Genomic DNA, 72,089 nt, shown 5'->3' with positions numbered 1-72,089 from the left:
TCTTCCTGTGGGACGCTCAGCGGACGGAGGGGGGGGGGTGAAAGGTCAGAGGGGAACTTATAGGTCCGTAGGGGAAAAAAAGACAATCAGCAGGATTTTACTGTTTACATAAAGTCTTTTGGACTTTATAAATTAGATTCCATTGAATTCAAATGGGCTTTATTGTCATGGGAAAAAAAGTATTTATATAAACATTTAGATTACCAGAGCAGGTGTGAAATGAAAATGACTAATGTATGTGAAGATAGAATAAAGAAAGGTGTAAACAAAGCTGTCACGTTGCAACCTCGCAATGAAACATAGAAGGCAAAAACGTTACAACATTACAGAATGTTGTACCTCCGCTACTGCTCCTTCATGACACACACACACACACACACACCTCATTCCCTCTTGCCTTGGTGTTAATCTACTCATTTACACTCTTCTGGAGATAACGGCATCATTAGCACACATTAACATGTCTCTGCTATCATTCTCTGGTGTGTGTGTGTGTGTGTGTGTGTGTGTGTGTGTGTGTGTGTGTGTGTGTGTGTGTGTGTGTGTGTGTGTAAAGAAAATTGTGAATGGGATGAGGCGTGAATGTGTCTTCTTAACAATACTATAATATTGCCGCATAACGGTATCACCACTGTGAGACTGTGTGTGTGTGGGGGGGGTAAAATATTTGCAAGGCAGTTTTTGAATAGATCTTTGTATGGAGCCCACATTTCTTTTGTGGAGAGTTAAATAAAAAATCACACCCTGTGTGAAGGTAGCGGCGCCTTTGTTACATTTTGTCATCGATATGTGTTTATAATGTGTTTACAGCCATGTGTCACGTGAAGCTTGACCAATCACTTTGTTGACGGGTCTGACCAATCAGAACGTTGACAAAGTCAGGTTGGTATAGAGCAGGATCTCTAGCGCCGCTAAAAATACCTGCTTGTGGAACAGCATCAGCTTTAAAATTCACCTCTGCACTTTTGACTCTGGTCTATTTCCTTACAGAGGATTCTCTTACAGGTGTGACATTCCCAGGGACATCAAGGAATGTTTAGGAACAACAACAATACATCAACTCCATCTTAGCAGTGGTTCTCAACCTGTGGGTCCCCACATGATTTGGGGGGGGGTCCCCAGATGACAGTAAAGTGAGGACTTTTTAAGGACTTTTAATACCTAAAAAGAAAAGAAAAGAAAAGAAAAAATACCATTACCTCATCAAAAGTAATCAAAAAGCATTACTATAAAAACTGGTCAAACATTGGCCAAATTGTCAAATAATATAAGAAAGAAAATAGCTGATCTACAAGCTCACAACGCCTCGCATTGCGAGGCGTTGTGAGCTTGTAGATCTGCTATTTTCACAATATTTATCAGTGGAACCGAGTCATACTAAACGTAATACCTCAACTCCTACAATTCCAAACGTGCTTGTCAGGGTGGGGGGTCCCCTGTTCAAATATGATTATTTTCGGGGGTCGCAGCCTGAAAAGGTTGAGAACCATTGCCATATAGGAGCAGATGTGACAGCTGTGTGTCGTCCTGTCTGCCACGGGAATCTCACAGGAGCCAAAACCCACCTATGTCAACACACACACTCACACACACGCGCACACACACACACACACACACAACGACAACGACCCTGACTCACACCTGAAAAGAGTAGTAGAGTCAATAAACCCACAGATGAAAGGGTTAAAATGTCAAAGCCATACTTCAAATACTTTCCGGATCAGGAACAGGTGACTACATCACACCATCTGCTTCTCAATAGTACGCCATCGCCTTTATTTACAGGCGTAGTAGATATCCATAGACACTGATATCTGTAGGCAAGAATGCACAGCAGAGGACTGCAACGCCCCAATGGTGGAACTGTAACAAAGTACATTTATTGAGTACTGTACCTTAAAGCACATGTTTTAAAGTTTTTTGTATTTAGCGGATGACTTTCACAATATTTCAATAGAAATATTACATTTATGTATAATATGTACAAAATTACATTATGAATAAACCACTTTAGCCCTGTTTTGAATATAAAAAATAGCTGATCTACAAGCTCGTTGTGATTGGCTATTTTCACGATTTTAATAAAAAAATGTCTGACAATTTCTTACAATTACTGACCATTTCTGAAAATGTACTTCGTAATTAGCACTTTTGAATGCTCGAGTATTTACTTGAGTATATACTTTATCCACCACTGCTGAGCGCAGCATTAGCAATAGGGCTGCAAGATTATAGGCCAATATGATAATCCAGATTATTAAAGCTTAATATTGTAATCACGATTAAGAATCATGCTTATTGAAAGTGAGGCCTTTGGTAAATAGCGTGTAATTTATGTAAAACCTATGCTATATTATTGTGTGTGTGTGTGTGTGTGTGTGTGTGTGTGTGTGTGTGTGTGTGTGTGTGTGTGTGTGTGTGTGTGTGAGCCTGATGGATGTGGAGATGGGTACAATATTCTGGTTATTAACCCTGTTGTGTAATGGTGAGGAGACGAGTTGAAGGCAAGGTGCAACAGCTGAACTAATAACATGTTTTAATTAAATGCCAAGTTTCATGATTATTTTTGATTACTTTCAATTAATTGTGCAGCCCTTATTAGCAACATTTCAAAAAGGTTACAGTTGCATTTACGTGTTTCCAGATAATCCAGTGCAAAAGTAAACACTCCTAGGCTTGAATTGGAGGGTGATATGGGTAGAGCCATATGAAATCCGTTTTATTTTTTTCCCAATTCCATTTTATTTTTTCCCAAATTCAGTTTTTTCCATTTTAATATTTCTGAATTCTGTATTTTGCTTTTTATGCTCATTTTTACCATAAAAAAAAGTGTCTGGTAAGTGGAAATGAATAAATGTTCAAGATATAACAGTCCATACATGGCCCTTGTTGTGTTATACGCAAAAATGTTCCCAAAATAATTCGGTGACTTCGGTCTGAGCATGCGCAAAATGGCGTCGCGCATGTATTATTGTTTCTATCGTCTTTCTAAGACTATTTCTACGTGGATTTTACTGTTTCTAAAGTAGGATGTGGCCATGCAAAATGGTGGTGTCCCGTGGATTTGTAAAAATTCGCGGTAAAAAAAAAAATTTTACCGCGATTTTTTTTTTTTTTCCAAATTCTGCAATATTCCGTGTTTTATTCCAATTCCATTTTTATTGGTCATTTCCGCGATTCCGTCCGCGATTCCGTTAACACGGATTTCATATGGCTCTAGATATGGGGGATGTGTTGGGGGGGCCCTTATATGTAGCTAAGGCCTGCCTTAGCTACATATGAAGAAGCTGTTCCATATGTGAAGAAGCTGCTCTCAAGGTGTGTGACCTATCTCACACTACTAAGAAGCCTTAATTGCCATCTGGAAATGTTTAGAATGATCTGTTTATGTTCGATATAAACATGATTCCGGCAAACCTCGGGGACACCAAACCTGTGTTCACTTTACAGTCAAATCTTATGTGGTTAAACATTCTTACGAAGAGCTAGTTACTGTGAATTAACAGAGCAATAGCTTGTGTCTTCTTTGTGTTTCTATATTTGACTTCTTTTTTTTAACTTGAAGTGTCAGTATTTGAAGGTTAGCTACACTGCCACTTTACTTCTTTTGCCTTCTGTTTGCACTACAGCTGTACTATGAACTTTACACATCATTATTAAAGGCGCTCATCAATATGATGTTAGACCAATTAAAGAGATTCAGAATAGGAGTCATTTTACATAATTTACCGTGGTAACACGTGCTATGCAACATATGCATTAATTCAGCCTGCATCACAAGGGGGTTTATGTCAACTATAAGTAGATGCTGGGGCCCTACAATGTTCAAGGCACAGCACACAATCTTGTCAAGGAAAATCAGGTCCTTGGCTTCACATAAGAGCACCATGCTCACTACTGTGGTGTCCTTCCGTGATTCTCAACATTCTTTATTTAAAGGCCCCCGACTTTGATGTGCATTAGGCCAGTGCTTCTCAAACTTTTTCATGTCAAGGACCCCCAAAATTGATATATATTTGGCTGCGGACAAGTGTAGTGCAGCACAAGCTGTGAGCTTGTATATCTGCTATTTTTGGATAGCCAAAGTATAAAATAAGGATAAAGTGGTTAAAATGATTGTGATGCTATACTAACATATTTAGCTGAGGACCCCCTTGGAACCACCCCAAGGACCCCTGGGGATCAAACAAGAGAACAAAAAAACCAAACAAGTTATCTACATATTTACCTGAGATAGGACATAAAGGTGCGTGAGCATAGCAGCAGATGTATACTGTGCATGATATACTTATGGACGTTAGTTAAGGTGCTAGAAAAAACACAATTAAAAGACAAAAGTCCCAATCGGCACAGTGAAATCCTCGTGAGAGTGTGCGAATGGAACCAAGTTACAGACCATTTAGGGAGTTAGGGTTCCTAACTATCAATCATTTAGTTGGGACCCCACCGGAACACCCTCAAAGACTCCATGGGGGAACCCCCAGACCCCATGTTGAGAACCAGTGGTGGTACTCAATGTATCCTCGGATTCCTCGCACAACGGTTCGTAGGCGTATCCGGCGTGTCTCCCCCCGTGCCTCTTGTGAGCACAGGAGATTTTCACTTCTTCACACATTACTCAGACACTGTACCCTGATGTCAAATCCACGATCCACAGACACCAAGTCTCCAGGCAATACTTTATGACAAGCTGCTACCCATGTCATTTGACGCCTCTTTGTTAAACTTGGTGAACCTGAGTTCCATTGCTTTGCTTCCAAGCTGGAAAGCTGACAAATCAAAACTACATTAGTCATACGTTTCCCACGCTGGTCGTAATAGGAACGGTTATGGCTAGATGATGATAATACATTACACAAGCGTTCACCATTACGCCGTTCACCACAGCATCCGCCTACATTATTACTCTACTCCAGTGGTTCTCAACCTTTTTAGGCCCCAAATAATCATATTTGAACTGGGGGACCCCCCACCCCGAAAAGCACTTGGAATGTAGGATTTGAGGCATTACATTTTGTAAAGTTTCTTATATTATTTGACAATTGGGCCAATGTTTGACCAGTTCTTATGGTGTAGTTTGTTGATTTTGACGCAGTAATGGTCTCTTTCTTTCTTTCTTTTTTTGAGGTATTAAAAAGATCCTTAAATTGTCACTTCACTGTCATCTGGGGACCCTCCTGCCCCAAAATCCTGTCGGGTAACGACCCACAGGTTGAGAACCACTGCTCTACTCTGTCCAGATCCCTCAGTGCCTCACGTTGCTTACACCACAACCCTAGAAAGTACTGACCATATTCACGGAATCCATCAGAGTGGGTTTTCCCTATCCCCCCGATGTTTAGTTTAGTTTATTGTCTCCGCCAGGCCAAAAGGCATGGCGAGAGAGTATGTTTTACCCTCCGTCCGTCCGTCCGTGTGTGTGTGTGTCCGTCCTTCTGTCTGTTAACAGCTAATCTCCGCCACCGTTGGCCCTGTCGCTGTGAAACTGTGCACACACACTCCCTGGATGCCACAGCAGAACCTCTGCCCCACATTTTTCAGATCAGCCTGTCATAGCGCCACCATGAGGCCGACTTTTGCAAAACACATTTTTTGCTATTACTCCTACAGATTTTGTCCAAAAAACACGCAAATCGGTACACAGTATCTCTATAGCCATGTGATCAACACGGATGTGTCTGATTTTCCATATTCCATCCTGATTGGCTAAAATTGGCTTCCAAAGTATGCAGGATTGGTTCATTTTGAACAAAATGCCTCAAATAATGCACGCAGCATGCGATTTCCGTGAAATTTTCCACAGAGATTCCCACTTGGCCCAGGAAGAAATGCCACTTGAAAACGTTCACATCAGCCTCATGGTGGCGCTATAACAGGCCAATTCACGTTTTTAGCTATAACTGCACCGATCTGCGTCACTTTGCACGCACACTCCCTAGAGGCCAAGGAAAAACCTTTGCCCTGCATTTTTTTTCACATATGCCTTATAGAGCGCCACCAGGAGGCTGAGTTTGTAAAAACAAATTTTTTTGCTCTTACTCCTTCAGATTCTGTCCAAAAATCATGCAAATCGGTACACAGTATCTCTATAGTAATGTGATCACGATGGATGTGTCCGATATTTCTATTCCATCCTACTTGGCTAACATTGGCTTCCAAAGTTTGCAGGATGGATCCCTTTTGAACAAAATTCCTCAAATCATGAACGCAGTGTGCCATTTCCGTGAAATTTTACACGCACATTCCCACTATCCCGAGGAAGAAATGCCACCCTTTTCACATTGGCCCGCCACCAGCAGGTCTAATTTAGCAAACCACATTTTTGGAACAAAACGCCTCAAATCTTGAATGCAGTGTCCGATCGTCGTGCAAGGCCTAAGAAGAAATGGCACCCTTTTCACATTGGCCTATTATAGCGCCACCAGGAGGCCACAATAATCTACCTGACCTGGCGGAGACTTGTGCTCCGAGGAGCACTTTTTCTAGTTAGTTGTTGTTTTTTCCCAGTCGTTCACAGATTTATTTTTCATACAAAACATACTGAATTCATCAAAACATTTTTTTCCTGGAAAAAAGCTTATTACGTCTACCCTTTTGTTATTTAACTTTAAAAGAAATACACCTTGAAACACATCAATTCAACTAATTTCCACTCGACAATACAATGTTAAAAAAAATGTATACAAAATAAAAAATATATTTTCTTAATAATAATAATAATGCCAATAACAATAATGAAAAATTTAATAACAATAACAATGAATAAAAAGTTACGTCGTTTAACCAAGAATCCCAATAAGACGTGATCGTCCTTTTTGTTTTTTGAAACAGTTTCTTAAACTTACCCATATTTCTAATTTATTCCATAACTTCACCCCCTTAGATGTAGGAGGTAAGAGAACATAATGGCCACCAGGGATAATGTGGGGATTTGTTTTAACTAGTGGGGCATGTCACGTGCACACTCGCGCATACACGTACAGTACATGTGAGCGGTTGCCGATTTAAATAACCTCTTAAATATGTAGGCCTATTAATTATTAACCCACAATACATATCTAATTTTATTCTCTTTACTTGCATAATGGCGATACTTTATAGTGTCGTCTACAATTGTACCATGTACCACGCACGTGGTACACGGCCTCCATGTAAATATGGTCAATGGACACACTGGCTAGGGGTTGAACAAAGCGATTCTCAAAACAGCTGTACTCAAATCCCATCCCTCTAATTCCTGTTCATGATCCTAAACGTTAAAAAAGAGAAAGAAAACCCCTGGTGAGACTGTCTGGTCCCTGTCCCAGTGCTGTGGGAGAGGGAAAGGAGAGGGAAGGGGGGGGGGGGGGTCCTGCCTAAAGCTGCCTCACCCTGCTTGACCTCGCCTCTCCCTCCCTCAGCAGGCAGGCCTTAATCCTGATCAGGCATGTCTAGACCACTCATTACATACATAATCAAGGCCCAGAAGAAGGACACGGAGAGGAGAGGAGAGGAGAGGAGAGGAGAGGAGAGGAGAGGAGAGGAGAGGATGTGACCCTTCACAATGACCTCCCTCGCTCTCATTCCGCTGTTTACTCCCTCTGCAAACCCGGAGAGCAGACACACACAGAGTGGAGAGACAGGCGGAAAACGCAGAGAGGGGGATAGGAGGGTGAATAGACACGAAACAGAGACAGAGAGAGAGAGAGAAATGTATAGGGAGAAAGCAAGGGGAAATCAGCAGTCAACGCTAAGGAAGTGAGCGATGGAGACAGATGAAGAAGACGCAGAGAGACAGTATAAAAACGGACACACGGTTGTTACGGAAAGGACGTTAAAATGAAGAGAGAAGAAGAAAGGGAGTGGAATATTGCCAGTAATGTGTTTGCCGTTCCCATAAATCCACCCACCCACCCCCCACCCGACCCTCCCCCAGCCCTTTCTATCTATCTCCATAAGCTAATTTCCGTCACATTCCCAAACATGACCAGCCTCCCTCTCTCCCTGGCTCCCAAAGCCGTGGGTTCCAGTCAGTCCACTGGAGTGTGACCGTGTGAGTCTGACTGGACATGAGGAGGTGGGCCCTACATGTACTCTATGATGCCTGGATGGATGGAGTTTACCTTCACTCACCAAATCCATCAAAACGGTGCGGGAAATCTCTCTCAGCGGTCGGCCATAGGCTACATTCCGCAATCGCAGATGGGCAATGGGCATGTTTCAATAAATAACGTATGCTAGCACCCAGGGGGATAGAGACAGAGAAAGAGGTGTGTGCGTAGTGTGTGTGTGTGTGTGTGTGCCTGCGCGTGCGTCGGTATGCGCCGAGGGACTTGGAGGCATCTCACACACGTGGTGCAGCGCTCTGACAAGTCTTTCATGTGATCGAGCACAATAAAGTGATTCCATGCAAAATTCACCGCGCAGCACAATTCTACACATCTACACTCTGCAGTTAAACCCATCGCCCCCCAGCCCACGTAAACACAAACGACAAAGCACACAAACACAAGGTTTCTCTCTCTCTTTCGCGCAAAGGCACACATTATGCGCACGCACACACATACGCACACAACACATTCTACTACACGATAAAAAAGATACTGTAGACTCAGGTACACACACACGCACACACACGCGTCGTACAGTATACTATAGTGTGTCACACTGATTCTCTGCTACGTGCTACATGCCCTATAAATACATGACGAGCTGTGTGCTCCATGTTTCATACTGCGAGCAGTCTGAAACATTTATGTGGGCCAGTGCTGCCATCTTAGCACGTATCTCACTCACGCGCATTCATCTCTCTCTCTCTCTCTCTCTCTTTCTCTCTCTCTCCCCTTGTCTGCAACCACCCACATGTCAACTGGCCTTAGTCTTACTTTCTTGATCTCCCACCCCCTCGTTGTGCTCTCTCTCTCTCTCTCCCCCTCTCCCTCTTCATTGGTAGATTCTTACATCATTGGTAAGTTCTCTCTCTCTTAAAAAAAAAGGCCCGTTCCCGTCAAATTCTCATCTCCCTTCATTCAGCATAGCTTCCTGTCTTCTAATTATCTCCCATCGAATTTCAATTCTGACGCTTATTATTATTGGCGTCTTGTGCCAGCAAATCTCCTACAATTCAGTCTCCTCTTTGCATAAAGAGGAGTGTTAAGAGGTAGTTCCCCCCTAATTGTCTGTCTGGTCTCTATTCAGGAAGCTAATTGGTTGTTGGTATAAATGTGTATATAGAAGTGCTTGAACCCCCATGGGAAGGATTCATCTGCTTGGCTGTCAATCATCATAGACCAGACCACCCGCGCGGTCCCTGCCAAGGCAAACACTCCAGTGACAAAGTGCATCCGTCTGAAGAATTGGAATTACAATCAGGAAGCACTTTATGGCCAAATACGGGGTATATAAGGAATTAGCCTTGGTACGGGGTGACCCAACTTTCCCAACATTCAACAATAACACTTACAACTACAACAAACTTTTTGTGTTGCCGTCGGGCAGAAATCTCTTATCTCCATGTTTTTTTTGTGTTTTTGTATATTAATGCCCTACTTCATAATACTACAGTGTTACACAAAGGTAGGAAGAAATAGCAGATCTACAAACTCAAAAGAGCTTGTAGATCTGCCATTTTTGCATGAAGAATAACCGTTTTAGATAAATGAGGTTTTAGATACTGTATATGAGGTTTTCACCCGACAACAAAGAAATGACCATAGATAGAGGACATTGCAGAATGTGCATTCAGACGGCACACGGCAGACTTAAGGCCCACAGCTGAAATTTGAGGTATTTTGGTCAACTATATAGATCCCAAAATAATAATTATGTGGTCATGACATGTAATGTCATTTACTTTGATGAGATTCTAAGGGTGGTCTGGGGAAATGATGATGGGGTAATTGGACAATAAAACCATGAGAGCTAAGTGACCATTTCTACCATTCCGTCCGTCCTCCTCTTCCACAAACAAGCGGACCAAATCAGCCACTGGCCACAACCCAACCCTAACTGTGTTCTACAGCGTGCCAGAATTCAAGGAATGTTTATCAGCGTGAATACCACAACAGCCTCTCTCATTGTGTGCTTGCTGTGTGACAATGCGGACGGACGGACGCTGACGGGCAGTCCTGTTGCCGTCGTGTTTATCTTCCAAGTCAAAAAAGCCAGCCATTAGCATTCTCCTCAGAGCAGCGCGCTTCACACACAGGGGGGGGGCGCGGCGGCCTGCATCTCAATGGGCTTTTCATTGAGACAGTCGGGGAGTCAATTAGCTTATCCCGGCTTGTTTGGTTGATGTCTGCCTTCAAGTCGTTTGCTTATGCAGGTGGGGACGACCTGCTTCAAATGAGCTCAGCAACAGTGCTGCGGCACAGAGTCATACTGGGGCTGATAAGGGCCAGCCGCGGTCGCCAAAAAAAATGGCAGGCCTCACGCACGCGCGCATGGATGCACATTGCACAGATGCACAAGGCCACACAGACACACACAAGCACACAGGGCGGGTATAGGGGTACACGCACATAGACATTCTCCTGGGCTGTAATTGAAGGCAGGATGTCCCCAGTAGATAAACGGGACCTATTGATTCATTATAATTTGACTCAGAGGCCACCATAATGACATTATGGTGTGTGTTTGTGTGCGCGCGCATGCATTTTTATGTGAAGGGACTTTCGTGCTATAGTGAATGATGACACATTACACAGTTCGCCTGAGGCACCAAGATTAGAAAGTGATATGAGAGAGAGAGAGAGGTAGGTGTGTGTGTGTGTGTGTGTGTGTGTGTGTGTGTGTGTGTGTGTGTGTGTGTGTGTGTGTGTGTGTGTGTGTGTGTGTGTGTGTGTGTGTGTGTGTGTGTGTGTGTGTGTGTGGGGTTCATTGATGAGATACTGGTCTGAAAGCGCTAGTAAATTGTGGCTTGTCTTGCGGTGCGTTTTTCCCGAGGCCCATAACTATAAATACAATGTATATCTGTAGAGAGACCCTCAGGAGATCAATGGGCCATCAAAGTAATATTTGGCTTGGTAATGACAAAACAGGGCTGGACGGGGAGGGTGGGGGGGCTCAGAGAGAAGGGGGGTGGGGTGTGTGGCGGTTGTCAGGAAATGAAAGAAAACAGGAGAGAGAGAGAGAATGGAGAAGAGAATGAAAAATGCAGAGATGAAAAGAGACAGATTGAGAGAGAAAAGAGGGAGTGATATGAGATGGAGAGAGATTGCTCAAACAGGTCTAGGTCTATAAAGTCTCCAGTGAAATTCCAATCACTCCCCAATCATTGCCGAATGTAAACACAGATTTAAGATATGCTAATCAGCCATCTGCTCGGCTATCAGGGGATCCGATTTTTTTTGGGTGTCTGTGATGCATTTCACAGTTGACAGACACTCATTTGGAAAAAGTGTGTGTGACTGTGACTGTGTGTGTGTGTGTGTGTGTGTGTGTGTGTGTGTGTGTGTGTGTGTGTGTGTGTGTGTGTGTGTGTGTGTGTGTGTGTGTGTGTGTGTGTGTGTGTGTGCGTGTGCGTGTGTGTGTGTGGTGTCCTTGTGACCCGATAACTGTCAAGACTTGGGCCTACTTTGGTGTAAGTTGTTATGAATCTCTCTCTCTCTCATGCACATACATAGACATGAAGACGCATGCATTGTAAGACGTACACACACACTCCGGTGAGAGTTCCATGGCCCAGGTACAGTGAAACGTTCCACATCCATATTAGAGGTCACAAAAAGGCGCGGTGCTGTCACCGTCGTTCTGCATCACTTTGCTCACTTCCACCTGGCTGAGTGTGACCGAGGCTAAGTGGTGTCACACAACATTCTGTCAACTAGGAGGACAGGTAGCAGTGGTGGAGAGTGACTTTTACTCAAGCACTGTACATAAGTACAATTTTGAGGCACATTTACTTGAATTGAGCATTTCCACTTTTTTATTTTAAAAGCCTTTAAACTTCTACTCCACTACACCTCAAAGGCAAATATTGTACTTTTTACTCCACTACAATGATTTGTACAAGTACAATTAATAGTTGGTCTACAACGGCTATTTTCTGAAAAGATTTGTAACATTTTGACAAATTTGAGTACTATTACTTATTATTTTGATACCAATGCTTTTGTACTTTTACTCAAGTAAACAGTTTAATACAGGCCATTTTTATTTTTCATAATGTAGTATTGCTACTTATACATATAAGTAAAACATCTGAGTACTTCTTCCACCACAGAGACAGTGCCGGCTATGGGCCCCGGGAGATGAACCACGTGCCCACTTAGGGCCCCAGGGGTTGCCAGAGGCCCCCACAGGCTGCAGTCCAAACTAATACATTTGTTTGCTGTTTGTTTTCTGCTGAACTGAATTGATCGGGCGACAAGCGAGTGTCATCATTGTTTAAGGAGCCAGGTAGGAATGTCGTCACTTGTTGTAGGTGTCGGGGAACATTAATTAGCATCATAATAGCAGCGATCACTGTCCTATACATCGGATGACGATCTCAGCAGAGGTATTGTGGTGTCTGGACTCACCATAGGGGTGTGTGATGTAAATGCAGTGACTTGCCTTCCCTGACGGAAATGGCAGATCTACAAGCTCACAACAAGCGTTGTGAGCTTGTAGATCTAGTAGTGTGCTGGTGTGCGACACCATCGTACGACAAAGTATAAATTAAGTCTTTTAAAGTGACAGTAAGTACATTGCCTTGTCTGCTAGAACTTGTGTTTAATGAAAGGCCATTATGTTTAACATTTGCCAACGTTTTGCCAAATTACAACTACAATAATAGAAAGGGATCAATAGTGGGATCGATAAAACACACACACACACACACACTGACACACAGACACACGCACGCACGCACGCACACACACACACACACACACACACAATATAGCGGTAACAATTCTGCCTACCACATGAGCAGCCATTTGTGTGGAATTAGGTCACACACACACACACACACACACACACACACACACACACACACACACACACACACACACACACACACACACACACACACACACACACACACACACACACACACACACACACACACACACACACACACCATCCCTTCTCTCTCTCTCTCTTTCTTCTTTCCCTTCTCTTCTGCTCACTAACTATTTTTCCTTACAAGGCTCCTGAATATTGATATTAGTCATTTACAGCACAGGTTCTCAAAGGGGGGTGGGGGGTGTTCCAGGAGGTCCCCCAGCATAATTTGTAACGGTTTAAAATATGTAAACCCCCATGCATTTTTCGGCTAGTTGCCGAAAACATTTTTGAAAAATCTTTTTAAAAAATCAGTAATTTGTAACAATACAAATCTTCTCTTATGGGGGTCCCTGACACATCTTTTCAAATAGGGGTCCACGGCCTAAGATTTTCAGAGCACCACTGATTTACAGAGTAGCACTCCAGATGGTACACAACACGTCCACAAAGCTGTCGTAAAGATCCACGTCCACATGTATGTTCAACCAGGTTTTGGCAGAACAGAAAGGCCATTGACACTTCAAAGCATCTCCAGTGTCTAATTGTCATGTGGAAATTTAGACACTTAGGCCACCGGCCAAAATGTTTCAAATTCTCAAAATATTTCAGATTTATTTCAAGGTTTTTTGAAAATAGCAGACGAGATTGGCAATTTGTATAGAGTTCAAGTGGTAAAACGGATACCATTGCTATATTATAAAAACTGCTATATTAACCCATTAAGACCAGGAAAGCCTATACGTTGTTATACCTATAAAACTGGGGGAAAGCATCTGTGTCATTTTAGATGTTGCTATGTATATAGCTATGTATATAGCAACAGGAATTCTTTTTACATTTTTTGAATAAAAAATATAAGATTCTCTGAAAACTTAGGTTAGGATTTAGGAGGCTTTTTAAAATCGGCCTCAGGTCTAAATGAGATTACTAATTTTGCTGGGGACCACCCCCCTGTGCGTGTGATCATGCAGCCCTAGGCACTTCTTTTAGACTTTTATTCTTAGACATGGCCGCTTGTTTCTCTGGCACAATCTGGCAACACTGACTGCCACACAACAGCAGATGTGCCAAATAAATAATCCCGCATGGTGTAACAGTCCATAGAGTCTTTAATTCACCACAGTGGGTAGCTGGTTCAAGCCAATCGACCATCATTTTCTCCCCAAACAGCCCTCTCCTCTCATGCCTACCTCCCTCTCTCCCCTATAATGCTCCTCCATGTGCCAGCCTGGAGGGTGTGCTAGGAGGGAAAAGAGAGTGTAGTGTGTGTGTGTGTGTGTGTGTGTGTGTGTGTGTGTGTGTGTGTGTGTGTGTGTGTGTGTGTGTGTGTGTGTGTGTGTGTGTGTGTGTGTGTGTGTGTGTGTGTGTGTGTGTGTGTGTGTGTGTGTTGCCAAATGTCCCCACAAGTATAGTAGAATTTGAGAAATAGACATTGTGAGGACAATTTCCCTAGGAAATGGTTGTTTTATGGTTAAAACATATTTGGTGAGTTTGGCTTACAATTAGGAAAAGATTCAGCTTGGGTTTAGGTTCATACATTTAGAGCGGTAGGGTTGGAGTTATGCCTGATTTTATACAGAACCCAAAGTAGCTGATCTACAAGCTCACAACATAGCGCACTGCAGCACGCTGTGAGCATATAGATCGGCTATTTTTGGCTTCATGGTTACGGTTGAATGTTATTAAAGAATTCAGCAAAAATTTTAGTAGTACAAACGTGTCTATGTCTGTGTGTCTGTGTCTGTGTCTGTGTCTGTGTGTGTGTGTGTGTGTGTGTGTGTGTGTGTGTGTGTGAGATATGCACCCATCACACCGACGGCTGAGCAGAGCCAACAGGAACAGAGAAATGAGTGCGGATCTGAAACAAACGACCCATAAAAATAGGTCCGCGACCCACAAATGGGTCCCGACCCAGTGTTTGGGAAACATGTATAGGGGCTTATGTGGTGTAAAGGAAATGGCCAAAGAGCATGAATGAGTAAATAGCCTTACAATCTGTGTGTGAGTCAGAGAGGGAGTGGGGTTTCCACACTTTAAAAACTGCTTTAGTTTGGAATCTCCGATATTCCGTTGTAGTCTGGCCAGACCGAACAAGGAAGCAGATAACTAACTTTCGCTTCCTGATTTTATCATTTATTTATGGCATATCTATGACGTCATATTGATGTCTACATTCATTGGAATGATGGGTCATCATGGGTCATCACCATGCCTTCTAATGCATGCATGCCACATGTAAGCAGAAGGTTTCTCCTCAATTAAAATAATAATCATAGCTCACCAAATTCTCAACCGATTTTCACAGTTTGTTAGAAATGTCAGACATAGTAGTTATGTTATGATAATGTGTGTTTTCATACCAAAACATAGATAGTAACAGAGAAAGTCTTTCTTCTGTACAACTCAGGCTTATTTGTTGAAGTGGAGTTATGTCAAGCTTCCCCACTGTAGTGTTGACGTGCGGCCCCACAGGCCAATGAGGAGTACCTATTTATGTGTATGGATGTATAGAGGTACTAAATTGGCCTACAAGAAATTTGGCACTGATTGGTCCAGTGGTTCGAGATTGGACACACACACACACACACACACACACACACACACACACACACACACACACACACACACACACACACACACACACACACACACACACACACACACACACACACACACACACACACACACACACACACACACACACACACACACACACACACACACACACACACACACACACCTACAGTACAACAGAGCCATGCTGTAAAAACGCCAATAGCAGCCACATCACAAAAGGCATCGTCACACCAGCCAAAAACAGTCATTGAAACGATTTATTGGCAATCTCCAGCCTTTGGACCCCAATACAGCAGCTACAGAGCCATAGTCTGAATTAGCCTGCAGTGCACAGAATAAAGCCACATTTATGTGCTAGTCGTATGACGGTGTCATGCGCCCCAAAATAGCAGCGCTACGATCTCACAACGTGTCGTGGGACGAAGTATAAATCAGGCTTAACAAGGACAATGACAGGCAGCAACAGACATAAACAAGGTGATAACCTTTTTGTAGCGAGTCTGTTTCTTGACCTCTGCAGAAGGGTCCTTGGTCAGTAACACATTATTATTAGGAGTAGTACATATCCACAGAGGACTTCAGATTAAAAAACAGACACTATGCTTGTCTAGTGGTATTTATAATGTAGGCAACAGTCAATCAAAAGGCAGGTAAACAGTTTCCTGTCAAGGACCATCAAATTGATATGTGTTTGGCCACTGACCCTCATTTGAAAGGATTTTGTCCCAGGGAGAGGACCACCATATGAGAATATTTGTGTTAAGAAATGTCAAAAATAATAATTTTGTGTTTTTTGTGTATGAAGATTTTCAAAAATGTAATAGAAAAAGTACAAAATAGGATTACAGTGGTTAAACGGATTTTGATGCTGCATTAACAAATTTAGCTGGGGACCCCTGGAACCCCCCCCAAGGACCCCTGAATTAAGAGATGCTGACCCGCCCCACCATGGAAACAAGATTCTCAAATCTTGGATGTGTTAACCACATAAACACTAGCTTGCCTATTGATTAATTGTAATTAATTAGATTCATTACTAATGCAGCCAAACCAAACACTATCGGATTGAATCCAATTACCTCAATTCAATTATCCTGACTTTCTATTGAACTGTGTTTGTTTTCATTGGGCTGCAGTCCTGTCTGCAGTAATCACTGGACAGTTAGCAACGCTACTGAGTCCATACGAGATTTGACCAGCGGTGTAATAGTGATTATTTTATCGGCGGAGCGGAACGGCACGCGCACATCGTGTACATTTTATTTTACTTAATGTGTATACATAGTAGGAAACATGTTTGCATAGGAAATAACTATTTTTTAGCTTAGTTAAAGACTTTGTAAATCTTCTCAAGGAATACCTTGAATAAGGCTATATGAGCTGAAACTAAAAGTTAGCTTTGGACGAGTATCTTTCTCTTCTTCGACGGTGGCTGAGGCATTGTTGCGTGCAGATAGGATAGGCTACTGGCAGCAGCGGCTACTGCCTATACTGCTACTAGTCTATGCGAGGAGTGAGGATGCATTTGCACACTCACTTGTAAACCTGTTATGCAAAGTAGCCATTTGGGTACTTGGCTCATGAATGGAGGGGGACGCGTTCTAGCGTGCACATCCGTACCGTACCTGTGTGTGCGTGTGAAAAAGAATAATGACAACACACCGTGGTGTCGAGTGAAGCGACCAATGCACCCCTGGATTTGACTCAGATTATATGCCAGTAATATTTAAATACATTTCTACCAGATATTTTCTGCCAATCGCAGACTTCAACTGCTGGTTGTGAGCGGCATTGTCCACAGAAAGGTTGATGGAGAGTTTCTCCATGCATCAATATTATTTTTTCCAATATTCCATTTCCCACTCCCTCTATATAACCTCTATATAACCTGTATATGACCTCACTATCACACTGCTGCATGCCAGCTACATGCCATTGCAATTCACTACACCTCGTTGCAAGAATGCCATGAATTCTCCACATTCTTTACAGTGACGTGACCTGCACGTCTGTGGTCTGCATGCCCCCTGGGGGAAAGGGTTAATGACTAGAGTTTACATAGCAATGAGGTCGGAAAATGAAAGCTGTCCCTTTAAAAGCGCATAGATCCTTCAACAAAGCTAAGGCAGTCAGCCTTATCTTAAGTAAGCAGTGTTGAAGGTTGCCAACCATATGGCCAACAGAGACTCTTTGTCACTTTTTTTATTCCTCCATTCACTATCGACTTTGATAGTGACTGTGAGAGGTTTATAGTGGAGTATGGAGCTGAAACACCGCCAGGGCAAACACCCACCCTTCACTGAGTCCTTGCAACTGACGGACTGACTGTACACAAGGCAGGAGTTGATATCCCCTAAGATCAATCAGTGTTTTAGTTGTAGAGGTGGTCCTTTAGTGTTATTTTAAATAGTTGAAACCACTCACAATTACCATGACACAGCCATTTAAAATGCATGAACAGGTACAACAGGTGTTAAAACAATTTCATTGAATCTTTTAAAAGCAATCACATTGACCAAGAGTAACGGTCAGAATAATAACACGAACAGTGTGGCTTCATGCGGATCTCTGGTTTATCAGCACGATCCCACTGTCATTCACTTGAATTATAAAGTATATGTGTAAAAACAAATATATGGACGTACTTCCTTGAACTACTGGCAGTATGCACAATAAATTTGGCACTGATCGGTTCAGCGGTTTGTGAGATTAACTCTGGATACCCAAACAAACAAATAGACAGGGGTGAAAACATAATCCCCACTTGACTTCAGCCTGGCAGAGACAACAAACAGACAGAGTGGTTTGTACCCGTCTTGCCGCCAACAGAGCCTCGCCATAAAAAAAATAGTGTGACAGTGTGATTAAGCAACAAACATTGTACCTTGCACCTGTAATCAGCCATCTGCCGAGTTCTTGTTTAATGTTTAATGTCTAACCACCTGATCAGAAGACTGTGATGGTCCAGGGTAAGCCAAGAAATAACTACAGATCTCTTGATAACATTACATGATGATATAATATATGTGATATATTATTTAGTATGATATACGATACAATACATACATGATATCGTACCAAAATAGCAAAAATAGCAGATCTACAAGCTCAAAACTTGTCACATTGTAACACGTTTTGAGCTTGTAGATCTACTATTCTTGATACTTTTGTGTGACACTGTAGTATTATTCTGTAGTACTACTGTAATATTATTCAGCTTTCAGCATGATCACAGTTTTAAAAAGACAGGTGCCATTAAAAACACCTCAATGTCAATAAACAAAACATTGTCTTCGGCAAGTCACTATGACAACATAACAATAAACGAACCACAGCCAGCTACGCCCAAATGGAGTGTGTTGTCTAACCTCAATGTGTCTCATGGCATCAGGCGCAAACTAATCAGTCAGCTCCATATATGGGCACAAAAGGGGCATATGCCCAGATACAGAGACCTCCATATATGGGCATATCGGTCGGATCGGCTGTGCGACGTAGGTGTGAGGGCCACGTAGCAGCCAAGGGGCAAGGCTTGGATATTTACGATGAGGCCAACACGGAAGCTTATGAATGGCCAATGTGAGGCACTGTTTTACCCTGCGCCGACCTGCAGTGTCAGAAAGAATTTATTTTAACGCAAGTGAATGGATTTTTGACAAATTTAGACTAGATTTTCTTACCGTAATAAAAATTGTCATAAATTCTATATGCTTCCAGTCGCTAGTTTAAAGTCTCCTTTCAATCATCATGATATGCGTTTTGCTAAATTATGGTCCCATTTATTCTAAAATTAACGATAAAGTAGGCTATGCTCCAGGAGGGGCGGGATGATTTGATTGACAACCTACACAACCAATAGCATTCATTCCCCGCCCTACTCTTGATTGACAAGCTACCCAACCAATAGCATTTTTGGGGGTTGTTTTCCGGTTCGCTGGTCACGTGTCTGGTCTCAACCAATAGCGTTTGAGTTCTGGTGTGGCCAACTGTATATATTAACGATGGAGGAATGCATGTTTCTGAACTATCGGCTTCATTTTCGTTCTGTAGAAAGCAGGGATGTGGCTTTGTCCATTCTTTTTTACAGTCTATGGTAGCAGCCCAAACCTCTAGTAACCTAAAACCTAAGAAATCCAAAAAAACACTGTCATTTAAGAGTCTGCACATTATATGGAATTGGTGATTTCTTGTACATTATCTCTCAGTTCGGCATCGCTAGTATGCATATGATATGATACATGACTTCATATGATATACTATGATATGATATAATACTGTGATATATGACATGACATGATATACTATGATATGATATAATACTATGATATGCTATGATAGGAATGTTTACAACTACTGTGCTGAAATTAAGTCAGTCTACACTTCATTCGCCAAAAGTAACGATTTTCAACCGAAACGCGAAAACATCAAATTTTTTGGTTGAAATTCTTTTGTTTTCGGCGAGCAACATGGTTATACGACAAAATCTAAAATTGGGCTTAACTTGACTGACCTCACAGTGACTCACAGTGACTGTGATGGTCTATAAATACGCCCGCCAGCTTTAGAAGCTCAGCAGTGTGCAGGTTGTGCAATGTGGCGCATGTTTCCTGTGCATGAACTGCACTGCTTCCTGCCTTTTAGTTGTGACCTTAAATGCCAGCCAGCTGGTGAAAGTAGCTGAGGTAAAGACGTTCACTAGAAACATACAGCATATAAGAATATCACAAACCTAGCACTATTATTTTATTATAATAATAACAACAATAATTATTATTATTTTATCTTGAGAATGGAAGGTGGTATGTACATCTAAAATCTAAAACAGCGTGTGTGTGTGTGTGTGTGTGTGTGTGTGTGTGTGTGTGTGTGTGTGTGTGTTCACTTCAGAAGGGCAGGCGCAGCCAGTGGCGTTGCAGCAACATTAGTGGGTCAGTGTGCCATCAAGTCATTCATCAGCACTTCTCTCCCCCCCCCCCCCCTTCCACCTCCTCTGTGAGTCACCATCCATCCTTCCACCCACACACCCCAACACACCCAACTAACCCCTCTCCACCTTCTCCAGTGCCTCCTTCCCTCCATATAACCCTCCTCAACCCGTCATCCCTCCCCCTGAAAGCCCGGGGCTTCCTGAGTTCATGCCATTCCTCTTGCATTCGTCCGTCTCAACGTCATATTGAGATGAAACAGAATGCATGCCGTGAATGTTTACACACCTCCATTCTCTCACCTTCCTCCCTCCCCCCACGCCTTGCTTTTCCCATCTCTTCCATGCTCCTTCTGCTGCCTTCACCGGCGCTGGACAGAGCAGTAATTCCCAAGCTTTTCAGCTCGACACCCACACATTTGATGTCTCCCCGCCGTCCCCGGGACCCAAATGTAAAAAAAAAAAAGCCCTATTTCAGAAATTAGTGAAGATAAACGATCTACACACTCACAATGCGTTGCATAGCGATGCGTTGTGAGCTTGTAGATCTATTTACACTGCTTTTTTTTTATTTTTATAAAATGTATCAAATCAAATATATTTTGAAATAATAGTTCTAAATATATAGGGAATGGTTAACCACGACCCAAAAATGGGTCCCGACCCAATGTTTGGGAACCACTGGGATAGAGAGAGTAGGAGGAGGAGGAGGACGACAGATAGAGGATGTGTGGGTGGGGGGTTCAGTTGTGCTGAATCTGCTCACATGTATGAAAGCAGAAACGTTTATTTTGGGACTCTCGTGTGGGTGAACACAGATTTGAAACTCACATAAGAACGAACACACACACACACACACACACACACACACACACACACATCTGCGCATGCAGTCTCAGAGACACACACGCACACACACACACAGGGGAAGAGAGCACATAAGCCCACGGTTAGGCCTGACCTACCTTTGTATCAATCCGTGTTTGAAAGCTGCTGAAAGGATGCTTTCCTCCAGGACCCGAATATACCTGTACTCACAAAATGGAACACACACACACACACACACACACACACACACACACACAGACACACAGAGAGAGAGAGAGAGAGAGAGAAATCAGGACAAATGAAAGGAACATTTGCTGAAAAGCCTCTTGAAGCGAGAGTAAAGTGAAGGAGGCAGAAGAACAGAGAGTGAACAGTGAGTTGGTTGGTCCGCCTCTCAGCAAGTCCTCGCTCAATAACCGCACACGTTGTTGTGTCATATTGTGTCAGCGTTGCCGTAACCTTATTATCCCGCTGAAATCTGTTGTCATGGTAATAAGGTCACTCACATGCTCATATGTCACAAGGGATTTATACTGGGCTGACACCATTTCCAGCACTCGCATGTGCCAGCCGGGTGTGCGTGTGCGTGCGTGTGTCTCTGTGTGTGTGTGTGTGTGTGTGTGTGTGTGTGTGTGTGTGTGTGTGTGTGTGTGTGTGTGTGTGTGTGTGTGTGTGTGTGTGTGTGTGTGTGTGTGTGTATGTATGTTAGACACAAAGGCAGGTTGATTAATGACCAGGATAAGTCCCACTATTATTAATGAGCAGCTAAGTATTTCCCAAACACTTTTAAATCAAAGAGCTTAAGCGGCCAAATCTAAACCTGGCAAACCAGCAGACAGAGAGACAGTCTGAAACCCATTCAATACACAGCTAAATATATCTTACTACAAATTGCAACATTTTGGCCCTCTCTTAACCACATCCAATCTCTAGTATCGTCGCTGTCAGGTGGAAACCCCTACTGTATTATGTCCGAAACCATTACTTTTCAGGAAATGGAGAAAAAAAAGGAGCTTGTGTTTCAATGGACCCAATGTAGTTATTATTTAGTCACAGGCTCTTGTTACACACTTAACCACTTTGACTTTCATTTTCAAAATAATTCCAAAATAGCTAAAATAGCCAATCTACAAGCTCACATGTAGATCGCCTAGTTTAGCTGTTTTTGCATGACGCACACTTTTTAGCATGACACACACTTATGTATGACAAAGTCGGAATAAACATAAAAAGGTTTAAATATGGACAATACAAGGTTTCTGCCTGTTATGTAGTTTGGGTAAATTCATTATTTACCAACATGAACAGAGGGTAAATGAAAAGCCTTTCAGTGAGTTTCCCAGTCAGGATTCCCCCCGCTTTGTCCATAAATGAATGAGTAATGTAGAAAGTGAAAGTGACAGTACAGGCCCAGGGTAACTGAGAGACCATTGGTAGAAGAGCCATAAAGTCATTGGTAGGAAAGTACCCTGCACTCCCCTGAAAAACACTTTCATTTCAATCCCTATCTTTACAGTGACATGGCAGCACAGTCAGCAACCTTTGGAACTTCCCAAAACATTACCCTGGATCAAAAGCAAATGGTGGCAATCCTTTCTGCAAACGACAACCCTGTCTACTGTACATTGTGTAGTCATAATTTAGACATGTGTGTCCCGGTCCGGACCGATGTATTAAATGTACTCTCATCATACTAGCAAGACCACAAGTACTAACTGAAAAACAATATTTCATCCTTTACAGCGACCCGACTCAAGATAAGCGGTTGAAGATGGATGGATGGATGGATGGGCACTTTATACAGTGTTAGTTTATCCATTTGTAACTCAGAGTGTACAAATGTAGCCAAAGCCTTTGGTAACATTTTTGTACACTCTCAGTGTAACAAAGATTTGATAGACAAGCTCATGAGTGCCGCGCTATGAGCTTGTCTATCTGCTATTTTTGAAAAGCCAAAGAAATCTAAAATGACACAGATGCTTTCGTGGATTGAACTTTCCAGGAAGAGAAAGGCTGTAATTTCCATTACTCCAAGCTAATGGAAACTACAGACTTTCTTTCTCTTCCCCACCAATGGTGTCACCGGTAGGCAGGTTTCTCAACTGTCCAGTGTCCACAGACCCACCTCTGTGACACAGAGCGAGTCGACAGAATTTGTACCATCTTGGGTACCATAATGAGCATTAGAGAGAACCAATTATATGAAGATATGGTTGAAAATGGGTGTTAAGAGTGTTCCTTTAGCCCATTAAGAACCCCGGACCCCCAAAATGATATGTATTTGGCCACGGACCCCCTCCCCATCTGAAAATGTTTCGTGCCAGGAACCCCCCAGAAGAGAAGATTTGTTTTAAAAAAATCTAAATTGTTCAACATTATTTAAACACAGATTTCTTTTTAAATGTTCAAACATAGCAGATGTACAAGCTCGAGCTTGTACATCTGCTATTTTTGAGAACCTAAACCACAGTTCTAAATCCTAAGAGTTTTCTGAAAACTTATGTTGCTGTATATGTATAGCTAAAATGTAGGTTGTAGGTTTTTAGTTGTATTTTAGGTCAAAACTAGGGCTTTAACTGTTGCTTTTTTCTCTTCTGTTTGTACCCTCTTAGTAATGTTTATATGTGCTCTTTTTGTAATGTTGCTTGTTTTCTATATGGGGATGGAAATTAGCATTCTTGCCGTATTTGGTGTATTTACATTGCATTGTATGTGTGGTGTTCATTAATATGTACTGTCCCTCCCAAATTCACTTTAAAAAAAAAGAAAATCTAAAATGACACAGATGCTTTCCCAATTTTAATGGTTTAACTTTAAGTCAGAGTGCTTCTCTCAGCCGCTCTAGACAAGATGTTCATGTGACCTATTTAGTGGCGTCTATGTGCAACTGTCCTCCACCATCCTGCCACTGCTGTTTGCCCCCAACTCTGACCTTTAACCCCTTGGCTGCCTCGACTGCTCAAAGCTAAAGTCATGATTATTTTTCTGTGCTCTCTATTTGTCTCGGGTCGGACATCTGTCAGCTCAGGCGGCAGACCATATGCTACCTATTGTCTCTCCACAAGGAAACCACTGCCAACGCGCTTGACTGAGCAACTTACAGGAAATATTGTCCACTGCCTCAGGCTTTGATTAAAATGTCTGATGTATAATCCAGAGCAAGTGCTGTATTGCTGCTTAATGTAACTATTATTTACTGATAACGCAGGTCTAGAAATGTCCACATTGACCCTTTACAGATCTGTAACTCTGTACAAATGGAAACAAAATGGTCGGGTCCATTCGGATCCAATTGTACACTCTCAGAGTAATGGGGTCCTTGAAATTATAAAGTTTGAGAACCACTGTTTTTAACCTTCCGTTATTTTCTCCCTTATTCTATAGTCCTATTACTCTCTCTTACCCTGTCTGCCGGTCTGTCTGTCTGTCCGTCAGACTCCCCCCCCCCCTTCTCTCCATCTCCAGCCACCCAGTTCTACAGCACCTCCTCTCTGTCCCTCCAGTCGGACTTGTGATACTCATCCATAGGGTGATAAGGCAAAGGACAATGGGCCCTTTAGAGAGGACCAAACTCTCCTTCTGTATGCAGGCCTAACACCAAGAAATACATACACAAAGAGTCATTGACTTCAAACAGAGAGAGAGAGAGTGAGAGAGAGAGAAGGAGGGAGAGAGAGAGGTGGCGGAAGGACCATATTGAGCCTCAGAGAGGCGTAGAAATCTGGTGACTAGCAAGAAAACTAGCTATGACCTCCGCAGATTCGAGGAAGAGAGAGAGAGGGGGGGGGGGGGAACTGAATTCAGAGACACACTCTGTATTCTTATCACAGGCTGAACGGGGGCATATGATGAGCCTCAGGAGTTGACCCTCAGGTCATGTGATCAAAGGTTGTGTGAGGTGGGGTCACAGGGGCAGGGCACACCCCCGGAACTCCCTGAGGGATTGTGGTCTGTCGACGTGACTGTAAACACATTACAGAGAGAGGTAGTGAAAGGAATTTAAAAGAGCACAAAGGGTTACAAACGAAGAAATCAGATGGCGATATGCTTAACCACTTACACCCTATACTTGTTGTACAGGGTCCCCCGGGGCTCCGTATACGTGGTCCGCTCCTTTTTCAATCTCTACACCAAATCTCTTTGCCCTACAAGCTCACAACTTATCGCGTTGTGAGCTTGTATGGTTACCCCTTTTTGACCAAATGTTCACCCAGAATAGGGACTCTAGGGTTCATGTAATTTATACTCCATCGCACAAGCGTGTTGACTACTGAAAATGGTAGATCTTCAAGCTAACAACGTGTGGCAATGCTTGCCAGTTATTATTTGGCAAGCAAAACTGTTGCACTACATAAAGAGTATGTGGGATACTGCAATGGCCTAAAAGGTTGTGGCTATGAAGGGTCAACTATGGCCTAATCGTCTCAAATGCATACCGGTCTTAAAAGAAAAGTTTTGTGTCCTTCGACTCACCCTGCTCCTTTTTATTCTTCCACAAACGTTGCCACCCTCCCTCCCTCCCTCCCGCCTCATCCCAAAAAGACCTCCTCTAAAGCCTCATTTATGCTGTCACACAATTGTGTGTGAAAATAGTAGACCTACAAGCCCACGTGTCACATCCGCAACACCTTGTAGGCTGGTTGGTTGGCTGGTAGGTCGGCTATTCCAACAAAGTATGAATAAGGCCACCATCTGAGCTCTCCCAGAAATGTAACACTGCCATCTCCCGCTCCATGCCTAGAGTCCGAAAAAAACATCCAAAAAAGAAGAGAAAAAAGTACATCCATAATTACATTGACTTCACCCCCCACTCTCACTCCACCTTGCAAACCAGCAATGCATCCCTCCTGGAGGGGCTCGACGGCTGTTTGGCGGCCCCGGGGCCTAACCATGCACCCCTCCCCCGCCCAGCCACACCTAAACCTATCAGTCAGCTATCAGCATGTCACTCCTTCTCTATTCGCACCAGGAATGCACCTAAATGTTTCTGAATGACACACACACACTTTTCAGTCTTAAGGCCCTTGTTCCTTTATTATCATACAGATCAGAAAACTCCCCCCCTCCTCCTCCTCCCTGCATTCCACCCCCCCCCCCTCCTCAGTCCCTACACATCTATGATGAAGTCTGTCACAGCTGATGCCTTCTTTGCCCCCTCTGTGTGTGTGTGTGTGTGTGTGTGTGTGTGTGTGTGTGTGTGTGTGTGTGTGTGTGTGTGTGTAGGATTTGCTTTTCTGTGCCTTTCACCCCCTGACGCTCACTGGTCCCATGACAATGCTTCTCTTTTATGAACATGCTATCACACACTATCGTACACACACACGCACACACACAAAGAGGGAGGGGTCGGGCACGGTGGTGATGAGGTGGGTCCGTGTGTGTGTCGTCATCATACTCGACTCCCTTCGTCATTAACGCCACACGCCGCCGACGGTTTCAAGTTAACGGAACAAAGGCACAGCTGATTTGTATCCATCTGTGAAAGCTTCTCATGATGCCATTCCTGCCTTCACCAAATGCCCCCTCCCCGGGGCTGGTTACCTCAGGCCCGGGCTGAAGAAGCCCCCCATTCAGCGGAGGAAGACGGCTTGAGGAGCCGTGAAGAACCGGGAGAGGGCCGACGTGCCAGGCATTCCACAGTACACAGTGGACACATTATTATGACATTTACAAGGCCAGTCAGATAGATAGAGCGTGATACAGAGTGTGTGTGTGTGTGTGTGTGTGTGTGTGTGTGTGTGTGTGTGTAAAGGTTGTGCCATCTGTGTGATTCCAGTATTAAATGGCCGTGTTTCAGGGGAAAGGCAACACTGCAGCGCTTCACAAACTTTTTCATGTCAAGGCCGGACGTCCAAATTGATACGTAATAGGCCACGGACCCCCATATAGTAGATAACATAGGAAATAGTTAAACTTCTATTGGGCTAACCTCTAGCCAGTGAAATAATAGTGAAGTGAAGATTTGTCTTAATTTTGCTGGGGAGTGGGACCTGCTGGAACCCCCTCAAAGCACCCCACTTTGAGAACAACTGACCTAGAGTAACCTGAACACATTGTAATACATTCACGTTTACATTACAGGGGAGCTGCTGTAGGAGCAGAGAAATGTAACTTCTAAGCTAAGTCGCTGACGACTCTAACATCAATTAAAGAACAGAGACATGCATTCCAGCATAAATTAAAGAACAGAGACATGCATTCCAACATACTTCAACTCTTTCACAATCTATTAAGAGTTGATTGGTCACAGAAAAGATCAATTTGCGACGCAGCACATTGAAGTGCATTCCTGTCATATTCCACAGTTGTATCTTTTTTTTTCTTTCTTTTTTCTTCAACAACTAACTGCAGTGGGGTGTTTTTGAGGATGAGGACGATAAGATTGTTGCGTGATTATCACATTGGAATTTTTTTACTTGTGCCTGGTGGTATGTTGTTGACAGGCGGAAGTGAGCAACAGGCCTTGTCACACAACGCATGAACAGACTTGCACTTCTTTCCAGATGTAAAAAAAATGTGCCCCTGTTTGCCCCAAGAACGCCACAAAACACAATGAATAATAAATGATTAAACTCTCATTCTCCATTGTGTGAGTAAACTTGGTCCATTTTGCTGCTACTCTCAGTCAGCTGGCCCCTGGCCTGGACTTAGCATGTTCTGGGTGATGAGAGAATGCTGGGGGTCTTCTGGAGGGCGGAGCTAAATCAGACCTTTGCACGCGATTGGACAGAACTAGGTAGACCACGCCCACGGGCGGCACCGTGGACTTGGTGTATCTTCGAGCGTTCAACCAGTGTTGGATTTATAGGATCTCTGTCTACCACGGCGACAGGTTGAACAACAGGAGCGCAGTGGGAATAGTAGCCACTATTAGAAGAACCAAGAAAAGCTTACATTTTTCATTCATTCCACCGGTGGATGCATAAGTTGACCTGGAAGTTGTTGGATTAACCATAAACCACTTTTTTTAGTTTTTCTTTTTAATTTACTTTACGGGAAAAAACACATCTAGAAACAATGGGTTCTCATGCATCCAAGGGAGGAGTAGAAGTCGAGGCGAACGCTGCCGGAGCTGATGCTGCAGCTGTCAAAACCAACGGACAGGTATGATCAATGGCTCCACTATCTCTTCTTGTTCGAGGCGCGCACAGAGACGGCTAAAAAGATTGCATTTTGCGTTACACAAATCTAGATGAAAGACACGTTTTATTCTGACTGCCGGCAACATTTTCACTCAGCTCGCTGGTGATGGTTGTTTAATTGGCACAGGACCACACTTGTGCGTCTGTCAAATGAAGGAGGATCAAAACCAAAATATTGGATGTAAAAATAAAAAAAAACGTTATTAAATATACTAAACGTTATTATATGTTCTTTCTTCTTATCGCCGAGGTTCATCGTTGTAGCTAGGGTGGGTTTATCTGCCCAAAGCCCCCCTTCAATCAACGTGTTCCATGAAGGGGGAGGGGGGCAGTTTGAGGACAACAGGCTGCACGTAGGCTATAGCCTACACACACACACAAAAAAGCGAACTCCTCCTAAAATGGTCACAATTTTATATTGGTTGTTTTATTGTGTTAATGTGCTTTCTAAATGGATGTAGTGCATCTGGTGACAGAAAGTGTAGGTAGTCTGCTGTGATTGTCGCCGCACCCCAAAAATCTTGGCAACTCCAGACAGAGCCGGCTTCCAACTGATGGACCGTTTTAAGTGAAGATTTTCCATTATTTAACGACGAAAGGTCATTTACAATTTAAGCGTGAAGTTTAAAAGTAATTCAAAAAAATGTTGTAGCCTAAATATGCGGTTGATTTTCGTGAAATTATGTTGCGAGTGGGTTTTGCTTTCTCCATTTAATCGATGAGATTCAGCCTTTCTCTTTGTTGAGGGATGATCCGTCTGTCTGGTTGTCTCTGATGTATGTGGTCGGTGTGGTGCGATCGCCGCCTGTCGTCTGATTGAGGCATTACAAGGCGTCGCCTGTGAGCTTCACCAGGCGACACGGTCCCTAATTAATGAGCACGACGATGCTTTCAGCGGATGAAACCGTTTTTCTTTTGCATTTGATGACGGTTGTGAATTATTTCGAATCAACACTGTATTTTCTATTGACTATCCAAAACTGCATGTTTTAAAATAATAAATAAATAATTAGGCTAAAGACTAATTTTTTTATTTCTATATTTTCTAGGAAAATGGTCATGTGAAGACCAATGGGGACGTGTCTGCTAAGGATGGGGACACAGCTGCGACCAATGGCTCTGCGGAGGCAGCCAAGGAGCCCGAGGCAGGTGCGGGCAGCGACGCCATCGAACCGGCGCCTGCTGCTGACGGCGAGGCGGCCAAACCCGAGGGCGAAGCCGCAGCCAAGGAGACCCCAAAGAAGAAGAAGAAGAAGTTCTCCCTCAAGAAGTCCTTCAACTTCAAGTTGAACCTGAAAAAGAGCAAGAAGGGCGGCGAGGCCGTTAAGGAGGAGGCCCCCGCTGCCGCCGCCGAGGAGAAACCGGCTGAGAACGGAGCCGCCGCCGCTGCCCCTGCGGAGGAGAAGGTGGAGGAGGAGAAGAAGGAGGAGGTGAAGGAAGAGGCTGCTGCGGCCGAGGCCCCAAAGGCGGAGGAGGCGCCGGCTAAGGAGGAGGCCCCCAAGGAGGAGGCCCCTGCTCCGGCCGCCGAGGCCACGAAACCCACGGAGGAGAGCAGCTCGACCGTCGCTCCCTCCGAAAAGAAGGAGTGATTGTACCTTCCTCACAATGAACTGTGTGAACTGTTTTTCAAGAGAGAGAGAAATCTAAGAGTATATATATATATTTATATATATGTGTATATGTATACATATGTATGGATATATGTATATGTAAATATATACACATGTATGTGAAAGACTCCTTCGACGTGCCACTTTCGTCATGGTTAACAAGACGACAGACTATTCACTAGATCACTTCCCTGGTTTACTGGTCGATATCAGGACCCCGACTTGAGAATTAGGCTGTGTGTTGGTCGCTATACGTGGAGAAATGGATTTAAATGGCCGGGCTGCGAGCAAATGACACCGTGAAGGATGGATGTATGGATGAATGAATGGATGGTTGAATGGAATCAAAGCATCTTCTCCCCAAACATCTACTGCTCATGATGTCTCCTCGTGAAGGAATGAAGCGAGATTAGGGTACTACAGTTGGACACCACCACCACTTGAAAGGACTGTTAAACAAACGACACAAAACGGAAGAAAAGCAAAATAGATCAGAAATTAAGACACTTGCCAACTTTTTACATTCCTATATTTTAACCCAAATTTGAAGTATTTTGTGGTGTATTATAGAGAACCATGTTAAAAGATTCAGAGAAGCTATGTCTTGTTTGTTTAAAGAAAAGAAAAAAATTGACGACTATGATTTTTATCTTACTATTAAAAAAGAAAATACAAGAAAAAGAACACTTGAGCTTGCTATGTTCACTGTTGCGGTTTGAAAATGAAGCAGAGTTGTTTATCTGTCGTGTGTGAGTCTGAATCCGCTTTGTCTCTGTAAATACATTGGATTGATTTCTGTTCTTTATTTTGCTAATGTTGACCAATGTTACTGGTTTTATTGTAAAGTTGATAATGGTAAATAAATGTTGGTTACCTGCCCTTTCATGAGTCATCAATGGTTATTTGCATTAAATTTCAGATACTGTAATACGTGGGACTACTGTACTTCCGTGTGGTGAGCCTATATAGCATATTAGGGCTGCAAAATCAATTATCTTCTTAGAAATGATTCTATAATATAAGTGCATTGTTTATCATAAAAAAAGTATGTATATATATATACGCATACACATACACTGTATATATATATAGAGAGAGAGAGAGAGAATAGTTTTTTAAAATCGACTACATCAATTAGTCTGATTAACCACCTAAGCCCTATTTTATACATGGTCGTACAATGGTGTCGGACAAAAATAGCCGATCTACAAGCTTACAACACTCTCCGATGCGCAGCGTTGTGAGCTTGTAGATCTGATAGTTAAAAATATATATGTTATAATCGATTAAATCAATTAGTTTGATTAACTGTTGCACCCCTGGAATGCAGCATATACAGTAGAAGTTTCAGAATGAGAATTATGTTTTATTGCCAGTTATGATTACACATAACACCACTGGGTGAGGTTGGTGCATTACTCTGAACAGGATAGAAACATTACAATTATTTACAACTCTTTAGTCTTATGGCGGTAAGTTACACACAGAAGGGGTTTCTCCAGTCACACTAATACTTGTGTCTTGGCCTTACTATGTATGACATTGCATGCGTAATAAGATGCATATTACAGTTAACCACTTTAACCCTGGCCCCAATTTTGGGTATGTCATTATTATAGGCAAGACATTTAAAACATTTGAAATATTTTGGAAATAATTTAGAACATTTTGGTGGTAAAGTGGTTAAGTGTTTAATGGCAATATTACTGGATAAAAGCTACAATCTTGTCCTATCTTCCAAAGCCTGAGGGAATAGAACAGTTATATCGATTTGAAATGCCACTGTTGAAGACATAGTTGTCAACTATCAATTCATTTAATGTACAGTAATCTCCTGTCATTGGGGTGGTATTAACTCCAGCATTGAACAAAGATCGGGATCTTCAACACAAAATGATCTTTCACAAAAAGACTAAAGGCCAGCTTACACAAGAAGAAAACTACTGTGGACTACAAAACATTGATTTAGTTGAAAATGTGATTACAAAAGGGCATAAACAGCTAGTCACACATCACACTCCTGTAAAAACATCATGACTCTAATCAGATGATCACTGGTAGGAGGAGACACACCAAAGTGTGACACGCCACCATGTGACATCCAATGACCTATGGTTCTTTAACCACATGAACCCTAGCGTTCCTATCCTGAGGAGGGGGGGGGCGAACAATTGTCGAAAAAACAGCAGATTTACAAGCTCGCAATGCGTTCCGACGCGTCGTGGGTTAGTAGATCTGCTATTTACGGCAAAAAGATTCAAGTGCTGATGGAGCAGATCTAGAATAGAGCCCTAGGGGACCCCAGTCAACTTAAGTATACAGGGTTTAAGTGGTTAATAGGTCCTCCATTAGCCTCATGGCCCTGATGTCATCTCAGGGTGGTATGCCCATACCTTCAGGATAGTTGTTCCACATGTGACAGCATTGCATCCATTTTAAGCCAAGAGGAACCTCTCTCTACCATTGGTTTAGTGAGTCCCAACCTAACATAGTAGTACAGTACAGTCCTGATCTGGTTGAAATGACCTAGTTCACATGGTGATATGATGAGTTGAGATGGGGGCTATATATAGACATAGGCTTCAAACAATAATGAATTATTTAAACAAAGCTGTAGGCCCCATGTTGATACGCATCTTTTGCTCCCTTGCAGCAGGTGCAGTTTTGAAAGCTGAAAAATGCATGTATTGCAGGAATAGGCTTTAACTGGAGAAAAACTGTTATTTTAAAATGTAAACTGCAAATGCCAGCCATGTCTCACTTTGTGCAGTTAAACTATGGGTGGACTGTAATGTAGTCTATCTACATTTCTTTTAACAGTCAGGTGATTCAGTGTATTATTATTATTATTATCCTTATGATTATTTGAATGCATCATTCTTGATTCTATGCCAAACAGACGAGATTCGTTGTCTTTCTTGACTGTTTTTCCACTTCTGATATTCCATCTCTCCCTTGGCCACAACAGGGTCTGTAAACGGAAAGGAGCATCTACTGCCACCCTGTGGTCGTTTAATGTAAAGCACCATTTATCCTTCATAGTAGAATGTGTTGCTTATCAAAAAGAGCTGATCTACAAGATGCAACACCATGTCAGCTTGTAGGAATTTACCTAATTGGTAACTAGGGTAGGCGAAAAAAAAAAGAGAAAGAACAGAACCGGATAGGAATGGAGAAATGACGTCAATTTCAACATGGTTATGACAACGTGACAGGCATGACATCCACAATAATTGTCAAGTCTCATCTGTCATTTTTAAGTGACTTCAAGCGAAAAGCGACTTGAAATATGCCAAATGTTATTGACAATGACGTCATTTACAATTTATGCATTTAGCAGACGCTTTTAACCAGAGCAAGGTAAACGTGTGTACCTCAAATGCAGAGACAGTAGAGTGCCTCAGTACATTAGGAGCACGAGTGAACCAAGAGCCTAGCATCGGTCTAAACCAGGTAAACAATGAATGAAGCTAGCATCTGTCTAAACTCTAAATAACCTGCTATCTACATTTTAAACACTGTGGTCAAGAAAAAACAAGCCAAAGTAACAAAAACATGAGAACAAATGACCATGGTAAGTCTACATAGTCATAACTAGGTCAAGTGTTATGGGCTAAGGTGAAGTCTGAAGAGGTGAGTTTTCAGTCTGCAGTTTTACCTCCCACAAATAGGAGTGAAGCTATGAGTGACATGAGCTCTGAATCCAATAAGCACAAGCTCTTACATGAGAACCCCTCCCAATTCAACAGGTACTACAGCATGGCTGTGTCACTGTAAAATAACATGAATTTAAAATGATGGCTGCTTTCTTTAATCAGGCAAACCTTTTTCAATAACAATTCAAACAAAAGTGAAACTTAACAATTAACTAATAAGCAACAATACGACTAATACAAACACACCTTCACAAAAACGTTATTTAAAGGTTTTGTGTCTCCTGCATGTGCCTTCACTCTGAATCTTGTGGTTGGATCATGGATCATGTCATCAGTTGCATCTTTTCATATTAGTATGTAAAATATATCATCCAAAAACTGACTTTCCACATAGTTAACATTGAAACGGTCCCATAGACCCAAACACCACATAAAGGTTAATCCATATGTTGAAACATACCGGTCAAGGACTTTGTGGACATCCTTCCCAATTCAGGAAAGCTGCAGCACCTGTTGGAAACAGTCCATAACAAAACAAAGATTCACTGACATACCCCCAGAAGAATATTAGCGTACTTCTTCATTGCTATACAAATCACACTGTACAGTGTACACAGGCTCCCCATGACTGTACTGGAGCAACCAATGCATTTACCCATTAACAGACATCATGGGGAACAAGTACACTGTATTACTGTGTTATACTAATCATAAATCATTACTTCCAGACTCGCTTAAATCCTACCAGGGTATCAAACTTCTCTTGCCAAGTACTCCAGGTCTCCAACCTCTCAACATGGGTGGCTGAAAGGGCAGGATCACTATTGCCAAGGCTTCTGACCTCCATAGTGTAGAGATGTCTATTAATTAGGACAGGAAAGAATGAGATGAGGAGACAAGGATAGGAGAGGACAGGGACAATGAGAGGAGACAACGAGAAAGGAGGTTATAGATTCTAGTATTCATCAGCTTGCCCAGTGTGTCCTGTTCAATTCAGATTGGCTTCTATTTTTATAATGTTCGAAGCACCTCAACACTTGCTTGTCATGGGCATTGGGAACATGACTGTATGACTGTTGAGCCAATGTTGTGTACATATACTGTACATGACACTGTGCCTGGAGCAGCTCAAGCCTGTGGCCATCACTGGATTTACTGTGATTTATTTTGGGTTACATGTCCACAGTCTGAACACGGCTGATTGTTAAACTAAAAAGCTGACTGTTTTAATGCATGAATACTCACTGGGTGTAGACTTTTCCCTGCCCTGAGATCCACCAGGACACTTGACCGGGCTGACAAGGCTGAATTTTCTTAATCTGAAACACAGAAATGAAACTACTTTCATGATGTGTGTATACCAGGGGTCTGGGACCCTTTGGGGGTCCTCAGAGTCACTACAGGGGGTCCCCCAAATCTTTGTGTGATATATTTTTTTTGTTTTTCATGTTGTTCTAAATGTGTAACCACTTGAACCCTAGTATCCCTTTTCTGAGGAGAACTTTAGCCAAAAATAGCCGATCTACAAGCTCAAAACGCCTCGCGCTGCAAGGCGTTGAGCTTGTAGATCGGCTATTTTTGGGAAAGAGATATACAGTAGGTGTGTATACAATTCTATACAATATAGAGGGGGTCCCTGCTTCATCTCTCTCTCAGCCAGGGGGTCCTTGGCCTGAAAACGTTGAAGACCCCTGGTGTATACGGAAGACATCATTAGTCTCCAAATAATGGATAACCTTATGAATGTATTGCATTGTATTATAATTATTCATTCAAATAGGTACCTAATCTATCAGATTGTCATCACTGTATTGTGAAATATTTCTTTGATGCCATGCTTTCAAGTAAGCCATCTGTAGACAGACATCTATGTATGTTTATTTTAACAATGCATTAAGGACCATGTGCATTTAAAACGTTAAATACTTGGACATCACTCTAAATCCTTTTGATGGTGTAATTATTATTTATCTACATTTACTTTAACAGTTTATTTGACAAGGACAATGTGCTTTAAAATGTTAACTAGCTTATGATCAAGGCATCTGATAGTTAAAGACTACTTGTTCAGTTGAAATATGTAGATAAAACTACTGACAGCTAAAATGTGGAGTAAAAAAGGTGTCAGGAAATATAAAAAGAAGATGAGCGAGCTGCTGACAAGAGTAGCACAAGGCAGACGCATACAGAGCTCTCTGCAAAGTAAGGCATTTGTGGGTCAAGAAAGTACCTGTAGAGTCTTGTTTGCTGTCTAAAGGGGCCAATAAAAGGGCCTGTTCGTGTTCAAATCATGACATTATTTCTGGACATTTTCCAAAGCATACATTTTGATTTATTTTTTTTATCATTTTGGAAAGAAATTAACAATTTAACATTGAGGTGCCCACAATGTTTAGGTGCCCACTCGACCTTTATGCTTCCTGCCCATGATCTAATGACGCCACCAAGTGTTCAAAAATAACAATTGCAAAGCAAGTGAAAATGTGACATCGCTTAAGACAATTGATATCATCAAATGTAACTGAGAAACAAATGCACTCATTGTCTATTTTAGCGAACCTCTGTGACAGTTAGCATAACAGAAATGTGAGAATAATGATGCTGTCTGTCTGGAGTGGACAAACTGACTTACAGTATCTCTGGTCCTAGCCCTGAAACATGACTGTCGTACAAGCGTCATGTGAACCATGGCTGGTCCATAGCGTGGACCAGAGCTCAGCTAAAAACAGTGGTGTAAACTCAAGTAACTAAGTACATGTACTCAAGTACTTACTTCAGTCATTTTTTTGTTGTTGTTATTTTTACTTTACTGGAGTAATCCAATTTTCAGTACTTTTACTTAGTTTGTTGACAAGCGACACCGTCGTACGACGGAGCATAAATAAAGCCTTACATATTCTCTGGCCCACTTTAACGTCGATGGACGAATGACTCCAAGCTGTTTTTTAAATGTAAAAGAGAACAAGAACAGCAGATAATATCCTACAGGTGGCAGCGGTGTACCGGCGTCAGCTGTTAGCTTGTTGCTAACATTAGCACTGTTTAGAGATGAGCGCGCCGTGCAGATAACGTCCAATCACGAACTGCGGTGTACCGTCAGCTGTTAGCTTGTTGCTAACATTAGCACCGTTACGGCTGGAAAGTAGCATCTTTTAAAAGAGACGCGCGTCCAATCAGGAACTGCGCTCGCGGTCCCATAGCAACGGTTATGGATGAAGAAAAAAAAGTTAGTGTACAATGTCCTTTTTTGGAGTTGGAACATTGTGCTGCGATTGGTCAGAGCCCCTTATAAATACCTGAGGAGAAATGGCTCTATGTCAGTTGCACCTTTGACTTTGTCCAGGAAGGTTGAAAGAGAGAGATAGAGTCCAGTATCTGACCAGACCATCAGCAACCCAGTAAAGATGCTCATTGCACCAACACCACGCTTTCCTCTTCCTCCCACAATGATGATGAATGCAGAGAAGACAGAGCAGCAGTTCCAGTCATATCATGTCCTTGCATCAGGACCAACCATTTTTCCACAGGTTTACCAGACCAGCACAGAACGGGAGCGTACTCAAGTTCCCTCAACCCTATGTTCCCTCAGCCCTATGTTCCCTCAGCCTTATGTTCCCTCAGCCCTATGTTCCCTCAGCCCTATGTTCCCTCATCCCAAAACAGACCCTATGTTCCCTCAGCCCTATGTTCCCTCATCCCAAAACAGACCCTATGTTCCCTCATCCCAAAACAGACCCTATGTTCCCTCATCCCAAAATAGACCCTATATTCCCTCAGCCCTATGTTCCTTCAGCCCATGTAATATTCTAATGTTTTGTCTTGTCTGTCTGTCTGTCTGTCTGTCTGTCTGTCTGTCTGTCTGTCTGTCTGTCTGTCAGTATCATGTCAGTATCATGTCAGTATCATGTCAGTATCATGGTCAGTATCATGGTCAGTATCATGTCAGTATCATGTCAGTATCATGACCAGTATCATGGTCAGTATTATGTCAGTATCATGGTCAGTATCATGTCAGTATTATGTCAGTATCATGCAGTATCATGGTCAGTATCATGTCAGTATTATGTAAATATCAGGAGTGGTTATTTGCTTCAGTCATCAAAACGATTTCTATAAGTTTAGGTTGAAATGGATAAAATAAAATAATTTACCCATCATTTTCCTATGACTGATAAAAGTATTAAACTCCCTTTTTAATACAGTATCTACTGTGTTAAAAAGTTTCTGGGGGAGGACCCCCCGCCATATATGTCCAACCCGTATTCATTTGACTGTATAATGTTCATGTCTGTATATCAGAACTTTTTTTACTCATTTAAATCACCTTTAATGTTTTATTTTTTTTTATAATAAGCTAAGTGTTACATAGCTTATTATACCTTTAAACTATTTTTTTGGTAATATAGTTGTTTTGGATATCTACAAAAGCTCTATATTAGTATAAACATGTATTATTATTATTATTATTATTATTAATATTTTACTTCATTAGCTGTGATAAAAGTTCAATAGTTAAATAGTTCACTGCAATGATCAGTAATTCTTTGCAGCTGTTGTTATACAGTAGGTACCTATAGGTTTCACAGCTGTTTGAATTTTAATTGATGAGAAACTAGAAAAAGTGCTCCTCGGAGCACAGGTCTCCGCCAGGTCAGGTAGGCTATTGTGGCCTCCTGGTGGCGCTATAATAGGCCAACATGAAAAGGGTGCCATTTCTTCTTAGGCCTTGCACGACAATCGGACACTGACTGCATTCATGATTTGAGAAATTTTGTTAAAAACATGTGTTTCGCTAAATTAGACCTGTTGGTGGCGCTATAACAGGCCAATGTTAAAAGGTTGGCATTTGTTCCTCAACATAGTGTGAATGTGCGTGCAAAGTTGAGCGCAATTGGACGGTGCGTTCATGATTTGCAGAATTTTGTTCAAAACAAGCCAAATATGCAAACTTTAGATGTCAATCTTAGCCAATCAGTATGGAATATGAAAAATCAAACACATCCGTCGTGATCACATGACTATAGAGATCATGTGTACCGATTTGCGTGAAATTTGGATAAAATTGGAAGGAGTAGTATAAAAAAATGTGTTTTACACAAGTCGGCCTCCTGGTGGTGCTATAAAAGGCAGAAGTGAAAAATGCAGGTCAAAGGTTTTTCCTTGACCTATAGGGAGTGTGCATACAAAGTTTTACACAGATCGGTGCAATTATAGGTAAAAACACAAATCGGCCTGTTATAGCGCCACCATGAGGCTGATTTGAAAATTTTCAAATGTTAGTTCTTCCTCGGCCTAATGGGAATGTGCGTGCAAAATTTCAAGGAAATTGCATGCTGTGTTCATGATTTGAGGCATTTTGTTCAAAACGGTGCACTCCTGCAAACTTTGGAAGGCATTTTTAGCCAATCAGGATGGAATATGAGAAATCTGAAAGACCCGTTTCGTTTAATGACTATAGAGATACTGTGTACCGATTTGTGGGATTTTTGGACAAAATCTGTAGGAGTACTGTCAAAAAATGTGTTTTGCACAAATCGGCCTCCTGGTGGCGCTATAACAGGCCCCTGTGAGAAATTTGGGGCAGAGGTTCTGCTCTGGTATCCAGGGACTGTGTGTGCACAGTTTGGCTGCGAGCAAGCCAACAGTGCCGGAGATTAGCTGTACACAGACAGATCGAATGACGGACACACGGACGGACGGACGGACGGACAGGGGGTAAAACATACTCTCTCGCCATGCCTTTCGGCCTGGCGGAGACAATTATCAATATAATTTAACATCAGTCAGTTTCACAGCTGTCTGAATTTGAATTGATGAGAGAAACTATACATATAGTTTAATGTGTCTTAGCTGACCAGGTCAAAGCAATTAAGTTTGGCCAATCATGTTGCCCAAGCATCATGGTCAGTAGCATGGTCAGCATCATGGTCAGTCATGGTCAAGTTTTCCTTGTGACATAATGTACACGTATACGTACCCCCAGAACATATGCTTTCAACACGTACAATTTAAGGTTACGTGGCGCGGCTCCGAAAGCCGAAATCCGGGCTCAAAAAGGGTGGAAAAAGAGCAGATCCACAAGCTTGTAAAAGCCTGTAAAAGCCTGTTGTCTTGGGGCGCAATACCAACGGCGACCACAGGTGGCGCCGTCCCCAGTCCATGGTCCGTCAGAGGTCCATGGACCACCTCAGTGCCCAGGACGGTGTCTCCAGGGGCGGGTAGAGCGGGCGAGTGTGAACCCGGCACTGTGCCGGGAGGCACTGGGCCGACTGGTGCCATCGGATAGGTAGGGACCATGCCCAGGAAGAGGCACCTTCCTGGGGGAAGCGATGGAGTGTCCACATGGAGCCAGGGACCCCCGGGGGTCCCCGGTCCACCTCCATGCCCAGGGACGGTGGCTCCCGAGGCGGGTAAGGGCGGCCGGCGGGGACCCCCGGGGTTCCCCGGTCGTGGGTCTGGAAAAGGGACAAAGTCCTGCCGTGGAAGAAGAGCAGATCCACAAGCCTGGATAGGCCTGTGGTGGCCGCGGGGCGCAATACCAGCCATGTCCACAAGGCGGCGCCCTCCCCGGTCCATAGTCCCCCCCAGGGGTCCCCGGCCCACCTCCGCGCCCAGGGACGGTGGCTCCCGGGGCGGGTAGGGCAACCGAGTGTGAACCCGGCAGTCTGCCGGGAGGCCCAGGGCTCCTGGCCTCTCCCCTGCTGGAAGGGGGAAGCCAGGGAGAAGGGCCGACTCGTGCCATAGGATAGCTAGGGATCATGCCCAGGAAGAGGCACCTTCCTGGGGCGGCAAAGACCCCCAAAATCATGGTTCTTTCATGGTTCTTTCGAAAATTTCGATTTTTCTTTTCCTAAGTGTCCGCATGGGCTCCAGAGGACCCCCTGGAGGACCCCCGGCCTAAAATTCAAACTTTTTTCGGCTTGTCGATCTGCGCTTTTTCGGGCTAAAACGGCCGGTACCTCCCGGTCCATGGGTCGCCCGGGGCCGACGGAGGGCTTGTTGGATCCGGGTCGGGGGTGCGCACGCGTCGGTGTTCTCTCCCGGTACAATCGGCAACTTTTCCTAGACCGGATATGTTGATCCGGCGTGCGGATGCTCGGGACGGATGGCAGGCCTGCCCGAATGCAGGGCCCGCCGTCGGCCACGGTGGCCACTCTAGTCAAAGCACTGTGTTCCGGGAACCACGCCGCCTGCAAGGGCCGTGGAACCCACAATTGATTCTGACCGATTGGCAATCGTAGCCCGCCTCTTGCAAGGGCCCCGCTGGCACCTCTGGTGCACCTCTGGCTGCTCGGCGGTCGCTGCCGACCAGGCGCGGAGGGACCACGTGCAGAGAGGCCCCGGCCTCCTCCGCACTCCTCCACGGCCCACCCTGGCCTAGCGAGACCGAGACGCCCCGTCTGCCCTAGATGTCCTGCCACGGACCGCCCGAGGTCTCCTCAAAGGCACCCAAAGGCGTGCTCCGGAGACTCCGTTTCTCAAACCCTGCTTGCGTCGCGTACTCCGGCGACCGACCAAACAGCTGCGTACCGCGGGCGCCGATCCCCCGTAACATGCCGTCGACCTGGCTAGGGGGTAAAGGAAGATGTGGTGACTGTCGCAGTGCGCACCGCCGGGAGCTCCCGCCGCCCCTCTCACGGGGGGCCTTGGTGGTCTCCGCGGACCGGCAACCCCACGGTGCGCGCCTCACCTGGGCGCGCTGTCTCCGTGGCGGAACAGGAGGCCTACCTGGTTGATCCTGCCAGTAGCATATGCTTGTCTTAAAGGGCGCTGCAGACTCGTCTGAGTTGGGCATGCAGTCACTGCCAAGTGACCACGCCGGGACAGTAACTGATATGGGTGTAGACAACATAGGTGGCGGCACGCAGGAGTTGAGTAAACCAAAGTTCCCGATTGTAGACCCACAAGGCAAGTTACCTTGATGGGGTTGGGGGCGGGCGAACTTGACATGAACCTGCGAGCAGCTACATATCTACTGTATGTGGGTTGTGCCCGGCGCCGCGGTTGTCCCGCAACTCAGCAGTGGCTGCGCCCGAGTTAATCGAACAAGATTCCCACTGTCCCTACCAGCTACCTAGCGAAACCATAGCCAAGAGAAATGAAATCAGCTCAGACCATAGAGGGAAGAAGACAATCTTCAGCGAGGAAACAAGACCCTGCTAATGGGCGTGATAACTATTGCGGCACCACTTGTACCACCAGGTACCTGCGGTCTGTAGGCCGCGGGACCCCCCCCCCCCCGACTTATCGCCCGCCGAGGGGTGCTTAAGCGTGGGTACGCGGGACTGGCCGGTGAGCCGGGCCCGACGCGCTAAGTTCAGAATAGTCCCAGGGGCGACTATTCTGGTTTGTACCACCAGGTCCCCGCGGTGCTTGGGCCGCGGTCTGTGACTTCACTTAAAGATGGAGTGCCATGATATGTTTCAACCCTAAAACCTGATCATAAGGTATTATTATTATGTAAGGATTTTTTTCAAAAAAAAAAAGTGTACAGAAATTGTTAAAAAAAAAATGTTTATGTGGACACGCCTCCAGTTCATTAAGTATGCCTGGTTCTCACCTTAGCACCTCCTCCACCACCTTAGCACCACCCACCTGTCCTAGTCCCTCCTCCTCCTCATGCCCACACCTGTTGTGTTATGATAACGAGGGGGAGGGTATGTTTTTGGGGGGCTCTGTGATGTCACTAAAGGGCTGTTTCTCTATTGGCACGTTTGACCCTCAAGATTTCAGCCTCCAGGAAGAAACTCCAAATAATCAGAGAAGACATAAAACACCATAAAACCACCACCGGGGGGCTTAATGAAGTTCTATCAACCTCATAGACACATGAAAAACAGAAAAAGTGCAAAAACATGGCACCAGCTCTTTAACGCTCGCTGAGGGGTGCTTAAGAGTGGGTCCACGGGACCGCCTGGAGAGCCGGGTGTCCCCCGGAGGCAGGGGTCCCCCCGGACTGGAGCCCCCAGGGACGGCTGTCGGACTGGTGGGCTTTCGGAGCAGCAGGCCGTCGGAGCTGCACCACGTAGCCACAATTTAATGTTGTGGTCACCATCATCATCGGTGTAAAGAAAAGTTTATGAAGTCTTATAACTTACTAATAATATATCTATATATAGTCTTATACCTTTGGGGGATACCTTGGGGAGCCCGGGGGAACCCAACAGGTGACCCCAACAGCACATTATGGAAGGGCCATATGTGACGCTGAAGGAACATAGGGCTGAGGGAAGATAGGGTCTAATTTGGGATGAGGGAACATAGGGCTGAGGGAACATAGGGTCTAATTTGGGATGAGGGAACATAGGGTTGAGGGAACATAGGGCTGAGGGAACATAGGGACTAATTTGGATAAAATAAAATTGTTAGGGATTGAGGGAACATAGGGCTGAGGGAACATAGGGCTGAGGGAACATAGGCATGACCCCCACAGAACAATACTCTGTGCCTGCGTACACCACTCTTGATGGGATGCAGGTGCAGGATATAGCACCCTTGCAGTATGACATGGAACCCAGTTACATGACACTAGAAGCTGCCTCAAGAGACGATGAAGTTGTGGACAAGTCAATGTCTGCCATATTTGAACTGCTTTACAGCACCACCGCGCACCTGTCTCAGATGACCACCACCACGCACAGCCCTGTCTCCGGTGTTCCTCAGATGGCAACCATGGACGGCCCTGGCTCATGTCCTCTTCAGGGAACGATGATGGCCACCACCACCGTACCCAGCCCCGGCCTTCCTCAGATGGCTACTGTCAACAGGCCCAGCTCAGGTCTTCCTCAGGGGACGAAGATGGTCAACACCCGTCGCCAGAAGCCTGTCATGGACTACGAGCGCATTAGGGAACTCCGCCTGGAGAAGAACAAAGGACATGCCAAAATCTCCCGAGAAAGGAGAAAGGAGTATGTGAAGTCTATTGAGAGCCGCGTCAATGCGCTGGAGGCAGACAAGAAGAAGCTGGAGGCAGACAAGAAGAAGCTGCAAGAGAGGCTGCAGTACTTGGAGCTTTTCTGCCGTGCACGTGGCATTTCTCCATAATGCTTTATAGACTGGCTATGCTTCAGAGACCACATCTACCACATATGGTTCCCCATCCAATAAATTGCCACATGCTGTCATAATGTATTGTAAACTGTAAATATTGTTCATTATATTGTTTTATAATATTGTTTGATATTGTTATGCTGATATGTTTTGTATCTGGTGAATAAAAAACAAAGAAAGACGACAACATTTTCATTGTGTTCAATTTATTTCAAACAAAGCAGTATCTCTGAACCTTAGCGTCACTATTCTGGTTATGTCATGAAGAGGGCCCAAGTATAGGCTACTAGGCTACTACAAACTAAACACAAAAAAATAAAGGGTTTCCCTTTCTCCACTGGTTACAATACAGAAATCTGGCAGGAGAAAATACAATAAAGATACAATGTCTGTATCCATAACTATCAGAAGGTAGTAGTAGTATCTACTGAGGTACAGTAAATTCAATGACTCTTTTAATCTAATCTGATGGAATTGAGGAATTTAATGTTTGTTGAATAAAAATAAAACACAAAATTGATTGTAAAGTCGCACATTAAGTGTTGCAATATTATATATTATATATATATATATATTGTTCTAATATCTCAGATTTACATCGCACTTTTACCCAAGTACCCAAAGAGGCTTTACTTGGGGAGGAGAAAACAAAAAATAATCAACTTTATATGGGGGAGAAAATACTAAAATAAGCTAAGCTTAAGTGGTTAAAATGTATAGTAACAGATGGTATACAAATCTCCAATTGGACTTTATGCAATTGAGCAAGTTAGTATCTGAAAACATAAAACATGATTTGAGGGTCTTTGGGTGGTCCATGGTTGTATCTGGTTAAATTCAACAATTATTCCATCAACCTTTTATCAATATGGCACTACTTATGTCTCCAAATGACACCCCTATATACACACAACTGGAAAGTTGTCCATTTGAACATTCTGCTAAAATAGTGGATACAAGCTCAGCTTGTAGAATGGCTATTTCTGGCAAAGAGATTAGGTGTAGAGGGGAAAAAAAGTAGAGATAAAAGTTCAACTTCATAGTTTCCAGAACATATAAAAACCTACAAATTGTCAGAAGTTGAAAGGAATTTTAGAGTGCTTTTAGAAAATCTGAGCAGCATTACCAAAGTCCAAAGGTTTTCGCAAACATACGCTCACTTGTGGGTTGATTCCTCCACACTTCTTCAAATTGGAGCTTGTCTTAGGGTTAATGAGGTATTTCACTTTAAAACACTTCTGGGGTCATTTTAACATCTACTCTAGATTTTGTATGTACCCCAGACTGTTAAGATGCTTAATTCAAAATAATGGGTTTATATAGGATGGGGGTATGTAAATAAATAAAGCAACTTAAAACATATTAAAAACATAAATCACAGAAGATTAAAAACTGGTTTTAAAAAATCAAGCAGGATCAAGGATGTTGAGCTTGGTAATGGGGGACCTGGAGGAGGAATCTGTTCGAAGATCTGAGGGAGCGGGTGGAGGTTTGTGAAGTAATGAGTTTTTGTAGGTAGGGAGGGGAATGTCTCTTTATACATTTATGGGTAATTAGCAGGACCTGGCTTGTAGTCGATCCTGGCTGTGACAGGGAGCCAGTGCAATGAGGATAGGATGGGTGTTATGTGTTCATGCTCACGGACTCTCATTAGGATCCTAGCAGCACTGTTCTGGATGCATGGCAGCTTCTGAATACTCTTGCCAGGGTTCCAAATGAAGAGTGCGTTGCAGTAGTCCAGTTTAGAGGAGATAAGGGCATGGACAAGCTTCTCTGCGTCTGAAAGGTTTAGAAGGGGGCGGAGTTTGGAGATGTTTTTGAGATGATAGAAGGTTGCCCATGTTGTCTACAAGTATACAGTAGGCCTATTTCAGGTAACCAATGGTAGCGAGGCTGATCGAAGACACAGAGTGCCATCAATCAGCCCATTACCACTGTTTTCCATGTATAGCTAATACATGGAAAAACACATATTTTTGCGCCATATGGAACATTACCACTTATTTATAGGCCCAAGTTATTTTAAGAGGAAATGGCAACTATAGTACTACATTGTATGTATGCAGTACTTGACACATGGGAGCTGATCTCTGTGATCACCTCGGCAACAGATGGATGGCGGTCGACCGGGGGTACAGGAGGGCGTGGGCTTCTGCCTCCACCGCAGAGGTCGTGGCAATGACAGCCGTTTTAAAGAACCTTGTGTTCTTGTTGAACAGGATTGAGTAATTTTTGCAGCCAAAATCTTTTACGGCATAAGAGCCACCCTCTCTCACCTTGTCCGACAGCTGAAACATAGGACACATACAGGTAAAATACTTAATGGGTATGGCTTTATGTATGCATCATGCAAGAACACCACATGTACATTATGTATCGATACACCTATAGTATAACAAGGAACCAATAGCAAGGAGCACAAGAACCAGAACCATTATATTATCACATACCCAGTCTTTATTGACACTGCAAGCATCTTCTGTTCCAAAGTAAACTCCAACAAAATCACTCTTAAGCCACTGAAAATCAAGTCACCTTTTAGATCAAAACATCTGCCACTTTTTAAAGATGTTTTTGAACAATTCACATCGAGTATGTGAATTAATATATACCACAATTGATTAACATTTATTAAATTAATATAGCTCTTCAACGGGCACACCTTCATACAGGTGTGCCCATCAGTGACTGCACACACTATATTATTGTCAGTCAGGCCTGGCTTGCACACCTCCTTACAGCCCTCCTGTGAGACGTCCCATTTTAAGATTTTGGTCACCTCTTTGGTCTCAATGAATTTGAGCATTAAAAAGGTATGGGTTTGGCATATGGGCTTTTGCCAAGATTGCCTGGATTGACATGCTGTAACAAAGAAAAAGGAACAAATATTTAATTAAATTGTAAAGTTGATTCATACATTTCCTCCAATTGAAAATAAAAAAGTAAGTATGAGAACTTACTTTCTTTCAAACTTAGTTTTTGAGAGTGACTAATGTGGAGATGACAAATGTTTGGTCTTGTACTGGCCTTCGGTTAGAATGCAATGGTTACAGATGGACCCTTCCCCAACACGTGATTGCACGATGATTACGTGATTGCTTTCAGTTATGTTTACTCAGTGAGTCGGCCCCCAACCCATCTGGTCCACCTGATTCGGATGCTATCAAAAGTGAAGTGGGAACCTGGCAATCAAGGTTGTAATTAACTGACATTTGGAGGTGGGATCATGTGTTCAGTCTCATTCTGCCTCCAATTCCACCCATCTTCTACATTCACCAATCAAATAAGGTAAGTCATTGAATTAATACTAAAGTGCACACATATGGGCGCTACAGCAGTATTACAATAGTAATACTGTATATACTGTATATAGTGATTTTAAACTTTAAATGGGCATAACTCAGTGCCCACTGCCCACTCAACCTGTATTCTTCCTGCACATCTAATGACCAAGTGTTAAATAACAATACCAGTTATATCAAATAATGACATGCCAACAATAAACATAAATCAAATGGATCCTGTGTGTGGCTCTATGTATCGATGTGTAACAATACAAGGAACCAATAGCAAGGAGCACAAGAACCAGAACCATTATATTATTATATACCCAGCCTTTATTGACACTGCAAGCATCTCAAGTTCTGTTCCACAGTAAACTCCCAACAAAATCACTCTTAAGCCACTGAAAATCAAGTCACCTTCTAGATCAGAACTTCTGCCACACTTTTTAGAATGCCCATCATGAATTAGGCTTACTCTGTAAATGAATACAATCTGCCACGCTCACACCCGAGATCCGGGGATGGATTGTAGGACCCAAAATGCAGAAAACACTCTTAATTAAAAAGCAGTTGGCAAACTGAAAACTCCTGAAAACACAGGTACACCTCACAGTGCAAATGTCAAACTTATAAATACTCTCAAAAACAGAAACTCAAGCAGGAACAGAGCACAAGGCAGCAAACGAACTGAAGACAATAATCCATCAATTGAACTGAGCAGCACACAGCACATACAGTATGAAATACTCTGACAGTCTTTAACTCAGATGCATCATGCACCACAGCTTGGTGCCCACTGCCCAGGTGGAAGAACCAGTCTCTCAATCAGGGACACATGGGGGCAGTGGTGTTAAGTAACTAAGTACATGTATTCAATTACTGTACTTAAGTACAATTTTGAGGTACTTTTACTTTACTGAAGTATTTCCAATTTTCAGTACTTTTACTTCAACGCCACTACATCTCACATTTGACACAAAAGAACCACTTTATCCCTATATACATTTCGGCCATTTGAAAATAGCAGATCTACAAGCTCACAATGGCTGCATAGCATCTTGTGAGGTTGTAGATCTGCTATTTTCAAAAGATTTGTCAAAATTTTTAAAATCTTATCAAGCTAATTGTGCTGGGCAGGCCGTTTCTGACGAAGTGAAAGGGTGACATCATTGAAGAGACACATTTGATGATAGTGTCATCAGTGAAGGAAATGTATCATCAAATGTAGCTGACAAACTGTACAACAGAAACACATGTTGCCCTCATTGTCTCTAGTTCAGCAAACGTCTGTGCCAGTTAGCATAACAGAGCTATGTGAATACGTTTGGTGCAGACGGACGCACTGTGCGTACATTATATCAATGCTTGTGTGTTCATTAAATAAACTAAAGATCACATCCTCACCTGTCTCAAGGCCATTAGTTTCCAATGAAGGTGTGTTTACTTCTGGGGACTGCGACACCGTCGTACGAGTCCGACGGATCATAATTAAAGCCTTACATATTCTCTGGCCCACTTTAACGTTGATGGACGAATGAACCCAAGCTGTTGTTTAATGTAAAAGAGAACAGCAGATAATATCCTCCAGCCCAGGTGGCAGCGATCGTACCGTTAGCTGTTAGCTTGTTGTTAACATTAGCACTGTTTAGATGCGCGCGCCGTGCAGATAACGTCCAATCATGAACTGCGCGTGCGCGTGCACGTCACTCCCATGGCAACGGTTTAGTATATAATGTCCTTTTTTGGAGATGGAACCTTGTGCTGTGATTGGTCAGAGCCCGTTTTAAATACCTGAGGAGAAATGGCTCCATGTCAGTTACACCTTTGACTTTGTCCAGGAAGGTTGAAAGAGAGAGATAGAGTCCAGTATCTGACCAGACCATCAGCAACCCAGTAAAGATGCTCATTGCACCAACACCTCGCTTTCCTCTTCCTCCCACAATGATGATGAATGCAGAGAAGACAGAGCAGCAGTTCCAGTCATATCATGTCCTTGCATCAGGACCAACCATTTTTCCACAGGTTTACCAGACCAGCACAGAACAATACTATGTGCCTGCGTACACCACTCTTGATAGGATGCAGGTGCAGGATATAGCACCCTTGCAGTATGACATGGAACCCAGTTACATGACACTGGAAGCTGCCTCAAGAGACGATGAACTTGAGGACAAGTCAATGTCTGCCATATTTGAACTGCTTTGCCCCGGCTCAACAATGATGAACAGCACCACCGCGCACCTGTCTCCGATGACCACCACCACGCACAGCCCTGTCTCAGGTGTTCCTCAGATGGCAACCATGGAGAGCCCTGGCTCATGTCCTCTTCAGGGAACGATGATGGCCACCACCACCGTACCCAGCCCCGGCCTTCCTCAGATGGCTACTGTCAACAGGCCCAGCTCAGGTCTTCCTCAGGGGACGAAGATAGTCAACACGCATCTTCCTCAGATGGTCAACGTGTCAAGTCTTCCTCAGAAGGCCAGGAGTCGCCAGAAGCCTGTCATGGACTACGAGCGCGATAGGGAGCTTCGCCTGGAGAAGAACAAAGGACATGCCAAAATCTCCCGAGAGAGGAAAAAGGAGTATGTGAAGTCTCTTGAGAGCCGTCTCATCGCGCTGGAGGCAGACAAGAAGAAGCTGCAAGAGAGGCTGCAGTACTTGGAGCTTTTCTGCCGTGCACGTGGCATTTCTCCATAATGGTTTATAGACTCTTTGCTTCAGAGACCACATAATATGGTTCGGGTTGTTTTTCCCCATCCAATAAATTGCCACATGCTGTCATGATTTAATGTAAAAAATGTAAAATAGGCCTACTGTAAAAATATCACATTTATATATTTGTATGTTGTTTTATAATATTGTGTATGATATTGTTTCTGGTCAATAAAAAAACAAAGAGAACGAAAACAAATCTGCATTTCTTTCAAGTTAAGTAGGCTACAACTACATTTCAAACACAGCAGTATCTCTGAACCCTAAGTATAGGCTCCCTACTAGTCAACAAAGTATATAGGTTTAAGTGGTTAAAGCCTTATACACACAGTAATATGGATTTTAATTTTAAATGCCTCATGGTGTTGAAAGGTTCAATTATGAATTTCTAATGGTGATGAATAAATACATGGTGTGGTTATGAATTGCACTCAAAAAACTAAACATAAAACACATTCCCACCACAATCACAAAGAAGGACAAATGTAACTATCATAATAATCTAATAATTACACCATTTCCGAATGTACAATCCTCCGGATTATATACCTGTGAACACAACAGCCTGGTTTAAATTTATTACACAGTGTTCAGATCCGGCCTAGAACCCGCCTACTGTATCCGGTAACTTTCTCCACACACACATGCACTTGTCCATATCCGCTCCAGGGCGGATCTGCAACCTGCGAAGAGAGTCTGATTCCAGACTTCCTGATTGGTCGATATGAGCTCCGAGGGAACATCTGTTTGGTCGTCAAGTAAAGGGCTGAGCACGAGTTCCGTTCCCTTGTGGCCGTAGAGCAGGGTTGCCATGTCCGCTTATTATAAGCGACTTTGGGCTTGTTCTTCTGTAAGGTTGTTGTAAATATAAATTAGATTGGTAGTTGCGGGTTGCAGTTTTCTGGGCTCAAGTCAAGGACCCCCAAATGAATGTATTTTTCTGCGGACCCCCATGCCAGGGACCCCCATACAAGATTTGTTTAAAAAATATTCAACATTTTTCAAATTGTCTTCCAAGATTTTTTTGAAAGTATTTTCAAATAGCCAATGGGTGAATGGCTTGTTTTCATAGACCTGGTTGCTTGTTTATATCATAAAACTTGGCAACACTGCCGGTGAACACGGAACAGTGTAATTATTGGTGTAAAATGGCGCTGTCTCAAGGAACAAAGAAGAAAGTTTGCTATTATTATGACGGTAAATACATAAATATTTATTTACATTTATCTCAACCACTCTGGTCTTTGTTGCAGTCTTCACGCATGGAGAAATTGATTGAAAATCGCATAGGTTTCGTTTACAAAGCGGTGCCTAGTAACGGCTAGCTTAGCAACTGTAGTTAGCATGCTAGCTGGCTCGTTCACCAACGTTAGCTTGTGCTCCTGATTAGCATTAGCATTGAGTTTGCTGTAAGCTAACTGTTAGCAGTGTGTGCACTGGCAACATCATCTAGCAGCTAATAATGGGTTTGTACACATTTGTGAAATTGTTAAACATTTGATCGGATTGTGGAATCTGCCCGGAGCTAGTTTACTGATCTGACTCCGAAGAAGATGAGGGTTTGAATTCACCAGTGGTGGAAAGTAACCAAGTACATTTACTTAAGTACAATTTTGAGGTATTTTTTACTTTACTTGAGTGTTTAAAATGTTCAGGACTTTTACTTCTACTCCACTACATCTCAGAGGCAAATATTGTACTTTTTACTCCACTACAATTATTTGAAAACTTTAGTTACTAGTTACTTTGTAGATTTTGATTATTATTACAAGACATACATTAACCACTTCAGGCCATACATTTCGGCCATTTGAAAATAGCCGATCTGCAAGCTCACAAAGCTTGTAGATCTGCTATTTTCAAAAGACTTTATACATTTTTACCACCACAGGAATTCACCACATTGTTTTGTAAAATACACATGATTGATTTCTTCTATACAAGTTGTATCTTAACTTGGCCAAGGCAAATTTAAGAAGACCCCAGTCTTGTGGTTCAGATTGAACATATGTTTTATTTATCAATCTTTTACCGGACTTTATTAGCCTTGGATCAATACTATGTAGATGCATTTTATCGAGTCTAGCGACAAGAAAGCAAAAGTCAGAGTCGATTAAAACTCGATAGTCTTGATCCAAGGCTAACCTGACTTGTGCCCTAGAAAACACTTAGGATATTTATGAATAGTTTTTTTCTGCTCAGGACTTCACGTGAGGTCATTGAATAGACATTTTTTTCTGAGCATTAAAGCAGCCACTGAAATCTTCGCATGAGACGCTTCCAGTGTTGCCAGGTTTTTCGAGAGAATCAAGCAAGCATGTCTATGAAATCAAGCCCAAAAGAAGCGACTAGGCCATTTGAAAATAGACGATTTACAGGCTCTGCGACGATCTGCTATTTTCCCCAAAAAAACTTGAAAATGTAAAAAATGTGGAATATTTTTGACATGACAACGCTGGATGCTTCTTGCGACCTCAGTGTTCTGTCTTAACTTTCTAGAAGTCGAGAGAGATTTCTAGGAAATCTCTGGCTGTAGTGGTAACTCGAAACGTTACTAGAAGTCAGTAATTCTCAAAGTGGGGTCCCCAGCTAAATTAGATAATATAAGCATCACAGTTTAACAGCTTGAACCCTATTTTATACTTAGGCTATAGAATAAAAAGCCGATCTATGTACGATCTCACAACACCTTGCATTGCAGCGTTTTGTGAGCTTCTATTTTTTTTAAATCTTAGCAGAAAAAGTGAAGCTTTTGGAACAATTTAGAGAATTCTTGACACAAATCTGCTCTTCTGACAAAGCTGGTCTCTGGCACAAAATATATTCAAGTGGTGATCTGTGGCCTAATTAATTAATACATATCAATTTGCGTTTCCTTGACATGAAAATGTTTGAGAACCACTGCTATAAGTAACTGTTATCAGCTGGCTGAAGTGGTAACATTACCATTAACCAACATACATTGCTACCCAAGCACACTTAGCCACACCTTTTAATTAATGATAAAATTTGTGTATAGGCACATTATTAATGTTTTTAATGACTAACAAGATTTATGAGGCACATCAACGCTGCAGAAAGCATCCTGCTGTCCATGACTGTGTCATTCCGCTGATGTGAGCCATTTTGTTTTTTATTATCAAGGTGATGTGGGGAACTATTACTATGGACAGGGTCACCCCATGAAACCTCATAGGATCCGCATGACCCACAACCTGCTGCTCAACTATGGACTTTACAGGAAGATGGAAATCTATGTAAGTTGTACATCCTTGGAATCTCTCACACTTTGCAGTGGTATGCATTGGAGTCTAGGATGGCTTCATTAGTCAATGAAAAGAAAGTGTGAATGTCTGAAGAGCTTGTAGCTAGGGCTGACTCGATTACAAATTTAAGTTGACGATTAATTGTCACACTAATGATTGCGATGAACAATTTAGTATATGTTTTTGGCATTGAACATTGGAACATATGAATAAAAAATACATTTCTGTTTCCCTTTTTAGGCAAAAATTGCACAAGGAAGATATGTCAAATTACTGAAATATACAAAGAAATGACTGACATTTATTAATTTTATACAAAATAGCGGAAATAGCTGATCTTCAAGCTTTCAACGCAGTGACGTGTTTTAAGCTTGTAGATCAGCTATTTCCGCTTTCTTTAATGTATGAAAATGTTTCAACATGGAAACGATTATGACAAAATAATTGCGACTATCTCAAATAATTGCGATTAGACTATTATGTAATCATTGTGACAGGCCTACATGTAGCTCGAAATGTCACTCAGGCACTTGTGGGTGCAATAAAGACCACGTTTCAACTGGAGCCTATTTGTGTGCGAGCTGCTTTCTTTTTCTAAGTCAATGTGTTTTATGCTCAGCATCTGCCTGGGTTTGGGTGTGCGTGTTCTCCACATCAGTTCGTCACTGTATTTTCGCATTCAGGGGCCGCGCAATGGTGTTTTTGGCAACCGACGCAACTAAATTGACCCAATTATTCAGTCATGCTCGGTTACATTTAGGGAGAGAATGCAAACACGAATCACTAAGAATAAAGGCATTAGTGTAATAATTGCCAAGTACAATTCCCAAGTACAATTGACAAGTATTGACGGCGATATGGTCCTTTAACCTCCGTTACTTTTGTGTGTGTGTGCAGAGACCACACAAGGCCAACGGTGAGGAGATGACCAAGTACCACAGTGATGACTACATCAAGTTCCTTCGGTCCATCCGACCTGACAACATGTCTGAGTACAGCAAACAGATGCAGAGATGTGAGTAAATATTAAATAACCTCATAAACATAGCCAACATTTTGCCAATGAGTCAGACTTAAGTATCAATCCAAGGATGTTTTACGGTAATGATACATCACTCTAGTTTTCTCAATATTAGAACATATGTATTCTACACTTGCAGGATGGATTTTCATTTAATGTGTCACAAACATAATTATTGTGCTATAATTGGCAAAGGAGTCTTGGTTATTGAATGAAAATGAATGTAATATTGATTTCACACTGTAGTCAGTTTTTTCTCATGTGGATGCTTTCTGTGCATACACTACAGTCAGTTACAGTCTATGAGGGGGGACAGAGGGTTAGGTGCCCCATTTTATTTGATCTTTTTTTTTGGAAACATGGCCTCCGTCAACTTAACGGCTAATCTACCACTGTGTGCTTTCCTACCACAGTCAACGTAGGAGAGGACTGTCCCGTGTTTGATGGCTTGTTTGAGTTCTGTCAGCTCTCAACAGGCGGCTCAGTCGGTAGGTCTCTCCAACTACACTTCCCACAATTCCACTTCTGTCCCTCTCTCTGACCATATTCCTCTTCACACATTCCCGCAATCAACATCACACCTGCATCGTTTGTGTGTCTTTTCAACCTCCAATAAAGTTTTGCATAAATATCATACAGATATTGGATTGATACTACTTAACATCATCTGCACGTTTCTGAACACTTCTATTACTCTGAAGTTGTGCTGTTTCTGTGTCTTTTTTAAAGTTATTACATTGGTTAAACTGAAATAGATGGAAGCATACATTTGTCATTTGTCTCTTGACATAACGTTACACTCTGTGCTATTCTGTAGCCGGGGCGGTGAAGCTGAACAAACAGCAGACAGATATTGCCATCAACTGGGCCGGTGGTCTCCACCATGCCAAGAAATCTGAGGCCTCTGGTTTCTGCTACGTAAATGACATTGTCCTCGCAATCCTGGAGCTGCTCAAGTAAGAACTGATCCATCCGTTTTTCCTCTTCAAATTCCTTTATGTATTTACTGTGTACTCATACCATATGTGGTCGTCTTCTCCCTAGATACCACCAGAGGGTGTTGTATATAGACATAGACATTCACCATGGAGATGGAGTGGAGGAGGCCTTCTACACCACAGACAGAGTCATGACTGTCTCATTCCACAAGTATGGAGAGTACTTCCCGGGCACTGGAGACCTGAGGGTTAGTTGTGTGTTGTGTACGCACGTGTATGTCTGTGTGAGAGACTTCACTACATAAACAGTAGCTTACCTATTCTGGGCATGTCATAGTAGGTGAACATTCTGCGAAAATAGCAGAACCACAGCCTTCGCAAAGCGATGCGTTGTGTGCTTGAAGATATGCTGGTGAAGAAGAGATTTGGTTGAGTGGGGAAAAAAGGAGCAGACTAAGTATAGTGCCCTGGGGAACCCCGGTCTGATTTATTGATTGAATAAGTTATTAGAAATGTAGACATTAAGGCTAAAAGATAACAAAAAAAAACGTCCTGGGGACTTGTTTCCATTGTGGTCCTATGTATTCAGTTCATCAACATAGCATAAAAAATGTACACAATAATACATCAAATACAAACACTGTATAGGTGACAGTGTTGGAAAAATGTCAACTAAGTATATAGGGCTTAAGTGGTTAATGGGCATCTCCTATGCATTGCAGGACATCGGAGCAGGAAAGGGCAAGTACTACGCAGTGAACTACCCTCTGCGGGACGGCATTGATGACGAGTCCTATGAGGCCATCTTCAAACCCGTAAGTCTGCTTGAATCAATACAACTATAAATGCATGTCTTTCTTTTCAAGACCAACGTGAAAAGGACATTATGTCTGTTTCTCATAAACATGTTGTGTATTTCATTTTTTAGATCATGGCTAAAGTGATGGAGATGTACCAACCCAGTGCAGTGGTTCTCCAGTGTGGAGCTGACTCTCTCTCCGGGGACAGATTGGGTTGCTTCAATCTCACCATTAAGGGTATAGAATAATACACAACTCAGCAATACATTAAGGCTCCTTTGTAAATAAGCTTTTCCTCCTAAATGAACATGCTCCTGGGACATCCTGTGGAAGTGTTCAATACCCCCAGTGAACCCTAGCGTTGCTATTCTGGGGTTAACATTTGGTAAGAAATAGCCGTTCTACAAACTCACCAAACATTGCAAGCTTGTAGATCGGCTATATTCCGTGCAGATATTTTGTGTAATGCAAAAAAAAGGGGGGCCTTGGGAATCCGATCAAAGCCAAACAACCCTAACACTGTGTGTCGTTTCGTTGTTCCAGGCCATGCCAAGTGCGTCGAGTACATGAAGAGCTTCAACCTGCCCCTGTTGATGCTGGGCGGAGGCGGCTACACCATCCGCAACGTGGCGCGCTGCTGGACCTACGAGACGGCCGTGGCCCTGGACTGCTCCATCCCCAACGAGCTGCCGTACAACGACTACTTTGAGTACTTTGGGCCCGACTTCAAGCTGCACATCAGCCCGTCCAACATGACCAACCAGAACACCAACGAGTACCTGGAGAAGATCAAGCAGCGTCTGTTTGAGAACCTGCGCATGCTTCCCCACGCCCCTGGCGTCCAGATGCAGGCCATCCCCGAGGATGCCCCCCACCCGGACAGCGCAGACGAAGAGGAGGAGGACCCTGACAAACGCGTTGGCAGTAAGACTAGTATTCATAGTTGTACTCGTACACGCTATTTATTTTAAATAAACAAGATGGACAGATCTATTTATATTGAGAAAACATGCAGACTAGTTATTCTGGGCAGTGTTTTGAATTGTCCAGCGTTATAAACATAATATAAAACAAATGCATGTAGAAAATATTACTATTGACAAATAGTAATATTTGTTGAGTCAGTCAGTGAATTATTGCGTTTTGTTTGAGCACATCCTTAGTATTTTGTAATTATTTTACAGAAGTCTTGATTTCAAAAACATTTAGTTGAATTGTGCAATTCAAATTATTTAAGCTAGATGGCAACCCCACAGTAGAACACCTGACACTGTGTGTGTGTGTGTGTGTTTCAGTCCGTGCTCATGACAAGAGGATAGCGTGTGAGGAGGAGTTCTCAGACTCTGAGGACGAGGCTGAAGGCCAGGGAGGAGGCCGCAGGAACGCAGCCAATCACAAGAAGGCCAAACGAGTTAAAAAGGAGGAAGAGAAGGAAGGAGAGGAAAAGAAAGGTAAGAGGCCATAACCTTTTCTGTTATTTTAATGGCTGCAACGAGCAATTATTTTTTCGATTACTTGTTTGGTTGGTTTATAAAATGTGATTTCCAAAGTCCAAATGTTTTGTCCCTAACCCAAAGATATTCAGTTTACTGGCTTAGGAGTAAAGAAAATATTCACATAAAACGTAAGCTGTTGTAGGTCATTTTGCCTTTTTCAAACCACTCATCAAAATAATCGATTAATTTAAGTCAACAACTAATCGATTAAACTTTGCAGCTATAGCTATGTTCACATAAAATTCACACATACACACTGTACCACGGTAACATTCACCCTTACACTGCAGTAACCCTCCCTGCTTCACATGATAACATGCACTGGTGTAATAACCCTTCCCGTTTCATTTTCCAGAAGTAAAAGAAGAGGAGAAAGAGGAAGAGAAGATGGACACATCAGGGTAAGAGAAACAAAGGGTTCACTTTCACTAAATCAAAATGCTGGAAATGACATCGAACGATAACATGACGTCCTGCACAGCTACTAAGCAACAGGCAATCTGAAGCAATCAAGACTACTAAGTATCCTGCACACACCATGCAGACAGGCGTCCGTCTCTAAAATATGCTTTTGTTTTCCAGACCAAAAGAAGAGGTGAAAACGACTTGAAGGACAGTTTTAGCATCGTCCAGAAGACCCCCACCCTCCCCTACCTTTCTTCTTGTACTGCAATGATGTAAAGGACTGAATTATTTTCTACTGGACTTTTACTGTGTTGTTACCCCCAAGAAACCTGCCACGAACAGTGTTTATTGAGAGTGCCAGGTGGATTGGGCACTCCCTGAGTGCCAGAAAGTTGAGACCATCGGAGTGAAGTATTTAAAATGAAACGTAGCATACTTTACTGATCGAGAGCTTACCTGGCACTATTTTATCTGTATCTATCCAATGAGGTAAACCCCCCCATCCATTTGGTGCTCCAAGCATTTAACAAATAAACAGTTATAGACACTATTCCAGCCAGGCAAAAATATCCTGAGTTACTGTTCCCCATCGTGATGTTTTATGATTCACGACAATACTCAAAAACGTGTTGTCTGAGACTCAAATCACGGAGTTCACCCTTAAAATCTGCAGTCTAGTGAAGCCTAGAGCTGACATGCAAAAAGGCTTTTCTTAGTTTATAACATGATACTGAATAACCAGCATTTGATGAACAGCTGTTTGTTGCGTTAGTTTAATCAGTGAATGCATGTTAAAAATGTCTGCCTTCTGCATGTATATATCACGCTCCCTTTGTGCAGGTTCATTTCAGAAGCAGTCAGCCACTTTCCAGGCCCCCTAACTTTGTCTTTCAGTTAAGTTATTTTAAATAATAAACTCAATACGTTTTAGCCCGTCTTCCTATGAATATCTGCTCAGTGTTTTTCCCCCACCAACCAGTTTCTTGAGTTTTGTATGTTAGGTATGAATGGGTATGCACCTCTTCAGAGGGATGTTGGGCAGCGAGTGACCTGTGTTCTAGATATTTTGTACCGTTATGCATTAACAGGTGGAGACAGTTCAGTTGGAAATTAGCCCTCCACATGTGGTTGTTGGCGTTCTTTTGTTAAATGTATTATCATAATTGACTTTGTTATAAAAATAAAGAAAACTTCAAGGTTATTTCACTGGTCTTTTTATTTTATTTGCGTAATCAAATTAAATACACTGTGGTTAAGTCCAGTCTGACATTGCAAATCCAAGGGTACAAAAACAGCCTGTACTGAGGACATGCTGCTATGGTAATATTCTTTAGTGATGTTAAATGATTTGCCTATTGAAGCAGTGGAACATACCATTCTCATTCATCTACACAGTCCACCCTGACCACCTCTTCTGACCTCCTTTTCTCCATTTGCACTGATCTAAAAGAGTCACACAGGCCAAATCAAGTCCTGGACTGTCCTCCGCCATGAGTGAGCGATGTCAGATCGGTTCACATGAAGGGAAGGAAATGAGGAGAGGTGGTCAGGGTAGAGTAGACTATGTAAATGCACTCGAGTCCCCTTTGTTCGAGGGGGGGGGTAGACTTGATGGCAGATGATGCTATGAGGATGAAGTTCCTTTGTGTTTTATGCCTCCAGCTCAAAGTCAAAGTACTGTGGGTCAAAGTAGTGAATCCTTGTGTATCCGTCCTCTCCTCCGCTGGCATAACTAAAACACACAGAGGAAACAAATCAGTAAAGAGAAACTACCACAATACTACTTGGACTTGCCATAATTACTTCTTATTTGTACAGGGACTGTGAATATGTGTTCATCTCTTACCTCTTGCCATCAGGGTGGAATGCCACACAGTTGATGGGGCCGAAATGACCTTTGACTCTGCCAAATTCCTCTTCATAGGCTGCATGGAAGAACCTTATGGTGTAAAAACATGCCCAGGGTTAATGTGGTTAAAAACACACTGTTCAACAGTGGTACCTCATAGCAATTATAGCGACACTAGGCAAATGGTGAGGTCTGTTAACACAGAAAAAAACCCGAATGGTTTGTCTGAGTCAGGTAACTATATGTCTCACACCCTGATAATGTATAGCTCAGATCAGCCTGCAAATACATAAACATCACTATTTGCATTTCCAAAGAATGTAAGAATACAGTAGATATAGAAAATATGGGGAGCGATTACTTGCGTTTCACAAGTGGGGACTCTGTAAGGGAAATTAAATATTATGGGCCCCAATAGAAACAATGAAGTTGTATAAATTATTTTTACAGCACGCCATTTTTACAGGGGCAAGCTGTCTAGAAAAGTGTTTATGTAGTCGACCGTCTGTCTCTCCATCCATATTTGAACAAACGTCATAAACTTGATATTAGAGATCCACAGGGAAGCCACACCCATTATTAGACCCTGTCTAACATATTACATTTGAAATTAAGTGAAACGTTAAGACTGTCTGCATGTACAGTACTGCCATAGCAACATGCAATGAGTCACAGCATCTGTGTTGGCTGAAAGTCACTCCAGCATGTTTAGTGACAAGCATAGTATAGTGACAGTCTACATCACAAAAAGATCCCAGCTTTACTCATAAATATGAACTACTTGGAGTCATGGACACAAAGGGTCCCATTTTGAGTTTAGAGCAGAAAAGGGCCAAGAGCCCTGAAATGATCTTCATATTTGACCCAGGGTGGGAAGATGGCCACCAGCATGAAGTTGGTGGCAAAACTGCATGCCCTTACCTGGCCTCGAACTTTCCGATTCTTGTGGAGGTAGTGGTCACCTCCATGGCCTCTTGTCCACCACCCATCACCACCTGAAACACAGACACACAGACACACACCAAAAGTCTCAATGGTCAGTGACGAGAGAGTAAGACTCTGGGGGCAGATCAATATATCAGTCTGGCAGATTGGCAATTGTGACTTTTTTTTGACAACATCTGTATTTTTCAAAAAATCTCTAAAAAAGTAGATCCACAAGCTCAATGCATAGCATTGTGACGCGTTGTGAGCTTACAGATCAGCTATGTTTTAATTTTACTTGTAAATGTGTTCAAACCGTAGGCTTTGTGAAAGTCTGTTCTTACATGGTCCATGTCGGGTGAGATGGCAGCGGAATTGACAGGTCTCTCCGTCTTGAAGGTCTTGATGTGGTCCAGAGATGTTGAGTCAAACAGCTGGGAGGGAAACAAACCAAGGGGAAACCATTAAATGCTCTGCGCTATGGCTGCAGTTCTCATCCCTGCAGTTTCAGGTACCAACTGTCCCCTTACTAGACAGCCAACATGACAAGAATGTCAACTACAACTTAATTTAATGAATAACGTGCTATTTTAACCACCAACATTTCGTTGCTTGTACTTGCATGAGTGAGTGACAAATACAATTCTTTGAATCTATATGATAGATAGTTAGTTAATAGATAGATAGTTAATAACATCTGCAGTGCTTGGAGGTGGTCTCCTTACTCTTCCACTGAGAACTTTAGATCCCGGTGTCAAGTTGTACTGCATAAAAGGCTGTTCACACTGAGCACTATAACTATAAAAATATGGCGTTCACACCAACTATAAAAAAAATACAATGGTGAACGATAGTTATAGTTATCGTTATAGTTATAGCGCTCCGTGTGAATGGCCCTTTGTTTGCTCACTCACGCAGGATACCGGATTCAAATGCTGTGTGCAGGACATTAAGTTACAGATTGCAACTTTAACTTCCTTGTAATGTGACGGGAAAAAAGGTGCTCTGTGACAGGGCACAGGGCCAGACAACTTTTCAACCACTGGCCACAGCAGCTGATGGTTTCCAAATAGCACCTGCCACTTAAGCCTTTAACAAGCCAAAGGACTCTTTTAAAACTCCCCAAATGCCATCCACTTTGGCAGGTGCGCAACCACTGGTCGTGGCCGGCTGGCAACCTGTCAAAGTGGATGGTACTTACTTGGGGAATCAAATTTACCAGCCAATGTCACAGTTTACCAGCATTGTGGCTAGCGGCCATTTTCCATTGCATTACTGTGTGGATAAATAAAGAGAATGCCATGCTGCTTGGTACCTTGGCAGTGTTATCCTTGGATGCACTGATAACCATGGTTAGGTCCACAGATGGCTGCATGTCATTGATCTGTTTGGTGTGTTCCTTCACCTTCTTCACAACCTCTCCAGTCTGAAGGAAAAACAAACAGTAGAGTCAGGAACCTTATGTGACAGTGGGATAGCTGTATGTTTATATTACTGGTAATAGATACGTATGATTATATTTAGGTCTCAATTTATTAATAGTTAAGACATTACGCCAACCCACTGAGTCCAAGGGTAGATGGAAATGTCAGACTTAAATTATATCTCTCTACTCTAACCTGTATCGGTCCTGTATTATTTCATGCCTACTGCAGTGCTGCTATGACACCTGCATTTCAGCTTTTTGAACACCAGAATTATGGGATGAATAAAGATAATCATATCCATGTATATAGTATATAGGTAGCTCAGTGTATAACACGTCATCCACATTTGGAAAACAGATTGTGTGCATACTTTGGCGCTGAACTGGTTCATCTCTCCGCTCTCGTGTCCGGCGATGACAAACTCTCCCAGAGGTCCCCACACGGCACTGGTGATCTTGGAATCACTGCAGGGTACCGTCAGGTATGGTTGGTTGTCCTCTAATGAGACATAGGGAGAGAGAGACACAAACACACCCTTAACAAAGCTCACAAAGCTTGCATCATTCTTGTATAAGTGGTCTCTAATGTATGTTTGTATTTTCTTGTTTGTTTTTTAAAATGGACCGAAATAAAAGATTTACTACTACTATTCTGAAATGACATAGGGCAGCGCTACACCTATCAGAGAGGTGGAGTGTATGTCGTACCGATCTGCTGTGGGTCCCTCAAGTCGAAGTAGTTGAGGAAACACTGGTAACCCATCTGTTTGTCTGTGGAGAACATGATGATGTTGCCGCTGAAGTCAAAACCGCATGTTCTGACTGCCGAGCTGGTCTTGAGCAGCGCCAGCTGTTTGCCTGAGGACAGATGAGGGGGTGAGTTAAGCCGGATATACAAAAAGAAATATTGATTGCAATATTGCTTTTTACGGCATTAGGGTATTAGTAGGGATGCACGATTAATCGTTCATCATATCGGTATAGACCTATATCGGTCTATATATAGACCGATATTGATCTTAAAATTGCACTAATATGTGCATCAGTAGGCCTAATAAATCAGGTAATATGAATGCACTATTTTTTTATAAGTCTGTATCTGCAACCAGAATCACAGTTACTGTTTAACAGGTATACGATACACCTGCCTGGAAACTTGTTTTGTACTATCAGTATAAGTCGATTTGACCATGCAATTAATCAATCATCAGCATGAAATTAATACAAAGGCAAGCATGAAATTAAAACAAAAGGCACAGTTACTCAAGAGGAACCCATATGCAGAAACATACCTCTACATTCAAACCATATGCATAATATGTGAGCACACACATACGCAAAATCTTCTCTTAGCTCATTTCAACTTACCAGTCTCACAGTCCCACAGTCGACAACTGTTGTCAGCCGACCCCGTCAACACGTTTTTAGTGTCCCCTGAGTAAGCGTCATGTTAAGGAATGAAACGACTTCTCAATCACACACACAAACATGACCACAATAACACACAATATTACAGACAACAGTGAACAAATAGTTTGATGTGAATAGGATACAGTCGCAGTCGACACACCACACAGCACCAGTGTGTCCGTTGTAGGTGCCGAGTCGCTCGCCGTTGACAGAATACCACACATTGGCAACCTAAAATTCAACACAGACATAGCGGTCAGATGGAAGACAAGAATGAACTCAATTATGACACTTTCCCACTGCATGGTATAGCCTCAACTTGACATTTGGGGTTTTCTATCACACAAAAGGAGTACCTGGTGCTAACATATGATATGTGCACTCTCAAGAGTTCAATGAACACAGGATTTTACAGAGTATTATTTTGTAGTGTAAAACAAAGTACATGGTACCAAAAGCGAGTCAAGGCCATGCAGTGGAAAAGTGCCAAAAGGAACTAAAGGTGTGGTTGGTCTTTCCATGCAAGTATGGTTGACTTACTGGGTCTTTAGCGACAGAGAAGATCAGGTCTCCTTCTCTGTTGTATTTGATTTGAGTGACGGCCCTTTCATGGCCCTGGAGCAGAATGGGTTTCTGTGGGAGACGATACATAAGACCAGACAAAACGTTCTTAGTCACAGAAAGGACTTCCAGTGTTTTCAGTCGCCAGGTAGGTACAACAGTATGTGTTTTTCAAATGGCGGTACTAGGGGTGCTTTGGGGTACACCTAGGGGTACTCGAAATGTTCTATTTTCTTGGTCTAATATTGGTCCTGAACATTTTATCCCACAATCTAAAATCTGTTAAATATGGAAAATATCATGTTTTAATAAAAAAATCTGTGCTAGGCATCTACAAGATTTAATGTTATCGTTTTTTGTGGGTGGCATATATTGTGAGATTAACGCAATATATGCCACCCACCAAAAACAAGTTGCCAGCTAGCTCCTGGCATATTTTTGTTATCACCTGAACCGAGTTTCAAAACACATACATAAAAATACAATAAAAAAAAACGTTGTCAGCATCAATCAGGGACAATGCTGTGCTGGTGAAAGGGGATGCTCAGCTGAACAAATGATGTAGTGGGGGTAGTAAAGACAGTTTGAGAACCACTGTTAACAAGACTACTATCACAGATGTATTTTATCAAGTCTTTTGCTTTCTGATACAAAAGCAAAAGTCAGACTTGATTAAATACATCTATGATAGTCTTGATCCAAGGCTAGTTTGATTGAATACTTTATTAAAAGTTTGCAAAAAGGTACAGTGGTACGATTATACAAATGGTGCTAAAAGGATAACACAAAAGGCCCAGATGGCTGGTTTCCATTGTGGTCCTGTGTATTCATCGAGACATTTAAAGACATGCAACAATATGCAAGACATCATCTACACTAGTAATTGAAAAATATGTACAAATATGTTTAAAAAAAGAAATAATAATTAAATAGCAAGGCAGCATTACAGATCCAGAGGATGTTGATTGATTGAATACTGTATTGTGTATTAGACAGAAATGCAATCATTTGTGTCACAATGTGACATCTGGGCTAAAAGGATAACAAAAAAGTCCAGGGGACAATTGCTTCCATTGTGGTCCTATGTATATTTCTGCGACATTCCCAAAGCTGGCTATATTTCTCCTATGTGCAAGTAACGCTCGTTGTTTACTTATAATATACATAAAGTATGTGTTATGGGATAGTTATGACTTTGTGCATATTTGCAACAACCAACGGCAGCAGCATTTAACTTAAAACGTAATTAAGCGAGCACGTAGTTATCTCGTGACATCTGTCTGCAATGCATCTGGTCAACGTATAGTTAGCACACATGCTAGGCTAACGTTAGCCCGGGATGGATAATACACCGACACAGATGAATAAAACTCCTTCCCGGTAAACATATATTCGCGGGGACATTTTCCACGATCTAATGCGCTCAGTCTGCTCACCATGGCTGTAAGCGGAGTGTTTCCACTCGATCCTTTATGGTCGTTATTGTAACTCAATAACGAGAAAAGATGAACAACTCGTGTTCCAGGCGGCGAAGCTGCGGAGGAAAAGGAACGCAATCACTTCCGGATTCGGGTCCAGCAGTGAAGTTTTGTTCGTGCGCCCCCTGGTGTCAGGAGGACTGCTGGTACACTGGCAGAGTGTATGAAGAAAGAAAGAAAGAAAGAAAGAAAGAAAGAAAGAAGGGAAATAATAGGCCACTGTTACATAGGGGCGTTAACCGTTGACAACACGTGACGTCATTGCAGATTATCAACAGAAACAATGCGGCCGTATTGTTTTCTGTTTCTGTTGATAATCTGCAATGACGTCAGCATGTTGCGCGTGCAGAAAGCATCAGCCAATGGGCAACGGGCAGCCAGCAGTATATAAAGTGTCTACAGTACGTTCAAAGTTCATTCCTTCTTTCTTGTCACAGAGAAAGAACAGAACCCAAGCAACAGAGAAGACAACTCATCCATTATTATGGCTGTAGTTACACTGTTGTGGTCAGACCTGGTGGAGATGGAGGAGTGCAGGGAGGAGTGGAGGATCAAGGAGGATGAGTGGGAGGCCATTCAGGAAGAGAAGGAGGAGAGGATGGAGGCATTGGAGTCTCTTAAGGCTGACTTCTTTTCTCTCCGGAGGATGGAGAAGGAGACTCTGCTGCAAGAGACTCTGGTGGATGAATGGGAGGCCATTGACGAAGAGAAGGTGGAGATGGAGGAATGGGAGGAGTCTGCTTTGGCAAAACTCTATTCCCTCATGTGAGATCTCAAGACCCTGCACCCCCCCCCCCCCCCCCCCCCCCCCCCCTCAGTGACCCTGGGTCCTATGCTGGTGGCGGTTGACCATGATAGGTTTAACCACACCGGATTGGTCACAGGAGAGAGTCCAAACTAACAACAGCATAATCTCTCTGAAGTGAAGTGGAGAGGGGGATAGGATAGCCCAGGGCTCCCTGGGCTATCCTACACATCCTTCACATTTTCACTTGCTTTTCATATTATACAGTCACCCCTAAAATGTAAAATGACATGTTACCACAGTTCACCTAAGTGCACAATGTACAAATCAAAGTTAAGATATCGGCTGCACAGTACTTCAGATTAAGTTGGTCATCAAGGATTCTATCATGTTTGAAAAAGTAGTGTCTACCATTAGATAAGCATAACATTAGGTTCCATAATGTTTGATACCCAAGAACAGTACATCTGAATGCATATGGAATGTGAGAAAAACATCAACAAAAGATCATAACTTAACATTACACAATATTAATGTTATTACTACAGTGTGTGTGTCACACATTTTTACAACAGGCTACACAGGCTGCTGCAGCTCTTCATAACACTGACATAGTCAAAAATAGCTTCTTAGCTAACATTGTGGCACTCTTTGTTACATTTAATATTATGCCCAGTCACTTTGCATTTCATTTGTGGAAGTAACACAAGTAAGGCAAATGTAATAACACATTAATTACACAGAAAGTAATCCTATTATGTACATGTATCTTGAAAGTAACTTCCCTAACACTGATAATACCTATATAAATAAATAAAAGAAAAAAGATGCATTAAAGGGTTGCAACATAATCTTTATTTGTTTTGTACAGTATTTCCACTGGTAACTTTAAATTCAATTTCTTTTTTTCTTTACATTTTTAATATTAATGCTTTTTGTATGTTTGTAATTCTGTGTGTCATGTTCAGTTTAGGTGTATCAGTTTTTTGTCACTCATTCATACCGTCAAGTCACAGTTTAAGATGGGTAATTGATATTGAAATAAAACAATTTTTAAAGAAAGAAATAAGAGGACCAGAACAGAGAATATATAGCAAGACTGGTCGGTGATGGCATACGAAAAAATATTTTTTACAAACCTAGCATTGTAAACATTTGTAGCATAGACAACATTACTTGACAAAGCCAAGCATGGCTTCATAGTTTTGATATAGACATCAACAGTTTCTAGGACGGAAGACCTTTAAATATCGCCATCTATTTATTTATATATCAATATATCCATCCATCCGTCCAACATCACACGTTTTTGGAGCGGTATGCACCCTCATAAGCTCAGCCTCCCTCTTACAGAACATAATGAAGCATTTTTGATATGTTTGGTCATTTAAGAAAACAGTCCCATAGGGTGCATTGTTATTTGAGCCCAAGAGGATATAAGAAAAAATAAAGAAATCAGGCAAATCACATTCACAGTTGCATCGTTTATTTATCAAGAAACATAATATACAAGGCCAGATAAAAGTACTGCAAAGTAGACAAAAGGGAAACAATCTTTGGTTCTTGTCAATCATGGACATGGTGAGTCTGTAGTGTGTGTATAACGACGTGGAAGAAATGTTTGCGTTACCATTATTATTACCATTGTGGTACAAAGTTAAATCATTAGTGGCATAAATTAACCACATCAATGACATATATTAAGTAACCCAAGCATGTCTGCGGAGTGTTATGGAATGAAACGAACATTACATGAACTGTCTCTCACCGTGATTTACACACATGACCATACGCCATCTAATCCTAATTTTATCAAAAGCATTCTTTTAAATCATTACGTATTCCTATATTTACCTGTTTGTACATCCTTAGGCTTGATCTATGGTTCTCTGAGTGCCGATGTCACGCGCAGACCTGCAAGCTCATGAGTCACGCTGCAGTGTCACGTTGTGAGCTTGTAGATCAGCCATGTTTGCCACGTGGCAACGACAGGCAACTAAGCATAAATCAGGCTATAAACTGAACGCATGTAGGAGTCGATGGCTAATGAATATACATTCTCAGCTAAGTGCTTGTCGTGTCAGAATGCCACAGAACAAAACCAAGAGACAAGGGTTGCATAGGGATCCTTTAACACTCATATATTATACCAGTACTACTGCAATGACCTTAAGTAATTTGCAAAAAAATACAGACTGATTTACAAAATATGGACTTAACTGGCATAAATGAAATTGGTCAAGTGACACGTCGTGACTGCAAGAACAGCCAACGGACAAAGAAAATCAACTGATACAAAGCGAGCAAAGGAAAAGACAATAATTAGGAATGGAAAGTTGTTCCAAATACAATACCTTCATAAATGATCTCAAGTATGAAAAATAGACTGATTTATTCTTATAGTGGTGTTTTTCCAAGATACACACTTTAAAATTGTAAACAATAAATACAATCCACAAGATGAGAAGCACAATGCAACCAAAGAAGATGCAACAAAACAAATCAGAAAAAAATAAATGGTAGTAACCCTAACATGGTCTACAAAGTGATGCAAACTGAAACTTCAGGAAAACGTGATGTTCTAACAAAACTTATACTGCCTGAAAAAATAAGCAAACCTAGACCATAATGACATTTTTAATTTCTATATTTCCCCAGATCACTTGCGATTCAAAATTAACATGCTGTCTGCAAGTATTGTACTGTCTAAAGACATTATATAATTGACACCTGTATTAAGACTGTAAAAGCCAAGGCTGTGCTACTAGAACTTCTGGCCTTTACAATACTGCAAACTCTACAAACAATATCCGACACACATGAACACGAACAGGTGGAACGCATGAACATAAACCAATTACATAGGAATGGACTATTTTCTGTGACTTTTGTCATCCTGAGCAGCATCGACTCTCTTATCTTGCACAAATATCTCTGTAGTTTGCACATCACGCGTGGAATGTGAAGCAAAAAATAAAAAAAGAATACAGGACAGAAACAAGAGACGCAGGATAAGATTTATCCCTTCAGAAGGCACAATCTCCCCTTCGTTACCGTGAACCCCAGACATACCCGGAAGAACACGAGCAAACCCTACCACCATCGCTGTCAAACATTTACCAGATAAAAGCAACAACTGCTACTGAAACGGCGCTTAGTAGCAGAGGTTCGCACGCTAGCGTGTGTGTGTGTGTGTGTGTGTGTGTGTGTGTGTGTGTGTGTGTGTGCGCGTGGGTGTGCGTGTGTGAGGGCTGCCAGCCTCAGTCTTGGGCAGTGAGAGACTGGGGGCATGCCTCTCCCATTAAACCCTCTGTGTCCAGCTCTGGGCCACAGTGACAAGAATGGGAGCAGGGCGTTGCGTCTGGGGCTGGGGGGATGCTGGCGACCAGGCTGGCCTCCTGAGGTAAGTCCGTTGGGGGCGGAGAGGGGGAGTCGGCCCTGGGGTCCTCCTGGGCTCCGCTGAGGTTCTGGACCTTCTTGCTGAGCTCGTTGCGTTCGACCTTCAGCGCCCGCCTCAGCTTCTCCAGCCGCTGGACTTTCCCCTGCAGGGCCTCGAACTCGCGGTCCCGCATGGTTTTCTGGGCAGAGACATAATCATCAGTGAAAAAAAACAGCAAGCCTGTATTGACATGTCATCCACATGCTGTACTATTATTCTATGATGTTTTGGAGACATTAACGCCCGACATCTGGAGTGGCTTACCTCCTCAGCCATCTCTAGGAGAGCCTTGTTGCTACTCTCCCATCTGGAGCGATACATGGTGGTCTCCTTCTCCAACTTCTTTATCTTTTTAGTCATCTGAAGATACACAATTAAACATAAAAGGAAGGTGAGCTCTTGAAAGGCAATTTATTTCTTTCGAACATACACCCCTCCACACACACACACACACACACACACACACACACACACACACACACACACACACACACACACACACACACACACACACACACACACACACACACACACACACACACACACACACACACACACACACACACACACACACACACACATTACCTTCTCCATCTCCTGTTTGAAAGTGGTGAAGACCTCATTGCTCTTGGATAAAGTGGTTTGAAACTCCTCAAACTTCTCTGTGTAGAGTGACAGCTAGGAGGAAACCATGAGGGTTGGTCAGGTACAATCACATCAGAATATTTAAACCTCCCTCCGAAATGTTCTCAACAAACCATCTACAATGTCACTGGTTTGAAATCATGTCACACCGCTATGGAAACCAGAGCAGAACAGAGTTCACCCTCCTCCACATATGAAATCTGATCAAATCCAAAATGGATGTATAGCTCTACAGGTTGGCACTGGCAAACATGGAACAGCTAAAAAATTCTGGAAGGGGCTTTAACATAGCCAGACCAGACTAGATCAGAGCATAAGAGCTTAAGGACAACCAGGCCTCTAAACACAAACACTACAAATAACTTGTAGTATGCCTGTAAAAAATATCAGTATATTTGCATTAATGACACCTTTACAGATTGGCTGTCCTGTCATATAAGTACGGTAGTTATTTCATTAACGTTGATTTTCGCTTTCTTTTGCATATGTTATGTGCATTCAATAATGTTATTAGTGTGGTTGCCCTAACAGGGCAACCAGACTATAGTACTCTATACACTTTACATCTTTATTTATTTATAGATAAACTTTTTTCAAACCGCTACTCCTCCCACAGTTTTCATCCCCTAATGTTGTGCCATATATCAAAATGACCGTCTTGAACGGGAATCGTGTGCTTGTATTTTGCTAAGACATTGGTTGAATACTTTAATTGATATTAATTTCTTAGTGCCATTAAATGTCCCCATCCACTTTAATGGAAAAGTGACAAAACTCAAATTCAAGTATTTTTTTCTCAGAAACCTTAACAGCTACAGTTATCAGATTTGGAGGGATAATTCATAATTAAGTCCCAAATTATTCAACAAAATATCACACCATTCGGCCTCATGGTGGCGCTATAACAGCCCCCTTTACGTTTTGGCCCGTAACTCCTGAACCGTAGGTCCTAAAATCAAAATTTCTTTTCACCTGGATTCCTTGGGTCACGACGCATCTCCCCATATAGGCCACGCCCATTTGCGTCAGGATAGATTTTTTGATATTGATTTATTTCTGCATTAAATTTCCCCATCCACTTTAATGGGAATTGCAAAAACTCCCATTCAAGTATTTCTTTCTCGGAAACCGTAAGGGCTACAGTTACAAGATTTGGAGGGGAGGTTCATAATTTTCTCTGAAATTATTTAAAAAAATATCACACCATTCGGCCTCATGGTGGCGCTATAACAGCCCCCTTTACGTTTTGGCCTGTAACTCTTGAACCGTAGGTCCGAAAATCAAAATTTCTTTTCACCTGGATTCCTTGGGTCACTACGCATCTCCCCATATAGGCCACGCCCATTTGCGTCAGGATAGATTTTTTGATATTGATTTATTTGTGCATTAAATTTCCCCATCCACTTTAATGGGAATTGCAAAAACTCCCATTCAAGTATTTTTTTCTCGGAAACCGTAAGGGCTACAGTTACAAGATTTGGAGGGGAGGTTAATAGTTTTTTGCAAAATTATTATGAAAATAATCACACCAGTCGGCCACATGGTGGCGCTATAACAGCCCACTTTACCTTTTGGCCTATAACTCTTGAACCGTAGGTCGTAAAATCAAATTTTTTTTCCCCTAGATTCCTTGGGTCATTACGCAGCTCCCCATATAGGCCACGCCCATTTGCGTCAGGATAGATTTTCCGCCATTTTGAATTTTCTTCAAAACACACTTTTTGCTCCTTTTCCTACAATTTTTTTCCATCTCGCACAAATCGGTACACGTGATCTATGGACCCCTGCGATAAACCTGTCCAGACGACATTATGATAGTCCGACCGGCGTCGGTGCAACCACACTTTGCAATTTCCCCGGAATTGCGACGCGTCTAGTTACTTTATTATTATTAATACTACTATCCCTTTGTGCTACAAATGGTCCAGTCA

General features: G+C 42.6%; 4 protein-coding genes across 4 annotated transcripts in view; 2 read left to right on the top strand and 2 right to left on the bottom strand.

Moving 5' to 3' along the window:
- The first annotated feature begins 28,117 nt into the window (after positions 1-28,117).
- On the top strand, positions 28,118-30,923 carry marcksl1b (MARCKS-like 1b). The gene is made up of 2 exons (XM_084080122.1): positions 28,118-28,402; positions 29,490-30,923. The coding sequence occupies exons 1-2, from the start codon at positions 28,316-28,318 to the stop codon at positions 30,027-30,029; spliced, it is 627 nt and encodes a 208-aa protein (XP_083936248.1). The 5' UTR covers positions 28,118-28,315; the 3' UTR covers positions 30,030-30,923.
- Positions 30,924-50,863: 19,940 nt separating this feature from the next.
- hdac1 (histone deacetylase 1) lies at positions 50,864-58,882 on the top strand. Its single transcript, XM_084081238.1, has 12 exons — positions 50,864-50,952; positions 52,900-53,012; positions 53,919-54,036; positions 54,456-54,530; positions 54,860-54,998; positions 55,087-55,228; positions 55,703-55,795; positions 55,909-56,017; positions 56,324-56,704; positions 57,076-57,231; positions 57,632-57,677; positions 57,859-58,882. The coding sequence occupies exons 1-12, from the start codon at positions 50,904-50,906 to the stop codon at positions 57,884-57,886; spliced, it is 1,449 nt and encodes a 482-aa protein (XP_083937364.1). The 5' UTR covers positions 50,864-50,903; the 3' UTR covers positions 57,887-58,882.
- On the bottom strand, positions 58,880-65,421 carry eif3i (eukaryotic translation initiation factor 3, subunit I). The gene is made up of 11 exons (XM_084081239.1): positions 65,288-65,421; positions 63,831-63,923; positions 63,434-63,521; positions 63,249-63,314; positions 62,589-62,738; positions 62,252-62,379; positions 61,770-61,880; positions 60,799-60,888; positions 60,452-60,525; positions 59,528-59,620; positions 58,880-59,413 (listed from the first exon to the last, which is right to left on the bottom strand). The coding sequence occupies exons 1-11, from the start codon at positions 65,288-65,290 to the stop codon at positions 59,332-59,334; spliced, it is 978 nt and encodes a 325-aa protein (XP_083937365.1). The 5' UTR covers positions 65,291-65,421; the 3' UTR covers positions 58,880-59,331.
- A 2,122-nt stretch (positions 65,422-67,543) lies between these two features.
- Positions 67,544-72,089, bottom strand: part of txlna (taxilin alpha) — a 15,046-nt gene continuing 10,500 nt past the window's right edge. The window contains exons 9-11 of the mRNA XM_084079679.1: positions 70,099-70,191; positions 69,778-69,873; positions 67,544-69,652 (exon numbers count right to left, since the gene is read on the bottom strand). Coding sequence (XP_083935805.1) covers positions 69,335-69,652; positions 69,778-69,873; positions 70,099-70,191 — 507 coding nt within the window. The 3' untranslated portion in view covers positions 67,544-69,334. The remainder of the gene's footprint in view (positions 69,653-69,777; positions 69,874-70,098; positions 70,192-72,089) is intronic.

Source organism: Gymnoscopelus microlampas, assembly GCF_963454915.1.
Source record: "Gymnoscopelus microlampas genome assembly, chromosome: 15".
In the NCBI taxonomy this organism is placed as follows: domain Eukaryota; kingdom Metazoa; phylum Chordata; class Actinopteri; order Myctophiformes; family Myctophidae; genus Gymnoscopelus; species Gymnoscopelus microlampas.
Note: the sequence above shows the minus strand (reverse complement) of the source record. Positions and strands in the feature narration are given on the sequence as shown.

Excerpts from the sequence above, each read along its gene's own strand:
- marcksl1b (XM_084080122.1), top strand. The coding sequence starts at position 28,316 with ATGGGTTCTCATGCATCCAAGGGAGGAGTAGAAGTCGAGGCGAACGCT. Across the intron at positions 28,403-29,489 it reads CTGTCAAAACCAACGGACAG|GAAAATGGTCATGTGAAGAC; the intron begins GTATGATCAATG and ends TATATTTTCTAG.
- hdac1 (XM_084081238.1), top strand. The coding sequence starts at position 50,904 with ATGGCGCTGTCTCAAGGAACAAAGAAGAAAGTTTGCTATTATTATGAC. Across the intron at positions 50,953-52,899 it reads AGTTTGCTATTATTATGACG|GTGATGTGGGGAACTATTAC; the intron begins GTAAATACATAA and ends TTTATTATCAAG. Across the intron at positions 54,999-55,086 it reads GCAATCCTGGAGCTGCTCAA|ATACCACCAGAGGGTGTTGT; the intron begins GTAAGAACTGAT and ends TCTTCTCCCTAG.
- eif3i (XM_084081239.1), bottom strand. Across the intron at positions 62,739-63,248 it reads ACTGTGGGACTGTGAGACTG|GCAAACAGCTGGCGCTGCTC; the intron begins GTAAGTTGAAAT and ends ATCTGTCCTCAG. Across the intron at positions 60,889-61,769 it reads CCAAGGATAACACTGCCAAG|CTGTTTGACTCAACATCTCT; the intron begins GTACCAAGCAGC and ends TTTCCCTCCCAG.